The sequence below is a fragment of the Astatotilapia calliptera genome, chromosome 9 (assembly GCF_900246225.1).
Source record: "Astatotilapia calliptera chromosome 9, fAstCal1.2, whole genome shotgun sequence".
Lineage (NCBI taxonomy): Eukaryota > Metazoa > Chordata > Actinopteri > Cichliformes > Cichlidae > Astatotilapia > Astatotilapia calliptera.
Window position 1 is genome coordinate 29,357,173 of NC_039310.1, and position 65,093 is coordinate 29,422,265.

At 42.2% G+C, this 65,093-nt stretch overlaps 4 protein-coding genes across 6 annotated transcripts; 3 read left to right on the top strand and 1 right to left on the bottom strand.

Moving 5' to 3' along the window:
- Positions 1 to 700: 700 nt before the first annotated feature.
- On the top strand, positions 701 to 56,523 carry LOC113029447 (NLR family CARD domain-containing protein 3-like). Of its 2 annotated transcripts, XM_026180303.1 has the most exons (23): positions 701 to 1,028; positions 1,638 to 1,742; positions 1,959 to 2,078; positions 2,269 to 2,373; positions 3,704 to 3,808; positions 4,048 to 4,167; positions 5,057 to 5,161; positions 5,377 to 5,496; positions 45,665 to 45,769; positions 46,009 to 46,128; positions 47,024 to 47,128; positions 47,346 to 47,465; positions 48,795 to 48,899; positions 49,116 to 49,235; positions 50,131 to 50,235; positions 50,453 to 50,572; positions 51,428 to 51,540; positions 51,649 to 53,440; positions 54,414 to 54,587; positions 54,900 to 55,079; positions 55,221 to 55,397; positions 55,595 to 55,768; positions 56,185 to 56,523. In XM_026180303.1, the coding sequence occupies exons 1-23, from the start codon at positions 946 to 948 to the stop codon at positions 56,207 to 56,209; spliced, it is 4,398 nt and encodes a 1,465-aa protein (XP_026036088.1). In that variant the 5' UTR covers positions 701 to 945; the 3' UTR covers positions 56,210 to 56,523. The 2 variants fall into 2 exon arrangements, with proteins under 2 accessions (XP_026036088.1, XP_026036089.1); XM_026180304.1 differs by lacking the exons at positions 701 to 1,028; positions 1,638 to 1,742; positions 1,959 to 2,078; ... (3 more) ...; positions 5,057 to 5,161; positions 5,377 to 5,496 and adding exons at positions 43,295 to 43,622; positions 44,230 to 44,334.
- LOC113029500 (ribonuclease inhibitor-like) lies at positions 9,560 to 11,436 on the top strand. Its single transcript, XM_026180392.1, has 4 exons — positions 9,560 to 9,971; positions 10,113 to 10,289; positions 10,487 to 10,660; positions 11,098 to 11,436. The coding sequence occupies exons 1-4, from the start codon at positions 9,853 to 9,855 to the stop codon at positions 11,105 to 11,107; spliced, it is 480 nt and encodes a 159-aa protein (XP_026036177.1). The 5' UTR covers positions 9,560 to 9,852; the 3' UTR covers positions 11,108 to 11,436.
- LOC113029014 (ribosomal protein S6 kinase alpha-3) lies at positions 23,690 to 40,180 on the top strand. Its single transcript, XM_026179584.1, has 17 exons — positions 23,690 to 23,698; positions 25,702 to 25,808; positions 27,111 to 27,148; positions 27,291 to 27,433; positions 29,670 to 29,740; positions 30,228 to 30,316; positions 31,170 to 31,234; positions 31,346 to 31,448; positions 31,545 to 31,654; positions 32,191 to 32,316; positions 33,340 to 33,429; positions 34,400 to 34,558; positions 35,113 to 35,274; positions 36,581 to 36,657; positions 37,070 to 37,187; positions 37,307 to 37,447; positions 37,539 to 40,180. Exons 1-17 carry the CDS (start codon positions 23,690 to 23,692, stop codon positions 37,659 to 37,661), a joined length of 1,731 nt encoding a protein of 576 aa, XP_026035369.1. The 3' UTR covers positions 37,662 to 40,180.
- A 4,562-nt stretch (positions 56,524 to 61,085) lies between the features above and the next one.
- Positions 61,086 to 64,454, bottom strand: LOC113029488 (myoneurin). 2 transcript variants are annotated; one of them, XM_026180377.1, is made up of 3 exons: positions 64,356 to 64,454; positions 62,551 to 62,780; positions 61,086 to 62,451 (listed from the first exon to the last, which is right to left on the bottom strand). In XM_026180377.1, exons 2-3 carry the CDS (start codon positions 62,551 to 62,553, stop codon positions 61,342 to 61,344), a joined length of 1,113 nt encoding a protein of 370 aa, XP_026036162.1. In that variant the 5' UTR covers positions 62,554 to 62,780; positions 64,356 to 64,454; the 3' UTR covers positions 61,086 to 61,341. The 2 variants fall into 2 exon arrangements, with proteins under 2 accessions (XP_026036162.1, XP_026036163.1); XM_026180378.1 differs by lacking the exon at positions 62,551 to 62,780.
- Positions 64,455 to 65,093: the final 639 nt, after the last annotated feature.

Here is a 65,093-nt window from a genome sequence, read left to right on the forward strand (position 1 = left end):
TATAGTACTGTAGTTATAAAACAGGAAGTATTTGTTAACAAGGGTTTGTTATTATTTGTTTTAACTTATTTTAAACTGAAATTTCTTTAGTAGAAAGTGAAAAAATGGAACTTTTATGTCATTTTATTGTTTATCTGCTACTAAATTACTATGTGTAGTAAGCATGGCCATGGGGGAAGTGTTAAAATAAGCTTATATACTACATTTGAAACTCCAGAACTTTACACCATCCTTCACATTTTCCAAAGCTGTCCACTGGGCTCTACCGGGGTCTTTACCAGGCTGATTCTGGCCCCTGGGCCTTATGTTTGACACCCCTTATCTGGAGCCTGGAAGAGGAAAGGAGAAGCCAAGGTGCCTGGAGTCCAGTGTGAGGTTTCGATGGTGCTGATGGTGGCAGATCAACGGGTCCGTAGTTAAAGCAGCAGCCACCTGCAGATGTCAGAGCTGCTGCCCACAGAACAAAACGATACCAGATCAACATCTCCATCACCTCAGATTGCATTAATAACTACACCATGTTTAAATCAACCCCCCTCACTGCTCACACTGTGCTCTGAGTTTCCCTAAACCACTGCTAAGCTGAGAGTCCCTCCTCATGTTTCATGTTATTAGTCCGATTTTGGAGGATTGTTATTAAATATTCGTGTTTGAGGTATTAAATTGGCAGATGCAGTCATTTCCAGAAACTGGAGAGAGGAGGAGCAGCTCCACGGGGGGAGAAGTGAAAGTGAAAGTGCTGGACTCCATTTTGGAGCCGACAGAGGAGCAGAAGGAGCGAAGCAGGGTGATCTCAGCATAATGATCGTTATTCTGCTGTCAGGGTGTCTCCGTGGGTGAAGCAGGGAAGCAAAGACGGAGCTTTTCATCAGGCGGAGGATTCAAAAAGCTGTTTCACTCCCGAACCTGACACGTGTCCGTCTTTCACTCTCAGACTGAGGGAACATGAGTGATTTGGCGGAAGAAGAGGACCGAAGCTGCCGGCCTCTGAAGAGAAACCACCCCAGACCCGGAGCCTGGGATCTAAAGTAAGACCCGGTTTTCGCCCAATGCTCATGCTGCTGCACCCTGGAGGGGCATTGACGTCGACTTCAACAGCAGGAAATTAACTTTGCACAAAATTATTTTCTGCCTCTTTTTTGCCATATTTTTCAATTAACCTAAATTTGACAGCATATTAAAACTGGAAATTCTGTGTTAAGTGTGCCACCCCAATATTTTTAGTTGCCCCCATATGGCCACAAGTATGAAAAACATTCTGGTTGCATCCCTTTAACTCAGGTCCAAGTAGCGTGACGAGGAGACGTGGAAATCACTTTAGGTTGTAGACAGATTAAAATTAAATTCTTTGACTGACACTCGAGGCCCTCCATAGATCACCGACTGTTCACAACAAATTATATAAAACACATCAGATGTTTAAACTGAAGAAAGCTACAATCTGTAAAAAAAAAAAAAAAGAGCTAATTCTTCATTTGACAGCAGCAACGTGACTCTAAAGTTGCCACAGGGCCATGTTTATCCTTCTACTGTGTTCTACTATGAATTTAAAAAGAAAATGAGAGAGATTTGTAAGTCATTCCACTTTTTTAAATGTACATTTTACAATTTGTGATTTATTCTACATTCGTGCACAGACAGAGAGCGGCGTCTCCAGGATCCGACTGTTTGTCCATGATGAGTGACATTTCCATAGAAGCCCCTCCAGACTTAAGGAATCAACCTGGACCCTCACACACAGAGTAAGACTCAGTTTGTGCTGTAAACAGAGGTGAAGGTGACTCATGGTGAAGCAGGAAGAAAACTAAGAATGCATTCCTATGAACACAGCAAAGCTTCAGTGATGAACTTGTTTAACGAGCATCAACATAAACTCATGAATAAAGGAGTTCTTGCAGTTCTGTGTGCATCTAATATAAAAACAGGAAGGTTCCAGTTTATTATCTTTGTGTTTCCAGAGGTGGGCAGCACAGACACAGAGCAGAGTCTCCAGGATCCGACTGTTTGTCTATGAAGAGTGACTCCTCCAGGAAAGACCCTCTAAACTTCAGCAATCAACCCGGACCCTCACACACAGAGTAAGAGACCACTTCTTCTGAGAACAGACCTGATGGTTAACTTTCAGACCGAAGAACAACGCTTTCTTATTAGTTATGAATTATTAAATCAACATTCGAGTTGTACTAAAGAAATACTGAACTTTAGTCCACTTAATCTGATTCTGACACAATAAGAGCAATTTGTGATTTATTCTACATTTGTGCACAGACAGAGAGCGGCGTCTCCAGGATCCGATTATTTCTCCATGAAGAGTGACTCCTCCAGGAAAGACCCTCTAAACTTCAGCAATCAACCCGGACCCTCACACACAGAGTAAGAGACCACTTCTTCTGAGAACAGACCTGATGGTCAGCTTTCAGAGCGAAGAATGTTTTTTAAAGCAGAACTATTAGTTCACATATATCTCTCTATTCCAGGAAACTTTTTATTGATTATATTAGATATATATTTATATTATATTTGAGTTATATCTGTCTGATAGATTACATTTGTTCATGTAAATGAGGAGTTTTCCTCACACACACACTGGAGGTTTTCTGGGATCTGTATTAGACCTGATACTTTACACCTTATAAACCCTTAAAAAACTGCATATGCTGCAGAACTGAAGAGGCCTCTTGGATCAGAGGTGAAACATCTCCATAAAAAAACGTAAAGAAGTCCTGTTGCCTTCTCTTCAAGCTCCTAAACTACTATGACCTGGATGACTGAGAAACTACACATACGTTCAATCAGATACTCACTCGAAATAAAAACTTTCTTTCTCCTGTTTTTCTGTTCACGTGGCTGCAGACACATCTGGTCAGCGCCCAAACTGAGATAAAATTCAAAATGAGGAGTTATTTACTGGTTTGAGGATGTTGTCCTTGTACTGTAGTGTAAAGGGGATTGAGCTGATTTATATTTGACACAGTTTTAGAGCTGTTGGTGCGAGCTATAGACCCACCTCACACCTTTTTTTTGCCTAAGGTCTTTGAAAAAGTTGTTTTTAAGCAGCCTGCTGAGCATCTGTCAACAAACAATCTGTTTGAGCCATTTCAGTCTGTTTTTAGACCAAATCACTCCACAGAAACGGCCTTAATCAAAGTGGTAAACGATCTGTTGGTGAATGCAGACAATGATCACACTTTACTTTTATTACTTTAATGATCTAAGGCTGCCTTTGACACTATGGATCCCTGTATTTTATTGCATAGGCTAGAACATTTTATTGGAGTTACAGAAATATTTTTGTTATCGTGGCTGAGATCCTACCTGTCTTAAAAATGATCTCTCTGTGACCTGTGCAGTCAGGCATGTTTATGTCCGACAATATTTTCACGGACCGGCCTTTAAGGTGTCACGGATAAATACAACAAAATGAAACCAGTACTGGTACCAAAAAAAACGAAGATTTTTTCATAAGACACAGGAAAAGACCCAGGGAAACCAAGTAACCCATAAAAATGATAACAAATGGCGATAAAAACACTGAAAACCATAAATTTCACACCCGAGCCTCAACTCTCGCAGCCCGAGACCAAATGACTCACGGACTGGTACCGGTCCCTGGCCCGGGGGTTGGGGACCGCTGCTTTAGTCCTTTTAATCTGATTCTGACACAATAAGAGCAATTTGTGATTTATTCTACATTCGTGCACAGACAGAGCGCGGCGTCTCCAGGATCCGACTGGTTGTCCATGATGAGTGACATTTCCATAGAAGCCCCTCCAGACTTAAGGAATCAACCCAGACCCTCACACACAGAGTAAGACTCAGTTTGTGCTGTAAACAGAGGTGAAGGTGACTCATGCTGAAGCAGGAAGAAAACTTAGAATGCATTCCTATGAACACAGCAAAGCTTCAGTGATGACGTTTAATGGACTGAAAAGAGAAACTTGTTTAACGAGCATCAACATAAACTCATGAATAAAGGAGTTCTTGCAGTTCTGTGTGCATCTAATATAAAAACAGGAAGGTTCCAGTTTATTATCTTTGTGTTTCCAGAGGTGGGCAGCACAGACACAGAGTGGCATCTTCAGTATCCGACTGGCTGTCTATGAAGAGTGACATATCCAGAGATGCCCCTCCAGACTTAAGGAATCAACCCGGACCCTCACACACAAAGTAAGAGACCGCTTCTTCTGAGAACAGACCTGATGGTTAACTTTCAGACCGAAGAACAACGCTTTCTTAAGCAGAACTATTAGATCACATATATCGCTCTATTCTAGGAAACTACTTATTGATTTAAAAACTGGGTTTATAAGGTATAACACAGTCGTGTATTCCAGCCCTAACCATGACCTTAATCGTGTTAGGTAGTATTTTCCAAAGCGATTTAGGTAGAATAAACGTACATGTGTGGATTCATTCTAAATGGTTATATTGTTTCCACATTTTTCTGAACTTGTAACATAGGGACATGTTGGGTGGCCAAAGTGTAATATACAGACGATTTGTCAGCTAGCGTAAAATGTTATGCTTTGGGAGTGAGAACATGTTGCTAAACTACCATGACCTGGATGACTGAGAAACTACACATACGTTTAATCAGATACTCACTCGAAATAAAAACTTTCTTTCTCCTGTTTTTCTGTTCACGTGGCTGCAGACACATCTGGTCAGCGCCCAAACTGAGATAAAATTCAAAATGAGGAGTTATTTACCAGTTTGAGGATGTTGTCTTTGTACTGTGATGTAAAGAGGATTGAGCTGATCTCCATTTTACACAGTTTTACAGCAGTAAAAGTGTTTTGACTTCCACAGTTTAAAATGCTAATCTACAATTAACACTGGAAAAAAGAAAACAGAGGTGTGTATCCCAAGTTATCTGTTGATATATTTTAACTCCATTCTTTATAAAGCACAGCACTACATATGCAGCTGTGAGGTTTTAGTATCATGATGCATGGGAACATTCAGGTTTTACTAAAGAAATCCTGAACTTTAGTCCACTTAATCTGATTCTGACACAATAAGAGCAATTTGTGATTTATTCTACATTCGTGCACAGACAGAGAGCGGCGTCTCCAGGATCCGACTGGTTGTCCATGATGAGTGACATTTCCATAGAAGCCCCTCCAGACTTAAGGAATCAACCTGGACCCTCACACACAGAGTAAGACTCAGTTTGTGCTGTAAACAGAGGTGAACGTGACTCATGTTGAAGCAGGAAGAAAACTAAGAATGCATTCCTATGAACACAGCAAAGCTTCAGTGATGAACTTGTTTAACGAGCATCAACATAAACTCATGAATAAAGGAGTTCTTGCAGTTCTTTGTGCATCTAATATAAAACAGGAAGGTTCCAGTTTATTATCTTTGTGTTTCCAGAGGTGGGCAGCACAGACACAGAGTGGCATCTTCAGTATCCGACTGGCTGTCTATGAAGAGTGACATATCCAGAGATGCCCCTCCAGACTTAAGGAATCAACCCGGACCCTCACACACAAAGTAAGAGACCGCTTCTTCTCTAAATAGTTGTTAATGTTAGTTACAACACAGAGCTGTTGACATTTATTTGTCCATTGTCCAATCGTATTAGCAAACTGTCTAAGCTTTTACTTTTATAGAGATGTTCACATTTGATTATTCAATGAAGGGCATTTGTTTGGAAGCCCCTGGATGATACGTACCCTCCTAATCGCTATGGAAGCAGTAAGGGTGCACTTAGATTTTCAAAGGTCCTGTGAAAACATTATTTTCATTGTTATCGTATACACAAAGCAGGATGCAATTCACTTATGTCTCCAAGACATAAAGGCCTGAATGTAACTTTTCTCCTGATACATTCTGACTTTTTAGTTTGGTCTACTAGTCTTTTGCCAAAGCTTAGTCGTCCTGTCGGTATACAAACTGTAGTTTGGCCTTTTTAAAAACTTATTGTCTCAGCTGCAGCATATATTGTCCTAAAAGCTACTATCCAGCATTAATGGTGCTTTAACAGATGTGGAAGTTACCCATGCACAGATGCACTATTGCAGCTGTGCTCCGGTGCACTGATAAAAAGCCAGAGGGTTCCTCTGCTCTGTAGCAGGGACCATAGTGTCAGTGATTGGTCAGACTGTACAATAGTTTTTGATTTTCTTTCAATAATCCTGCCAAATCAAAACCAATAACATAAAGCTGTCGGTGAGGGTATTAGCATTAGGGCACATGGATGACTTTACTAATCATTACCTCATTTACATGTGTGATTCTGTTAAAGCAGAAATACAACAGAGGTGTTGTATTTAAATATGATTCAATAATGATATTTTTCTGTAAGCCAGCATGTTATTAAACTTTGATATTTATGACACTTCTGCAGACAGTGCTTCACTTCATGCAGGGACTGGTCTGCTTCATCAAAGCTGCCCTCCTGGCACCACTCAGGAACCACAGCTGGAGTCCAGACAGCCAGTCCGAGCAGCTTGATACCAAGTAAGACTGAACATCTATTTGCTGGTAGCTTCATTTCTGAAAACTGGAGTTTATCTTCTTGTTCAGACATTTAAGAGTTTTCTTATATTGTGTTTTCCTTCTTTTCAGTTGATGGTGGTTTGCAGGAGGTTTTAGATCATCATAAGCTCATACTGAAGAGGAAATGTGAACGTGTGACTGAAGGAACTCATGAAACCGAAGGAACCCTCCTCAACAGGATCTACACTGAGCTCTACATCACGGAGGGGCGGCCTGAAGATGTGAACACGCAGCATGAGGTGAGGCAGCTTGAGACACCTTCCAAGAACACCCACCAGGACACTCCAATCAAGTGCCATGAGATCTTTAAAGCCTTACCTGACCAACAAACAGATATCCGAGTCGTTCTGACAAATGGCATCGCTGGAGTTGGGAAGACCTTCTCGGTTCAGAAGTTCACTCTGGACTGGGCAGAGGGCTTGGAAAACCAAGACATTAATGTGGTGGTTCTGCTCTCATTCAGAGAGCTGAACCTGATACGAGATGAGCAGTACAGTCTTCTGGAGCTGCTCCACGTTTTCCATCCAACATTAAAGAAGGTCACAGCGGAGAACCTGGATCTCTGTAAACTTTTGCTCATCTTTGATGGCCTGGATGAAAGCAGACTTTCACTGGATTTCACCATAACAAAGATCATATCAGACGTCACACAGAAGTCATCAGTCTGTGAGCTGCTGACAAACCTCATCGAGGGGAGTCTGCTTCGCTCGGCTCTCATCTGGATAACTTCCAGACCTGCAGCAGCCAATCTGATCCCTTCTAGATATGTCGACAGGGTCACAGAAGTACGTGGATTCACGGATGAGCAGAAGGAGGAGTACTTCAGGAAGAGACTGAGTGATGAAGAACGGTCCAGTAGAGTCATCTCCCACATCAAGTCATCTAGGAGCCTCCACATCATGTGTAGAATCCCAGTCTTCTGCTGGATCACCGCTACAGTCCTTGAAGACATGTTGACTACAGAGCAGAGGGAAGAGCTGCCCAAGACCCTGACGGATATGTACTCACACTTCCTTCTTGTTCAGATGAAGAGAAAGAAGCACAAATATCATGAGGGACAAGAGATGGCAGAGGAGGTAGCAGAGGCTGATCGGGAGGTTCTTCTGAAGCTGGGAAGGCTGGCATACAAACATTTGGAGAACGGAAGCATCATGTTCTACCAAGAAGACCTGGAGAAGTGTGGTCTGGATCCCGATGAGGCCTTGGTGTATTCAGGGGTTTGTACAGAAATCTTCAAAAGAGAGTGTGTGATCTTCGAGAAACCAGTCTACTGCTTTGTTCATCTGAGCATTCAGGAGTTTCTGGCTGCCGTCTACATGTTTCACTGTTACACTAACAAGGACATAGAGGTGTTGAAGCAATTCCCAGGGACAAAGTGGGACAACACAAACAGTGACACATCTCTGGATGTCTTTCTGAGCAGAGTCATGGACAAGTCCCTCAAAAGTAAAAATGGCCACTTGGATCTGTTTGTTCGTTTCCTTCATGGCCTCACTCTGGAATCCAACCAGAAAATCTTAGGAAGTCTGCTGGGCAAGGCAGAGATCACTCCAGAAATCATCCAGAGAACTGTTAACAGCCTCAAGGAGAAGAAAACAAAAATCGCCCCCGACAGAAGCATCAACATCTTCCACTGCCTGATAGAGATGAATGACCTCTCGGTATCTCAGGAGATCCAAGAGTTCCTGAGGTCAGAAAACAGATCAGAGAAGGAGCTCTCTGAGATCCACTGCTCAGCTCTGGCCTACATGCTGCAGATGTCAGAGGAGGTTCTGGAGGAGCTTGACTTGAAGAGGTACAAGACATCACTGGAGGGACGACTGAGATTGATCCCAGCTGTGAGAAACTGCAGAAAGGCTCGGTAAGTCCAGGTGGAAATTTCTTTTGGAGTCAAACGTAGTATTTGACTCTACCAGTGTATCATTTGGTACTGATATGAAACTAACGGCAGTATGTTCAGTAAGTTCAACTCCATAAAAAGTAGACAAAAGCTGTGTCCAAATTCATGGGCTGCATCCTCCTGAGGACCCGGCCTTTGCAGTCTACGTGGGCCGGGTCCTTCGAAGGCCGGGTAGGCCAGAAGTGAGCGAACTTTAATCTCAGCCAAACCAATTAACTTACGAACTAATAAAACACTGAAAAAAGCCAAACAATAACATTTTTAAATTATCTAAGTGACTTATGTTTAACCTGAGTAGCGAAAGACCGCACTGGGTTTGAAAACGAGTTTGCTGTTCTCGCCAGCTCTAGTGAGCCTTGAACAGCTAGCTATCGAGCTGGTGGGTAACAGATGTCTCTGAAAACGTCGCACTTTTACAAATATGTGATATCTTAAAAAACTGAGCAGATATTTGAAGTTTACACAGCTACATTCTCATCTGAAAATATCTTAAAAGTTTATTTTGTGACCCAGAAAGACTAATAATAAAACTTAGTAACGGCCACCATTGTTGGAAATTGGGATTGGCTGGGCTGCACTATGAATTCTGGGATATGGTGGGCCACAAAGGATACACCCAACCCATCCTTCAAATCTGGGGAAAAGGAGGACGGATTTGTCGGCCTCATTTGTCGGAGTCTACGACTTTAGGCAGCCTTCGTCACATCGCTGTGACGCAATCAGCCAACAAATGCGGCCTCAGGAGGATGAAGCCCAAAGTCACATTAAATGCAGTGGACAATAACATTTTCCTGAAAAAGATGGCCTCTCGATATCTTTGGGGAATCTGATGTGTAGCAGACTGCGGACTGTATGGGGTCTATAAATGTATTGTAACACATTTTGTTGTATGTGTATTGATGTGTGTGACAGACTCCCTGGCTGTGAGCTCTCAGATACTCACTGTGAAGTCGTGGCCTCAGCCCTGAAGTCCAGACCCTCCCACCTGGTACATCTGGACCTGAGTGGAAACTACCTGAAGGACTCAGGAATGAAGCTGCTGACTGGTGGACTCAAAAGTCACAACTGTAAACTAGAGTTTCTGAAGTCAGTTCATACTTTAAATTAAAAAAAAAAAAAAAAATTCTTCCCTTAAGTGTTCAGTGATCAGATTTTCACAAACATATAATTTAATATCTAATATCGCAATATGTTTATGACTAACGCTAATGACTATAGATGCTTATTTGAATCTACAAAGAGTCTGAACTCGTCTTTTCCTGCTGAAGATCGAGCCAAATCCAAGCTCATCAATAACATAGTTAGACTCTCAGGCCTGTTTAATAAAAGGTTTGAGATTGTGAACACTAAATGTTCTCAACTAGGAGCTTAAACTGTTTTGTTCTGTGTCCAGTTTGAGTTCATGCAGGTTGTCAGAGACCAGCTGTGATTCTCTGGTCCGTGCGCTCATGTCCAACCCCTCCCATCTGAGAGAGCTTGACCTGAGTGACAATAAGCTGCAAGATTCAGGAGTGAAGCTGCTTTGTGTTTTTCTGGAGAGTCCAGATTGTCGACTGGAGGCTCTGAGGTTAGAGTGTTATTCTATTCTGGTTTCCTGCTTTTCAGTTGATGGTGGTTTGCAGGATTAGGAAATGTTAACACACTTAAAACCTAAAATACGATTTGATTGTAAAATATGTTATTTAGGTGATCTTTATTTTTCATTTAGGTTGAGGATCTGCAGATTGTCATCCTACAGTTGTAGTTTACTGGTCTCTGCTCTCAAGTCCAACCCCTCCCATCTGAGGGAGCTGAACCTATCTAGAAACAACAAGCTGAAGGATGAGGGTGTGCACTACCTGTGTGATTTTCTGGGCAGTCCAGACTGTAGGCTGGAGATTCTAAAGTCAGTCATCATTTTTCTTTTCCACTTCCTCAGTTTGAATCACTGCATCTATTTGCCTTTATTTTTTTGTTTTTGCGTTGCAGTTTTCTGAACTTCTCTATGTTAAATTTTCTTCTTCTCTGAACACATTATTATCAAACACCTAACTTTGTGAAGTGGGAGCTTGTTTTTCTAAACCTGTTTTATTTTTTATTCAGCCTGTGGGAATGCAGATTGACGAGGTACAGCTGCCATCCTCTGGTCTTAGCGTTGAAGTCGAACCCCTCCCATTTGAGAGAGCTGGACATGAGCAACAACAACTTGAAGAATTATGACGTGACAGAACTGATTATTCTTCAGAAGAATCCAGACTACAGACTGGAGACGTTCAGGTCAGTAGGAGGTTGTTATTAATCTGCTTCAGCCTCACCAATCAGCCTGTCATAGAAGTCCCCTCCTCATGATCTCCCCTTTATAGATTCTATGGCCTTCAGGGCACTTTTCTAAATATTCAACATTAAATTTATTGGACTTGAGTGAAATCTGCTGAGAAAAAAAAAGACTTGAATCCATTGAATTCAAATTTATTTATGTCGCATCAAATCATAACATCAGTCGCCTCAAGGCATTTTATGTTGTAAGGTAGCAACCCCTCTGTAATACAAGCATGCAAGTCTTTGAACTCAGCATGCTTAAGGAAACATGAGCGCTGAGGAAGCTGCTATGCTGCTATTTATATTGTGGTTCATGTGCTGCATCAGTGACTGACAGCTGACTGCGTGAGTCTCTGTAAACACTAACTTATCACCTCAATTGTTTCTCTTTTCAGGTGGGAGTGACCGATGCGTAAGTGAACGTATGTCCTCGTGTGCAGAGACGCTCTGATTGTGGCCATATTGTTGGGACGTAGACATTCATCCAGCAGCGACTGACAGAAGAGTGAGAGGAAGTGTAGATGATTGTCAGCGCTGCAGAGTGGACTGCACCGTTTTCAGAAACCAAACCTTCTACACAGGCTGCGATACACTGGGATCCTTTTTAAAGCTCCTCCGTTAACCCTCTTTGGAAATCCAGTCTGGGATCAAATCCACCGTTTGTACATTTCTTCAAAAGAATATTCAAATCAATTTTATTTATATAACACCAAATCGCAACAACAGTTGCCTCATGGTGTTCAACCACACCAACTTAAAGACAGTCCTCCCCAGATTCCACCAACATGTCTCCTGCCACACCAGAGGAGACAAGACTTTAGACCATGTGTATTCCAACCTGGCTGGAGCCTACAAAGCCACACCCCTCCCCCACATTGGACAATCGGACCATCTCTCCCTGTTCCTCACACCTCGGTATTCACCACTCATCCAACGTGTGAAACCTGCTGTGAGGACAATTAAAGTGTGGCCAGAGGGGACAGACGCAGTGCTCCAGGACAGATTTAAAAACACAGACTGGAATATGTTCACCCACACAGACCTGGACCAGTACGCCTCATCTGTACTGGATTACATCTCCAAAACCACAGACAGTGTCACCACCCAGAAACGGATCACCATGTACCCCAACCAGAAGCCTTGGATGAACCGGGATGTTCGTCTCCTCCTGAAGGCCCGCAACACTGCCTTTAGGTCTGGAGATGCACACGCCTACAGCACAGCCAGGGCTAATCTAAAGAAGGGCATCAAAAAAGCCAAACACCATTACAAAAAGAAGGTAGAAGAACACTTCTCCAACTCCAACCCCCGACGCATGTGGCAAGGACTCCAGACCATCACAGACTACAGGACCACCAAACCCTCCCCCGCATCCTCTGATGTCTCCTTCCTCAACGAGCTCAACAACTTTTATGCTCGTTTTGAGCGAGGGAACCCCACAACCACAACCAAAGCAGACATGACGCCAGACCACCAACCTATGACTCTCTCCCCCACCGATGTAGGAGCGGTGCTGAGCAGGATCAATGTCCACAAGGCTGCAGGCCCTGATGGCATCCCCGGGCGTGTTCTCAGAGCGTGTTCTGGGGAGCTTGCAGGAGTGCTCACAGACATATTCAATCTGTCCTTGGCCCACGCTGTGGTACCGGCCTGCTTCAAATCCACCTCCATCGTCCCGATACCCAAAAACTCCAACCCATCTTGCCTCAATGACTACCGCCCAGTAGCACTCACCCCCATCATCACTAAGTGCTTAGAGCGACTGGTCCTAGCACACTTCAAATCCTGTCTCCCCCCCACCCTGGACCCCCACCAATTCGCATACCGCCGGAACAGGAGCACAGAGGATGCAGTCTCCATCGCACTGCACTCTGTCCTCTTACACCTGGACAACAACAACACCTACGCCAGAATGCTGTTTATAGACTTCAGTTCAGCATTCAATACAATCCACCCCTCACAACTCATCAGGAAACTGACAGACCTGGGTATCAGTTCCCTCATCTGCAAATGGTTACTGGACTTCCTGACCAACCGCCCCCAACACGTCCGGCTGGATAACCGCTGCTCATCTACCATCACAATGAACACCGGTGTACCACAAGGCTGTGTGATGAGCCCTTTCCTCTACTCCCTCTTCACCCACGACTGCAGACCTGCTGATGGTTCCAACACCATCATTAAGTTTGCAGATGACACCACGGTGATTGGCCTCATCAGTGACAACGATGAGGCCGCCTACAGGGAGGAGGTGGATGGTCTGGCTGAGTGGTGCGACACAAACAACCTGCTGCTTAACACCGAGAAGACCAAGGAGCTCATCGTGGACTACAGGAGGAATGCTGACCCACATCCACCCATCCACATTAAGGGGACGGCTGTGGAGCGTGTGAGCAGCTTCAAGTTCCTGGGAGTCCACATCTCCGAGGATCTCACCTGGACGACCAACTGCTCCAAGCTGGTCAAGAAGGCTCACCAGCGCCTCTTCTTCTTGAGGACTCTGAGGAAGAACCACCTGTCCTCAGACATCCTGGTGAACTTCTATCGCTGCACCATCGAGAGCATCCTGACCAACTGTATAACAGTCTGGTACGGGAACTGCTCTGCCTCGGACCGGAAGGCGTTGCAGAGGGTCGTGAAAACTGCCCAGCGCATCGCCGGAGCACCACTTCCTGCCATAAAAGACATCTACAGGAAGCGGTGTCTGAAAAGGGCTGGGAAAATCATCAAAGACCCCAGTCACCCATCACATGGACTCTTCACCCTCCTGCCCTCTGGGAGGCGCCACAGGAGCCTCCGGACTAAGACCACCAGGTACCGGAACAGCTTCTTCCCCACAGCTGTCAGACTCCTGAACTCTGCCTCCTGACATCTGACCCACGTTAAACTCATGGACTGAACATACACACACCCACAATGGACAACTGTACCCTCAAACACAATAATAACATGGACTGAACCACCACTCACAACCACTAGCACTTTATATAGCCTCTGTAGAAACTATCTACACCCTCACTTATCTTAACTGCACTACTGTATAGCTCTGTGTAAATAATCATTCTGTACATTCGATAATCTTTAATCCTACAACTGTTTACAACTTGCATAGTTCCCATTTCTGTATAGCTGTATATCCCAGATTCTGTAAAGTTATTTATTTCATATTCTGTATAGTTTTTCATATTTATATCCTGTTCATATCCTGTACATAGCTTGTACTCACTACAGCCTGTACATACTTATAGTTATAGAATATTCATAACATACTTCATACCGTGTACATTATAACATACCATAATAGACCCATTTCTGTAATATACTCACATATCTATATTATTGCTAATATATATTGTAATATATCTATATCACTAAAGCACTTCTGGATGGATGCAAACTGCATTTCGTTGCCCTGTACCTGTGCATGTGCAATGACAATAAAGTTGAATTCTATTCTATTCTATTCTATTCTATTTATATTGTAAGGTAAAGACCCTACAATAATACAAAGAGAACAGAGAAAACCCCAACAATCATATGACCCCCTATGAGCAAGCGCTTTGGTGACAGTGGGAAGAAAAACCTTCTTTTAACAGGAAGAAACCCCCAGCAGAACCAGGCTCAGGGAGGGGCGGGGTCCCTGAACACTGTTTATTGTGGCCTATCTCCCACCAACATATATGACTATATTTGTCAATAAATAAACTATTAGCTGCACAAATCCCGACCAGTAACTCCGGTGCCTTAGTGACTCACTCTCTTCCTGATTGGTGGCATCATTCAAATCCCGCCCAGGAACAGCTGCAGATCTCAGGACGACTGGGTGACAGTAGACAGATGATGCGATGATTAGAGATGTGATTTTATAGAACGTGTTTGTTGCTGTTGTTTGCATTTAGCTCTGTGATAATGATGGCTGATAAATGTTTACTTATTTCATGGTCTGCGGCCTTTTAAAAACAAAAATCTGATCTGAAAGAACCTTTAACTTTAAACAAATTTCCCACGCGTGGGACTAATAAAGGTTATCTTATCTTATCTTATGTCAGGTGACTTTGCTGGGATAACAAACTAAAATAAACTTAAAATACCAAATCAGCCCGTCACACATCTTGTATGTAGCGTGGTTCAAAACTGACATAACCAGGTCACCTGTCTCAGCTCTGTTAAGGTGGACTGTCCTGTGGTGCTGTGAACTCTGCAGAGCACTACAATACACAATGTTTACAAACACCAGTATCAGTTTATCAGAAACACCAGTATCTGTACTTTTAAATTTTTTGCCTTTATTGAATAGTGAAGACAGACAGAAAGCAGAGAGACACACAACAAACGGCCACAGGTCAGACTTGAACCCAGGCCACTGCATCTGTACTTTCACTTTCACTGTTTTTTTACTGTTAAAGCAAAAAATTATCTGCACTCTCCCACCAGAGTAAATTTATTTTTGCAATAAGAGTTAAATGTAAACATAATAAGAAAGAAAACAGTAGTAGTAGCAGAAATGTGCTCACAGTGCTGCAGTATTTAACAGGGCCCACCTGTTATAAATGCCAAAAGCTGGGTGTGTGGAAGCTTGTTCCTGCCACTGAAAAAACTTGTTTTCCACATCAGTAAGTCATAATTTCAGTTTATGGTTAGAGTTCAAAGTGTTTTTGTTGTCAGTTTATAATTTTCTCAGTGTTTCGAGTCTGAGCCCAACCTGAACTGTAATTTAGATTTAGATAATAACCTGAAAATTTGACTTACAGATGGAAAAAAGGGAGGAAACATGCATCTTTTTTGTTGATATTGTTGTTGTTTTGTCTTTCACTGATGTTAAATAACCGTTACCACATAGTCACCTACTGACTGTTTTATTGTATTACCTCTGACAACCTGTTTTGTGTCTCTTTGTTTCTTGATGCTCGTTTGTGCCTTCAATACAAAAATGTTAAAATACACGAGACAGCCCAGACTCAATAACCCTCATCCACAAATACATTTTTCTAGACGATCAAATTCAGATTAATAGTGCTCCAATGGGACTACACATAGAAAACAGCAGAAAAATGTGCATGGACGTTTAAAAAACCCAACATCAGTAAAGAAAGAACATCTGGTTGCTGTAGTTGGGTTTGGCTGCAAGATAAATATGTTTTCATTAGATTTAAAGCCATTTTTGATAACATGCATTATTATTGCTGTAAAAATGTGCACAAACAGTCACGAGCAGCTGCTGGATGGAGGAAAATATTATGAACTCTACCTGATTAACATCTAACCGAAAGAAGAAATTTTTTTTCAAAAGCTGCCTACTTTGGCTTCACCTGCTGTGGGGATGCCAACAGCTCGTCTCCTGTCATCTTTCACCAACATGGTGCTACAGACTAAAGTTAGAAACACAGCTTGCATCAGAAGATGCTTGACCAGTAGCAGAGGCAGCTAGTCCTGTTTGCTGAGGTGATGGAGGAATGAGCCAGTCGAGCTCCAGGTGTCACACGAGGCCTCCGTAAACAGGCTGTTAAAAGCTGTTTTTAAAATGGGAAACAACCTTTTTTATGTGAATGCAGCCAAATGTCTACTTTATATTTATCTTTGTAGTTTTTATAGCATTTAAGTGCAAAGCATAAATGTATGTTTACACTACACCTGTCATTTGAATAAAAAATAATTTCACAGAACGTGAACCTCAGGAGCGTTTTATTGTGAAAGATGCAATATTTAGCTTATGTCAACTGAGATGAGATTTGTCGTTTGTTGGCTTTTTGTCTGCTTGTTGCTCTCAATTAATTTTTTTTTTTATTAAAGAAATGTTTTTAAAAACTTGCAAAATAAAAAAACTGTGACACATGAAGCACCTTGTAAACCCCCTTCAGTATAAAAACTCATCCACACTCACTTTACAGGGTAAAAATGTGAACAGAAAACAGCAGCGCTAAGAATCAGTGGCATTTCCCTTTAATGCAATGTTGCAGGCAAAAAATGAAATCACCACAGCAAAGAACAAAAATGCAAAAAAATTAACACAGCAAACCTGCGATTTCACTGCATTTCAATTAAAAAGAAGAAAAACTAAAACGCTTCATAACACAGCTCGTTGCATCTCTTTTCAGTGTTATGCAGCAAACTCAGTTCATATTCGAATGATTTTCACCTCCTGTAAGATAAAACGTACAGTTATGACAGGATGAGTTTAAAATAACATTTGAAAGGTTTCGGCTCCTGCAACGAGTGAGCTCTGTGGCAATGTAATTACACACGGCCGGCTCTTTAAAAGCCACATTTTAGCCTCGAAAAGAGTTTTATGCTTGATTTAGTGTTGATGCATATTTCAGTACAAACTTCACAAACGCAGTTAAGACTGTAACATTTCATTGGTTTCCAATGTGTGGCCAGAGTCCACTAAAAGAGTCCTACATTGAGTATTCAGGGACCATTAATGCTAATTATCTGTATTCCTGTTACACAAAGTTATGTGTATTTTAAAGTTTTTTGGGTCTTTTTAAATATTTGTAGCTTTTTCACCTTGGAAAGCTCCTTCAGAAAAGGTATAACACATACTCAACGAAAAAGGCAAATGAACAGCTTTGAATGTGTCTTCTGTCGTAACTTCTTGAGGTCAGCTGACCAGTAATATATAAAAATAACGCACACCAAGTGAAGTGAAAGGTTCAAACTTTTGGCATTTTCACTCCACAAACAGCTTAATTGTCTTAGTGTTTGGGGTGTTTCCTTTGTTTGCTGGTCCAGAGTGTTTGATCCTTTTATTTTAGCACCTGTAAAAAAAGATCATGTGATGTGACTGAAAGCTTGGGTCTGTTTGTGTCGGCTATATTTTTCTGTAACACTTCATGAAATGGGAGTTACACCTGGAAAGTTTCTGTAATAACGCCTCCAAACAACTGCATTTATGTTTGGAAAATTCAGTTTTAGTCCAAGAGTGCGATTTTTAGAAAACTGCACCAGATTGGCTGTAACCTGCTCTGATGTCTCAAACTTCAAAGTTGGACCGTTGGCCCTTTTTTCTAGCTGACTTTTACCCAGACTGAAACACGTCCCAGTTTAGATATATTCATTTTATTGATGTACAGTAGTAGTTACCTGCTGGTTGTAGGGGGCCATCATAAGTACAGTCCTGCTATTCGTGCAGGGAAAATGAGCGCGTAAACTTAACCCTGAAACACAGCGGCTGCTTCTCTTTGGTGAAGTTTTGATCCACCTTTCACAGCTGAAGTGTTTCAGAAACAAGCGTTTAATCTTCAAATGATCTTTTATTTTGAAAATATATCAAATTCTTTATGCTGTTGCGGTCTCTGACTTCCTGACCTAATCGCCTGCTCTGTGCTGCTTAACTTTCTTTTAAAAACAGACTTAAGGCGACCCTGGAAGTCACTTCTGATGGAATCACAGCTGTGATCATTACGGGTTAACCTGCAAGGTAAGAAGACTAATCTGACTGTGTGTGTGCGCCACAGATATCAGCAACATTTAAAAAAGATGGTTACTGAAGGCTGTGATTAAATGTGTAAAATGTCTTTTAAATAAACACACAGTAGTTATATGGACGCCTGTGCTGATTCTGATCGTTTCCTGGACGTTTTTCTTTGAGACAAGTTTTTTGTCCCGTTTCATCAACTACGATTATCCTTAATTGAAAATAAAGGAAGGGAATTCAAATAAATCTTAGACACTTCTACTTAAACAGTAACATGTTTGGTCATTAACTGCACACACACAAAAAAGGTTTTCTAACTGTTAGGGGAAAAGTTTTTCTGCCCAAAGTTCAGTTCAGATGCATAAAATGTGGGATTTGACCCTGACGTCTGTGAGCCGCTTCACTCGAACACGAAGCTAAACGGTGAGTCTGGAGCGTCAGAAGTCGGAGTCGTCTGTCGCCGAGTTATCAGCACCGGCGGAGACTTCAAAAGTCTGCAGGCGGCTTTCATTAGCCTTCTGCTCAGTCATCTTCTTCTTGTTGTGGTTTCTGATGTGCACGCTCAGACCGCGCTCAGTCATTTCGTAGATCTGACACTTGGCGCAGTAGTACGGCGACACCCCGACGTGCCGGAACTGGTCGGCGAGGTACGACACGAGCGTCTTGAAGCCTTTGTTGCAGATGTCACAGCGCGGGATAACACCTGGATGCTCCTTCTCCAGGTGCTTCTTCAGGCCCCACCTGGACCCTTTGAACCCCTTCTTCTCCTCCGTGCCGGCTTCCTCCTCGGCTGCGCAGAGGCGGCAGACGAACACGGCGTCCTGGTTGGCGTGGCGCCTCGTGTGCGCGTCGAGCTCGATCTGAGTGCGGAGTGACTGCTGGCAGGAGTTGCAGAAGAACGTCTTCTTCCCCTCCATGTGGTGCATCTGCTTTAAATGCACCGCCAGCCCAGACGCCCTCTTGAAAAGCTTACCGGGCGGCGGGCACATCGTGCACACCAGTTTCTTACCTGAGCCCGAGTTCATCTCCATCACATCGCTGTAATCCTCTCCCAGCGCCAGCACGCTCGTATTGCTCACCGTGAACTCTTCGCTTTTGATCTCCTCTTCCTCGGTTACCAACCTCCTCTTCTGGCTCACCTGAGGTCGCAACCTCGCCGGTCTGGACGGCAGCAGAGCTCCGGGGTTCTCGCTGACCACCGGAGTTTTAACAATCGGCTCTTTCGCTGGGAGCGACCGATCTACGGACATCGTGAACTGGTAACTCTCCCCCTCCTCTTCAGGGTTTGAATACTCGATGACGTAGACGCCGTCATCGTCATCCTCTCCCACGACCTCGTCCTCTGCAGGCAGCGAGCACTCCACCTCGTAGAACACCTTCCCGTCGACGTGCGACTCCTCTTCAGCGATGTGAGTGTCGTCTATTCTCACGACTGTTATCTGGTCCATCCCACCGGCGCCATCCCAGTTTTTTGTTTCCGGCCATGACCGAGGATGATGATGCTTTTCCTGCACCTCCGCTTTGAACGGTCGACTGCTTGGAAGCCGTCTGAAAGGAGAAAAATGTATTACATACGCAGCAAACAGATAAAATACTACAGAATGAAGGCATAAAAAGTCTTTCTGAGATATATCAATAAATCAATACCATATACACAGTATTTCCTGACAGTAAATATTGGTTTGTGACTGGCGTCCTCGTTCTGCTCGGCGTGGCAGCTCATGAAACAATCCTCCACCTGCATCACATCCTGGTTAGAGAGCAGCTCCATCTCAAAGAGCAGAACAAGGACTAACATCACCCAAGACGGTGAAGTCAAAGTCAGTCTGACCACAGGATCAGAGTCTGGCAGTCACAGCAAAAGCACTCTGATCAGCCTATTGTTGGAAAAACGGGAGACAGGAAGGGCCGATGCAAGTTTGTCAATAGTGAATCAACTTTCAAAATAAGAGCATATGGGAATATGTGATAGTGAACTGACTGAGATGCTGTCTGAAATTGATAAAACAATAAAAATAAATCTCAAAACACACCTGAGTGGTGTGCTAGCTTGGAACATGCTGGACTCATAACAGATCATTTTGTGTGGAAGAATACTCCTATAATGTGTGAAAGGCCCCTTTATATGAGAGCGCACTCAGAGCCTCAAGGACAAAGTCTGGTTTAGCAGAGAAAGTCGATAACTGCCCTTGTGACACCCCTCATCTCTGACTCGGGGTTTATAGGTAAACTTTCTTCATCCCTCTGGGCAGCCCACCAAAGTCTACGTGTGAAAAACACTTAACTTTATTCATAAATACTAAATATTATCCAAGTTTTATTTTTGTTTGGAGTGACCAGGATGGAAAGACTTAGAAATAAAAAGATCAGAAGGAGAAGTTAGACACACGAGCCTGAGGTGGTTTGGACATGTGCAAAGGAGGAGAAAGGATGTTGAAGATGGAGCTGCAAGGGAGGAGGAAGAGAGGAAGACCTCAGAGAAGAATCATGGATGTAGTGGAGGAGGACATGCAGGCAGTTGGTGACACAAAGGAAGATCCCAGGGATGGGGTGGGATGGAGCAGCTGAAAGATGTAGGTCTGCACGGTGATGGAGCTGAATTTGAGTAAAAGCAGTTCCACTCAGCAGGAAATATATTATTAATTAATGATTAATGAATATTAATATTACATGTCCAGGTATTTGTTCGTAGTTTTTATCTGTACATGCTTGTATGCTACTCATTCATTGATGCAGGTAAGCATTAACATATAAATAGACAATAAACAAGAGAATTATTGTTCATAATACAATTATTATATTATTATATACATGTACAATAACTACTTGTATTATTTACAAAATCTGTAATTGTGTTTATTATGTCAAATAATCATTTGTGATTACAGTAAGTATTTTACTGTTTATTTATGTAACTGCACAGCTCTTGCCCATAATTCATGCAATTGCCATTAAGACCATTTTTTCTATTATAATATTTTAATTTTCACATACATGTAGATTATATAAGCTACTATTATAATTTTTCATTATAATTTTGTATTCCTTTTTTTATAAGTGCACGTTTAAATGTTTATTTTGATCATTCCTGTTATAACAAGACTTCCATTCAAAATGTTCTGTTTTAAGTAGAAGTGAGACGTGAGCAGCGATACTTCACATTTTAACGAAACATTTTTTCTCTAATAAATAATCCGCCACGACCTATTTTTCTGCTCAAGTCTTTTCTGTTTATTCTTTTAAATAACAGCAAGAATAGAGTCAACATTCAGCACGACCCTGCAGCCGAAGTCAGCCATCACAACCATTAGCTTAGCAACGAACAGCTAATCAGTAGATAGAGGCAGCTCTGAGGTTCAGATTTCTCCACTACGAACTAGTTGGCTCTTTAACATTAAAGGAAAAGAGTTGAACTGCATGCACAAATGTTCAGGTACAGCTAATCGTTCACCTTTAATCGATGCAGATGGTCAGATTTCCTGCAGAAAGCTAGCTGAGCCACAAAAAGAAAACACACAAAAAGACGTGTGTTTTCTTTCAGGACAAACTAACGAGCTGAAAACACATGACAGAGCGCCCCCTGGAGCCCTGGATGTACTTTAAAAGTACCAGCAGTCAGCGAAAAACAGTTCAGTAAAAAACTGTACAACAGAACGATATTGTACGATAAGATACAAGTTACCCTAGAAGGGACTCAGTTACGTGTAAACTAATAAATAAAGTCACATAAAATGAGCTTAACAAGTTAAAATGTCATATAATAATAAATATAAAAAAATAAACATTTGTAATTTAGTAAGGAGCTCGGGGTAAATTTAAAAATAACAATTAAATTAAAATGGAATAAAAATGAGTAAAGGAAACAACAGAATAGCCCTCAACATTAAAAAAAATCAATAAAAAACTAAAAGAAGATTGGAAATAAAATACAATAAAATTTAATAAAATATAATTTTAAAAAATCATAATTTAAATGGTAAATGGTAAATGGCCTGTATTTATATAGCGCTTTTCTAGTCCCTAAGGACCCCAAAGCGCTTTACACATCCAGTCATCCACCCATTCACACACACATTCACACACTGGTGATGGCAAGCTACATTGTAGCCACAGCCACCCTGGGGCGCACTGACAGAGGCGAAGAAGCTCCACATGTTAAGGTACATGTAAGAAAAATATTGAAATAATGTTTTTATAAAATAAAATAAAACGTAAGAATGTGAATATAAATCAATACATTAATAGCTGAAGAAAATAAAACAGCCACAATAAAAATGTTTTTTAACTGTATGATAATAATGTAAAAATTGAACATAAGCAATAAGAATTACTACTACAACGGTACTTTTACATTTATTAGAGGTGAATTTCGTCACTGTTGCTTCTTTACTGAAAGAAGCGCTTTGTCTCTGTAACAATGCCCTGTTCCAATAAAGTACTGAGGTTTTGAATATCCTGGTCTGCGCATGCGCACTTCTGATGAGTGATTCGACGCTGAGTAGCTAGCATCTCGTCAGATCTGTGCTTTCTCTGCATTCGCTCACTTCTCGTGAACAGTTATTGTTTAACAGCTGGTCATTTCTACCGAGCGGAACTACCGTGACCGAGGCGTGAAAGAATATGCCCAAAAATAAAGGTAAGGCTAGCGGGAAGCCATCCGTTAGCGACGAGTTTCAGTTGATTGTGTCGGAGCCCGCCGCGGACACACGCAGCTAAAACGTGACACCGACCGGCTGCTGCTAGTTAGCCCCGCGGAGCCTCGTTTACACGACCGTTAGCGTGGTATACGTGATGTTTACCCTCTCTGTTTGGTTCTATGCGGGTAACTGTGAATTTAGGAGAAATCTAATAAAGTTCTCCTTTACGATTGAGCTAACTGATTACTGGTGTAGTCCGCTGCTAACTATTACAGCTAACCAGCTAGCTTCTACCTAGTTACCCCACCCGGGCCGGCCCGTAATATCCGCCTCCAATTTCCACCAATATTCAGCCCTTTAAAACACCAGAGTGTCTTTATACTGGTTTCCATACTATTCTCCAGATGGTATTGTAGCGTTTGGACGATGTTACGACCCCTTAACATAAAGGTTAGCTCCTCTTTCTGTCCGGTTCCCCTTTCAGAGAGAAGCTCACACAGGCGTTGAAATTAATGCCATCTCTGCTGTGTACCACGATAAAACGCCAGTTTGGATAACTGAAATTGAACCCATTCACACGTACTTAAAACAAGGTGTCAGTGTTGTCTTGTTTAGCAGAAGTTTCTGGTGTTTCTAGTCATTTTTGTTCCGTTGCTAAACAAAAAGCTGCCTTAAGCTTGATTAAATTTTAACTCCACTCAAGCCAACCTGATGAAATCTTAGTATTGGTGTTTTTCCATTTAATTGTTGGTTGATTGTTTATGGCGCCAAAATTATTTATATGTACGTTTAAAAAAACAAAACAGTGAAATTGACCACAAACCACTAATGTATTTCTGCTTGTTTCTGTTTACAGGTTAAAAGGAGGTAAAAATCGGCGACGTGGAAAGAACGAAAATGAGTCTGAGAAGAGGGAGCTGGTGTTCAAGGAGGATGGACAGGGTGAGTGTGGGTTCAGTTTATTCTGTTTGTGGGTTAGAAGAGTTGCCTTCACCTCCGAGCTAAGCAAGTATGCAAGTATTGCTTGCACAATATAATGCTGTTCACAGAAAGGAGCGCCTTACAGAAAATTGTCAGGTAAACAAAACACTGACAACATTATAGCACTGACGCATTTACGTGTTCAAAAAGGAGTAGGACGAAGTATAAACTTATTCATAAGGTCTAGGATTAAGTGTCACTGCATGTCCTTAACAAACAGTAATTTAGTGTGTTTGATGTGAGTGGGATGAAGAGTGAACTATTAAGGTTTTAAAGTATGTCTCAGTTAAAATACAGTGTTTCTTCTTATTATGGGAAAATAAAATTGAGTTACACAAAGGAGAGTGATGAGTAAAATACAAAATAAAATGTAATAAATGTAAAAAAAATAATTAACCTTTTAAATGAATGAAACAAGTGCTGTTTAAAAAGCTGCATATTATTGGATAAGTTGGGTCCTGCTGACTCGTTAAATTCATAAAACAAAAAAAAGTGTCTCCTAAACATACACCGTCAAATCTAGCTGTAAGTGGGTCAGTGTATGAACGAAGAAAGTTTGTTATTAAATGTATAATAAAAGTTTGTTTCTCATGTTAGTTTTACTGTATCAGCTGTCAACAGTTACACGAGCTATGTTTATATATATTATGTCTTCTCTCTTTTCCTTTTCTTTTTTTTTTTTTTAGCTCTGCAATATTAAAAATGATCTCAATAACTTGAAATAAAGAGACATGATATACAAATTTTAATGCATTGGCGAAGCTGAACTATCACTAAACGTTTAGAAAGTAACAGGGATGAATACAAAAAAGACAAAAATAATTTAAGGAGGAAAAAAAATCCATTGTAAGTTGGGCACGTTTTTAAAGAATTGTATACGAGTGTCATAGCTCAGTCGTTCATGTTAGAATATTAATCTCTAAGATTGAAAGTATTTTCAGTCTATCTAACAGTTTTATCCACACAAAAATGTTCTGAAGTTTTCAATGTCCTTGCTTGAATATGTGACAATTAATTTGACGGGTAAATCATATTTGCTTAAAAAATGTCTCGTTAAGCTTGTGAGGCTTTAACAATATCAGCTGTAGTTGATGAGCAGACAGTCAAAACACCCAGCTACCCAGCTGCAGGTTGTCATTTAACTCATATCACTTTAATTTTTGTTTGTATACGCACCAATTCAAACACCAGTTGCGTCAAGGCGTTTAAAGTAAGACCAAGCATTAGAAAGAACCCAATTTATCATGACTACTTAAACAACATTTGGTGACAAGTTGGGAGAAAAACTCCCTTTTATCTAGAAAGGCAAGGATTAAGAGCAGTGATTTGCAGCGCTGGTGCTGAGGGGTTTTACCGGTTTACTAGGATCTTCAGCTTAGAGTGTCAGGATCCAGCTGGAGCTTGCTCATAAATTCACTGCTCAAATCCGGATGTAAACACTTCTGAGGAGCAAGGTTTAAAAACAAATATAATTAAAGTTAACTTGCCAATATGGTGAATTATTCTTGTGTATTATGACATTCACAAATAGTTTATGGCATGGATCCACTCCCTAACAGCCCGGTGCATGTGGTCACTGATCCTGGCAGTACCTGGATAGAGAATCAGAGGACTCCTGGACAGTCTGGGCTATTTGGAAGCATGGGTACAGCACACTCAGAGGTTCTGTGCATGGTGGTCCTGCACCCGTCTGAGCTGTCAGCTGCTGAAAAATAAGCCCATCCATCCATTTTCTTAACCAACTATTCAAATCGGGTCGAATGTGTGCTGGAGCCGATAGATACATATATGATAGAATAAACTAAACCCTAAAAAGTCCGAATAAGAAATTAAAAAAAGCAAGCTGAAGAAGAAAAGACTCAGGCTTTTCATTTGTCCTGCACTTACAGCATGACTGCTGCTGTTTAAGGCTACATGGTCAAATCTGGACCTGCAGTGATTAAAAAAACACACCTGTGTTTCAGGTAATGTTCACAGAGGAAGACGTGAAGTTCTACCTGGCGGAGCTCGCGCGGGCCCTCGATCACCTCCACGGGCTCGGCATCATTTACAGAGACCTCAAACCTGAGAAGTATGCACACACACACACACACACACACACACACACACACACACACAGCCTCATGCATGTAAACAAAGCAGCGTGCAGCGTCCCGGCAGGACGATTAGGTCAGCTGCCAGGTTTCCCTCGTGGAGATCTCTAATGCAGTTAGCAAAATGGCTTTTCCAGGCCACTAATGTCTGTGTTTACGTTCAAGTCAACTCTGTTTTATTTAAACAGCACATTTAAAACGACTAGAGTTGGCCCCGTCTGTGGAGGCAGAGAAATGCAACAGAATCGATTTTAAGACTGTCAGCTGTTCTGTTATTTGGAGGCAATAACAGAAACGCCTGCTCACCTTTGGTCTTCAGGTTAGGGGCTGTGAGCTGATCGCAGAGAGCTGGAGATCCTGACGCAGGGCTTTAAACACAAGTAGTAAAACTTTTAAATGGCAGTGCAGTTGAGCTCAGACTGCAGCGACGTCTTGTGTTTACTTTGTCGGGCAGCTGAGCCTGTGAGTCAGAGAGAGTGCAGCTGGACCATCAGAGCTACAGAAGTCTAACGGAGAGGTGATGAAGGTGAACCATCACAGCAGAGGTCAGGGAAAGTGCAAAGTTAGCAGGAATAGTCCTTTAACCAGGGGTGTCAAACATAAGGCCCGGGGGCCAGAATCGGCCCAACAAAGACTCCAGTGCGGCCCAGCGGACGGCTTTGGAAAATGTGAACGTGGGGCATAAATGTTGGACTTTGAACTGTAGCTTCATACGTTTTACAGCTTTTCCTGCTGATACGACCTCCACCTCCCATGGCCAGTCATACCAGAGTCATTAACCCATTATGTACCATAGTTTGGCAGGCTTGCCTCTTTACATGACTGTAACTCTGCTACTGTTTGTTCAAAACAAAGAAGAAAAACTGTTAAATCCGAGTTACCTTCTCTGCAGGGTACACGTTCTTTCTTACAATGTCAGCCCAAAGTGTCGTGCTGGCAGGTTTCTTTCATTTCTTCATCATGTAGAAAAACTGAGGCATAATGTTGGAAGTTCTTTTTTACAAATCTCAGGGAATACTTGTGTAATTAAACTTCTTTACATGAACATGAAGGCTGTGCGTGTGCCCACGATGTGAAGTGAGTTTGACGTCCCTGCTTTCAAACAAGCCTCCATGCTATAATTTAATGACGTGCCATTATGGGGAGCTGCTGTCTGCCCCACAAATCTTAAGTCTGGTCTCCAGAATCTTGCCTGTGAAAGCTCAGTCATGACATGAAGGCTGTAAGTGCACAATCACACTGAGTAATGCAGCATTTGAAACAGTCTTCTGTTGTTTCAGCATCCTGCTCGATGAGGAGGGACACATCAAGCTGACTGGTGCGTAACCTTACACCTTTTTCTGTTTCCTCACGCGTACCCCTGCCGCTGTGCACAGATACTTACTGCTGCTTTCTCTGTGTTTTTATCATGCAAAGCTGGCACTCATCTTTGTACATGTGGTGTGCGTTTGTGTGCTCAGACTTCGGCCTCAGCAAGGAGTCGATAGACCACGAGAACAAGGCCTACTCTTTCTGCGGCACGGTGGAGTACATGGCTCCAGAGGTGGTGAACAGGCGAGGACACACGCACAGCGCCGACTGGTGGTCGTACGGCGTTCTCATGGTGAGAGTCCCCAAATAATCCGATTGCAATAAATCTTATCGCACTCATTGTGTCGTATCAGCAGTCCTGCGGTCTCAGGTGAGCTGTAATGAGGTTTTTCTCCTGGCAGCTCAAATTATTTGGAGCTGTTTGCAAGCTGATAACATTTTTAAATCCTCCGTGGTTCCCACGTAAACATTGTTGCACAAAAAGTCACAAATTACATTTAAATTTGTGTTAGTACAGCTCAAAAGCCCCGACATTTATGAGGAGGTAAACATCCATCCATCTGTTTTCTGCCACTTATCAGTTACAGCAGAGAAGCTCCTGCTCCCTGGCTTCTTTCCTGGCTCTTCTCAGAGGGACACTGAGGCTTTCTGAAGCCAGCTGAGAGATTTGTTCTCTCTGGCATGCCTGGGTCTGCTTTGGGGCCTCCTCTCAGTTAGGCAAGCTTGAAAAACCTCAAAAGGAAGGCGTCCAGAAGGCATCCTTATCAGATGCACAAACCACCTCAGCTGGGTCCTTTTGACATGAAGGATGTCGGAGCTCCTCAGCCAGTCTTAACCCAGACCCCCCACAGAGGAAGCTCGTTTCTGCGGCTTCTTTTCTTTGGGTTACCACACACAGCTTAAGTATAAAACACAGCAACTTTAGAACCGATAAGATATTTAAGATTTACTATAGTGATATATCGGACAATAGTTCACAGCTTTAACAAGCCAACGAGCAAGTTTGATCCCAGGAGGTCAGGTGGTTGTAGTTTGTGGCAGGGAAGCTGCAGAGTGCCCCTGGTGGACAAACTGTGCACCACAACACTCAAAAGATGGCTGAAGGATGTTTCTCTCTTCTTTACGTCTGTAGTTGTCATTTATTTATTATATGCCATTATAAATGTCGATACCAGATGATGTCAGCTCGGTCGGGTAGATACGTTGATGTTTCCACAGATATTTGTAAGAGACGATTTTTTCTAACTTTGGTTCTGTACTTAAACACAATGAATTTTAAATTAAACGAATCGGTTAAAGTTCAGACTTCCAGCTTTACTTCAGCGGGCTGAAGAAAAAGATTTCATTTATAATATATTAAAGAATTTATAATGCAAACTAAATGGACGAGTTAAAGAACTGAAAACGAAATGTTCATTTCTAATACTTGGTTGAAAACCCTTTGCTGGTAATGACAGCCTGACGTGTTGGACTCATGGACATCACCAGATGCTGGGTTTCCTGGATGTGAGCAGACAGTATGCCTCTTCTGTCCTGTGTCACATCATCAATGAACACCAGTGTCCCAGTGACGCTGGCAGCCATGCAAGTCAGAGCCTTCACAGTGCAGATGATGTGGTATGCTAGTAGAAGGTACAATCTGGCTTTTGTGTTCCTGAGGTTGTGAGTGGCTTGCACCTGTAGACGGAGGAGGAGTTTCTCTTCACCATGGAAACGATTCTGCGATCATCCACCACTGTCCTCCACCAGCTCTTTTTGCGCTGTCGAGTGCACCAGTGCTTTCTTTCTTTGTAGATTTTGATATTGTAGCAATTTCTCAGATGAGTTTTTTTCTGCCTTCGCAGCTTAAGGATGGCTTGACCACATGTTGTCTGTTCATAGCAAAATCTTCCAAATGCAAGCACCACACCTCAAATCAACTCCAGGCCTTTTATCTGCTTAATTGAAATGACATAACGAAGGAATTGCCCACACCTGCCCATGAAATAGCCTTTGAGTGAAGTGTCCAATTACTTTTGGCCCCTTTAAAAACAGGGTGGCACATGTTAAGGAGTTGAAACTCCTAAACCTTCATCCAGGTTGAATGTGGACACTCTGAAATGAAAGTTGAGTCTACACATTATACTCATGTCCACAATAAAACTAAGTTTCAATAAACAGGTAACAAAAACCTAACTGTATATGTACTGGATGCAGAAAGTGAGTTTTTGCTGATCCTGAGGCCAAAGAGGTGAGAAAACATGGGCTGTGTTCACAGGAACAGACCATGAGACAAAGAGGAGGGCGTGACTCTTAGATTAACGAATACACACAGGCGCACATAATCAAACTGATTTTCAGTGGTTATTCTTTATTTTGAGCCGTATGCTGGATGTTTTATCAGTAAAATGTCAACAGAACTTGAGGACTATTAAGTATAAAAGTATCTTAAGCTTCCTGTTTTCTGATCATATTGCACATTGTTATATCAGATCTGTCCTAAAAACTCATTAATTAATAAGCGTGATGGTGTCCCTGTTCTCTCACAGTTTGAGATGCTGACGGGAACGCTGCCGTTTCAAGGAAAAGACCGGAAAGAGACGATGACCATGATCCTCAAGTAAGACACCTTACACTCCTCTCCGATCCCCACCCTGCAGCTTTTATTTGAGCTCCCTGTACATCCGAGAAGAGACGGAGAGAGAGAGAGAAAGTACAAGGCGAGTCAGCCCAGGGGAGGATTTTTATTAGAGGAGACAGAGTGCAGCACTCAGGAGGAAGAGGAGGATGAGGACTGGATGGGCTGAGATCATCTCAGAATGTGCTGATAGCTCTTCATAAAAGAGAGAAAATAATCATGTTGCAGTCGGTGAGAATTAAAGGAAATATTAACCCCTCCTTCTTCCTCTCTCGCTCTCTTTTGACTCTCGGTATCCGCCCGGGGGAAAGCTGCTGAGCAGACTCTGCAGAGTGCTGAGTGTGCTTCCTGTGTCACATCGACATGTTTCTGTCTAGTCTTTCAGATGCTGGGTACACAATACAGAGCATTCGATATGTTTCTCTCTCCGTTTCATCCCCCCTGCTGCCTTTCTCTGTGTCCATCACAGGGCCAAGCTGGGAATGCCGCAGTTTCTCAGCTCCGAAGCTCAGAGTCTCCTCAGGAACCTTTTCAAGCGAAACCCCGGCAACAGATTAGGTAAAACCTGCACACACGAGGCACGTTGAGAGGGTGTTCAATGGGTTTGTGGTTATGGAAGCATTTTCTTAGAATATTCTTCTAAAGTTTATTTATTAAAGCACCCAGTGAGATTAAATAATGACAAAAATGGGAGTTCTCAGTTTTGAGCTCTCTGTAATCCTGGAGATACTTCCAGCAGATTTTCAGTTACAAGTCTACCTGTTTAATCACCCCATGTGACCCTGAGCTGGCGCCCTGTGTCACCCTCTTTGCCAGTGAATTCGCTGCCCCTCCTCGTCACACATCCAAACCACCTCAGCCTCATTTCTAATCCCGTCCGTCCTCGTCACTCATAAATAAAATCTGAGCACCTCCAGCTCTGCCAGCTGTCTTTTTGTCAGTTACATCACAGCCCCGTTCTGAGCCCAGTTTGAGCTTCGGCAGGTGTCTCGACCGTGTCTGCATGCATAAATGCACCGTTTAGTTGTTGCCATGTGATTGGCTGATTAAGATGCTTAGTACTGCTTAATAATTACAATCCAGCGATTGAGCCGTGGCTTTTGAGGCTCTCGACATGCCGTGCTACACGTGTCACATGCTCGGCAGGTGGGAATGTTTCGAGCTGCCTTCACCGCTGAGGGCACCAAACACAACCCGAGGGCCCCCGGAAGCCACAGGTTCATATTTACTGCATGCAACACCTGCATCTGTTACGCTGTGTAATTCACACAGCGTAACATTCAGCCCTTTATGGTGTTTGTGTTTTTCTGTGGAGATTAGCTCCAAACAAAGTCTCCGCGGGTCTCGTGCAGCCTGTGGAAATGTGATTACAGCAGCATCGGGCTCACTGTCGGTGCGGTGTTTGTTTTAGGAGCTGGGCCGGATGGAGTGGAGGAGATCAAGAGGCATCATTTCTTCAGCACCATCGACTGGAATGTCAGTTTCTCCTTTATTGAAAAATCTGCTTTAATGATGACAGAGTCGTCTTTGGTTATGATTCTGTCTTTCAGTGTGTTTCCTTGTCCCTCATATTTCCTCTCGCTGCAGAAGCTGTACCGCAGAGAACTCCACCCTCCTTTCAAGCCAGCAGCGGGGCGACCTGACGACACTTTCTATTTTGATCCAGAGTTCACAGCTAAAACACCCAGAGGTACAGGCTGTCACTCTACCTCCTCCTCCTGCCCTTCACACTGTGCAGAGCTGAACCGCATTGCCGTATTAACAGCTGTTTCTCTGTGTGAACCAGACTCGCCGGGGGTCCCGCCGAGCGCCAACGCCCATCAGCTGTTCAGAGGGTTCAGCTTTGTGGCCATAACGGAGGAGGAGACACAGCCACTACCCAATGCTATTGTACAGGTACAGGCAAACGCCTCAGAGGCAGAAATAATCCAATTAACTGGGCTAACCCTCAGTGGACGGAGGCGACGAGCACAGCACGCGGGGGCTGTCTTCACACTCCACCCTGGAAAATTTTATTCACACATTTGCTTTCCCGAGGTTTCACTCCTGCACCTCCTTCCTTTCTGGTACATCGTACCTTTATCACCAGCAGTAGATTAGGTCATGGATGAGTCATTTTTTAAGTGCTTTCAATGAAACAAGAACATTTTCCAAAATCTCCTGAGAAACGCATCCAGACGCCACATCTCTGCACTCTCACATCTCTTGTAATTAGTCTGTTTTTCACCTCAAAATAACAATAATCATCTAATATAAGGATTAATAATCATAGCATCAGTGTAAGGACTCACTGGGGGTGAAACTGTTTGTAATTAACGCGTAACGCACAGCATGAGCACGAGTGCCGCCGCCGCCGTGGGGCAGAGGTCTCAATCAGGCCCGAGTCGTTGGTTATGAGGACTCACATCTGTTTACATTTTTTTCATGTGCAGCAACTTCACAGAAGCACGTCCCAGTTCGCAGACGCCTACGAGATCAAAGAGGACATCGGCGTCGGCTCCTACTCCATCTGCAAGCGCTGCGTACACAAAGGAACCGGCATGGAGTACGCAGTGAAGGTGAACGCGCACAGCAGCTCAACATCTGCTTTTGTGTTTTTAATACACGCAGGGCGACGGCAGGTTTCTGGAAAGAAGCTGATGATGCACTGAAACGTTCTGAAAGATGATTTCTATCACAGATGTGCAGATATTTATCGATTCTTCATATTTCTATGACCATGTGAACGTGGTTGAGCTTTTAGCTGTTTTAGTTTCGTTCCGTTTGCCGTCTCTGACGCTCACAGTTTACTGTGTCGGTATTGTTGACATTTAAGGAGTAAATTCGTTTGAAACAGCTTAAAATGTCCGGTAATTATACAAACGCCGCTCGTTTGAAAAACGACAGTAAATTACGAGGACGTAACAGATCTCAGCTCCAAACTAAAAGTTGGCTTCAGATTTTGTTGTGCTGCTGGTTTGGAGACATTTCAGGATATTCAAATACTGTTGCTGTTGGTGATAATCTGCATATTTGTCAAAAATGTGAATAAATTAACATAATTGACACTGTTTTTCTGATTTAATGCCACGATAAGTGATGCATTATCTAAGTAGAAACCGTTGTCATCCAGTCCTGTAAAAACTAAGTACGCTCCATAATTCAGTGGCTTGTAAAAGCAGCAATAACTTGAAGCACATTTTTCTGTATGACAGAAATTATGGCTGTGGAGGAACGTAGCCCACTCTTCTCTGCAGCACTGCTTCAGTTCATTGAGCTTTGCAGACATCCGTGTATGCACAGCTGTCTGGATGCCTGGGATCATCGTACTGTTGCATGATCCAATTTGATGTTGATCAGACTAGAGTAGAAAAGCCAGCCTGACACCTGCCAAAGTTCCTGCTTTTATATTGCTGATGATCGAGCACCTGCCTGCTGCTTCCTCTCTTATTTCCTTTCCTCGGTGCGGGCGTCCTCAGTTTTTCACAGGACTCCACAATCCTGCTGAAACTTTGTGTCAGCGTGTGGGATTTAAAAGATCTTAAACTTTAAAAAACTTGCAATAAAAACACTTTATATTCAAAGCACTGTCTCTGTGGCAGATTATCAACAAGTCCAAGAGAGACCCGACGGAGGAGGTGGAGATCCTGCTGAGATACGGGCAGCACCCCAACATCATCACCCTCAAAGACGTGAGTCACTCCCAGCAGAGTTTTGAATTGCTCTAAATCTGCTGCTAAACTTAACCAGGCTCTTCAGTCTCATGGTTATTTTCTTATTTAACGTTATTTAACAAGTGCAGCTCCCCCATCAAGCCCAAAGGTATCCTGACATATTTATAAATATATTGTTTCATACTTAAAGAACCACGTCTACACCAACATTTGATATTAAGCATCACATCAGTTATAGGAACACAAAGCATCAGTGTTGTTGCTATCGTGACACCAACGATGATTTAAAGGTGCTCAGTGTGTCGTCCTGTGTTCAAGAATAGTTTGAAGCCGTGCAGGATTTCTTTACGCAATCAGCAGATGTGAAGAAACACCTGTAATGAATCTAGGCTGGGCTGTAAGTTCATGCAATGCCAGTTTGTACCAGAAGGTGGAGCAGTGAGTCACCTGTAAGCTGTTAGGACAAGCTGCCCCCTGCTGGTGAACATTTTGGTTAAAGTTGCACAGGTTAAGTACAAGAGTTTAACTTTAAACTCTTATTGTGAAAATCACCCTCAGCCTGTGTTAACATGGAGTGAAGCTGCCGCGTGACTCATCCAGGGTCACTTTCCCACCCCTGGGCTCGACCTGAATATCCGGCGAGCTTTTCCAAGTCGCTGTCGGACAAACAAAAATAATAATTTGCTTGCTGTGATGCTAATGATTTCATTTTTTCTGTGACTCACTGCTAATTAGAGTTAAAAATATCGTCCTGATGATGCTGCTGGGTGAAAATGCCCCCGCTTGCATTTGATCCAGTAACTAATGATGGTTTCATCTAAATTGATGGTTTTCCACTTGAAACAGCAGTGAGGCACTTATAAACGTCTAGTTCCGCATTTTTGTTTTTGCTTTTAATTTTAAGAGCTGAATAAATAAATTCACAGGCGATTTCTGTGACTAAATCGCTGCCGACTTACGTGTGGGTCGGTTTATTTTCGTGTCGTAGGTGTATGACGACGGCCGGTCGGTGTTCCTGGTGACGGAGCTGATGAAGGGAGGCGAGCTGCTGGACAAAATCCTCCGTCAGAAGTTTTTCTCTGAGCGGGAAGCCAGCGCTGTTCTCTACACCATCACCAAGACCGTGGAGTACCTGCATGTGCAAGGGGTGCGTTTCTCCAGAGGCCTTTAGGAGCAGCGGTAAAACAAAGAGATGGACACAAAATGTTCGAGCTCGTCTTTCTGTGGAGATGTGCTGCTGTTCGGCTGTGACAGATGAGATGAGAGCCGCTGTATCAAATTAAAAAGGTTCTTTATGAGTTGGGACTTGGTCACTTTAAGTCCCATTTGATACAAAATGATGTTAATCCAGTAAATTAAAGCCCCGTTAGAGCTAAAGAGGAGGATAAAGCAGGCTGTGACAAGCTGCTAACATACGAGCGTGCAGTGTCCACTGCACGACAGAAGAAACTGATTTAAATATGAAATAAGCCCATTTTTCCATCATGCAACAATCAAAAAGTACAAATAAAGAATGGCAGTAAAGTAATAAATGGTTACTAATCCTTTGATGTGGTAGCAAAGCTCTTTCTGTCCATGTCTTCAGTAGGTTTAGTCAATTTTGTATAATAGCTGCGATCCAGCAGACATGCGTTCGAGGTGAAGAGAGAGAAAGCTGATGTAGTCGACCTCCGTGACTCTGTCGCCCTGCTGGGTTTGCAGGTGGTGCACAGAGACCTGAAGCCCAGTAACATCCTGTATGTGGACGAGAGCGGGAACGCCGAGTCCATCAGGATCTGCGACTTTGGCTTCGCCAAGCAGCTGAGAGCGGAGAACGGCCTGCTCATGACGCCGTGTTACACCGCCAACTTCGTCGCCCCCGAGGTACGTCGGGGTTCCTCCTTCCTTTATTTTTTCACCATTTTGCTTTATTTCCTGTCATCATCGTGCGTGCTCTGTAGGACACCACAGATTTGCCATTTTAGCATCTTTTTACTTAAACTTTCACTTTCGTGAGGTTCAGAATTCCTTCCCATATTTTGTCTGATGCCGTTATTTAACACATTTAAAACAAACGTTGAACAAAAGAAAAGTCAAAAGTCTCCATCAAAGTGCAGCTCCGTCAGGTGCCCCTCAGCTCGAGGACAGCAAACTTTCCGAGGACAGACGGGACCGGAGCGCGCTGATTAATTCACAGCCTTCGGTTGTGTGAACAGACTAATGTTTTGACACTCCTGCGTCTTCCTCACAGTCAGCTGTTGTCCTCTAAAAACTGAACAAGTGTTCAAAAACGATCGACTGTTTCTGCTGACACTGTTCAACTGAAAGATCTCTAAATATTTATCAACTTATCTGCTGCTACATGCAAACTAACCTGTTTACCTGAGGAATAATCACCTGTGCACAACACCAGCCAGTCTATTGTTTCTCTTAGAGCTGTTACAGTATCAGAGTTTTGCAATTAAAGCTGAAATACTGACACTCAGTCATCAAAATACTGATGGACAATGCAAATGCTGCAAAATGCTGATTTCCTGTTGCCACCAGGTGGCGCTGTGTCTCTCAGTCAGTATTGGCACGAAGGCGCCTGGACTCTCGTCACAGGTTTGGTTAAACTTCTTCTGCTGTAGCGAAACATCGAAATTCACCGTGTCATCACGGAGGCGCCCTTTAACAAAAACTCAAATGCTTCACAATTTAGCATCAAGAAGGTCGTCAGATTAAACGAGCAGAAGAAGATGCGCTGAATCCAAAATACTCAGGTTGTTTTGTGGTTCAGGAAGTCTGGACGTCACATGACAACATGCAAGATCCACAGTGTATAAAATATTTGTTAGCTAGCTTCCTGCTCCATAAAATTAATGAGATCAAATAGATTCTTTTGACGGCTTCTTCCTTTTTTTTTACACGACTCTCCATATGAACACTTAACAGTGATTCTTTTGCTGTCTGCACCTGTTTGCACCTGTGCGTCATCGCTGTGTAACTAAGCCTGAACCAAACAGTCCTTCAGAGACAAAGCATGTTCAGGCAGCCCTGATTATACAGCTGCCAAGTGTAGGGAATATAAATATATGTGTGAGAGGTGTAATCTTGATCATTTGGAGGGTGCTGACGCTCTTTTTGTTGCAGAGAAAGGAGAAGGCAGGACGTTACTTTTGCTTGAAGCTGGTGTTTTCTGTCCTGGCAGGTGTTGAAGAAGCAGGGTTATGACGCAGCCTGTGACATCTGGAGTCTCGGAGTCCTGCTCTACACGATGCTAACAGGGTAACAGAGACTTTACTCTTCGCTTCTAAGAAACTTAATTTAACAAAAGAAACTTCTTACTTTTTCTTTACCTGACATCAGTTTGTCAAAGATGCTTCTTTGTTACAAAAAGTAAAAGAAACGCCAACAATGATGGTTCATGGTCATCAGGCGGTTTGCTAACCACAGCTGGTTGATGGTGAGCTGGTGGTATTTCCTGATGAGCCGCGGTCTGAAAGGACTCACTGAGAAGGCAAAATGAAATTCCTTATGAAACAAATGTCGTCAAGGCAACGAGTGATGATCTCACATTGAAATAATTGATGTGTTTACACTGTCTGTGTGAAGTTAATGCCTGTTCTTTCATAGTTTTGGTGCCTGTTTGCAGGTCTTACACTTCCTGCATATCAGCCCCTTTGCTCTGTCCTTCCAGTTTCACTCCATTTGCTAACGGTCCAGAGGACACCCCGGAGGAAATTTTGGCTCGGATCGGCAGCGGGAAGTTCTCTCTCAGCGGAGGATACTGGAACTCTGTCTCAACTGAAGCTAAGGTGAGGCCTGTTTCCTAACAAACACACAGCAAAGTAGCTCCGATTGAAGTGAGCCGCTCACCGTCTCTCTGTGATCGCCACGGTGACCCGGAGTTCAGTTGTAACCTCTGACCCTTTAGGACCTGGTGTCTAAGATGCTGCACGTCGACCCCCACCAGCGGCTGACAGCGGGGCAGGTCCTCAGACACCCGTGGGTGACGCACAGAGACCAGCTACCCAAATACACCCTCAACAGACAGGACGCACCACTCCTCGTCAAGGTAACCATCCATCCATCCATCCATCCATCCATCTCCATCATCCGTCAGTGGTTGATTGATTAATCAGTTTGTATTCTGGCTCCTCCTACAGGGTGCAATGGCGGCCACCTACTCTGCCCTTAACAGGAATGTCCCCCCGGTCCTAGAGCCTGTGGGCTGCTCCACTCTGGCCCAGCGGCGGGGGTTGAAGAAGATCACTTCCACCGCTCTGTGACCTCCTCTTTCTCCTCCGCCTCCTTCTTTTCTTCCTCCTCCCGTCAACTCTGACCTCGATCTGACCTCCGCCGGACCTTCCCTCTCCCTCACTTCGGTCCGGCGGGACAGACTACTGATGGACCTGGGAACCGCTAACGCCAAATAGGAGCACAGAGGCCGCCCCCCTCCCTCCTCGATCTCTCCTTCACCTCTGCGGGCTCTTCTGATTGGATCTCTTCTGCTGTCTTACCGTAGAGTCTCAGCTTTAGCATCACTGTTCAGCAGCCGGACTCAGCTGTCGAGAGAACCTTAAAGGGCGAGCCCTACGTTTCTCTTCTCTTTTTGCTTTGGACAATCAGCGCTAGCTCGCAGGCCCAGAGGGCGAGTGCGCGTCAGGAAGATAAAAGTACTGTATTTATTTACTCCAGACGGGGGAAATCATAGGAACAAAGTAATGTAAGGTATGCATTTAAAGAGCTAGAGTCTTTGTTATCATACTGTGGTCATGGTTCTGCGTAGCTGTAGATCCTGCATCTAAGCCTCAAGTAGCCTGAGAGACGACGGCGTCTGCAGAAAAGGACAGACGGTGGGACATTCAGCCCGACGGGCGGAGCAGCCTCAGCCTCAAAATGGTTTTAAAATCCAAAAAGCTAAAGCAGCGTGTTGGGGTCACTGAAGATCAAATTACAGAGCAAAAGTCTTTTTAGCTTAAAGTCCTAAATTTATGAGTAGAAAATGACAAAATTAAGAGAAATGAAACAGCAAATGTTGATGGGAAGAATTCCAGTTTATCTGAAAAGAGTTTTGCAAATTTATTAGAAAAATAAATAAATAATTTTATGAGGGAAGAAAATGTGAAGATTAGTAAGAAAAAATGGCAAATTTACCAGAAAAAAAGAAAACACCTCTCCAGTTAATCTGAAAAAATTCCACATTTTGAAAAACAAAAATTTCATTAAATCTTCACTTTTATTGGCTCCGTGTGGCCCCAGACGAAAACATAACGCATATCCATGCTCTGTAATCACGTCACACACAGTGGCACAAACGCTGTTCTCATAAATTTGCCTTTTCTTTAAGAAAAGTGAATGAAATCGATTTTATTTAACCTTCAGTAACCTGCTGCAGCCGTCTGCAGCCTGTGTTGTTGTTGTCGGACAAACCGAAACCCGCTTTCCAGTATTTTATCTTTAATGTGCAACAACAAAGCAAAGAACAAACATCTGAGCCGTGTTCTAGTCCAGAGTGTTTGACGGTGGGCTCGTTCGATCATCCGGTCAGCAAACGTAACGACACCTCCAGATGTTTTTTCTTACTGCCAATAAATCCCATGATAAGATACTAGAATCAGTTTGTTGGGATTTGTTGACAGCAAGAAAAACATGATCGGATTTATTCTTTGAACAAACAGAGATCCAGGAAATCACGGAAGAGTGATGCAAGTGTGGAAACAACACTTGCAGCAGAAAGAGCCACTCTGTCTTTGTAACAGTATTTTTTTGTCCAGCATCAATTTTAAGCTGCACATGTTGAGCTTTTGCTGCCCCCTGGTGGCCACGGGAGGGCTGTGCTTCTGAAACACTCCTCCCAGAGTAGTTTGTCATCAGTATAACGTCTCCTGGACACTCTGGTCTGATATTTAACACTATTGTCCTGTTATTTTACTCTTTAATCTGGTTTTTAAAGATCTTAATGTGATGAAGGGCGGTGCTCCCTCCTCCTCCTCAGGAGACTGGAGGCAAAGCTTGAGCCTATCAGCAGCTGGGATTTCAAATTTTAGCACTAAAGCTTAAATAGAAATGTAAAATATCCAAATAATTAACTTTATCTGAGCTTCTGAGCGTGATCAGAGAGCTGCTGATAAAACCCTGAAACATCAGTAAAGTCAGGTGTTTGTGCAGCAGGGCCGAGCACCTCTGCTTTAAAGCTCCTCTCTGGCTTCTCTTGTGCAGTTTTAGGATGTGCCAGTAAATTTAAAGCAGAAGAAGAGGCCACAGAAGCAGCTTTAACTCTGAGTTTTCTCCTTCTTCCTTCACAAACACAAACTAAAATGACGTGTTGCCTGCCTGTAAATGAGGCTGACAGGGGAAAAAGGCGTTTCTCGCCTCCACCGATGGTCACGCGACGTCTGTATGAGCCGGCTGATCTCCTCCTTACGTGCAGCAGAACTGTAAATACAGAACATGTCGAGCAACTCAGGTTTCTATGAATCAAGACAATTCATTTTTATACGTCCACAAGGAGGGGGTGTACATACAAATATTAAAAACAAAGCACAGAAGTGTGAGTGGAAGAAGGCGAGCGAGGCACAGAGAGGTGTTTATCAGACCTGATATGGAAACTCCAAAACCTGAATCCTTGTTTTCATCTTTGCTGATGTTTATTTTATGATTTAGAAGTCTTACATTTACTTTTCGACGTGTTTTTCTGGAGTCAAACTCTTCTGTCTCGACTGCTGTGGCGCTGTTTCTGCCAGGTGAGCTGGCGTCTGGTGCGTTTCCTGTTTTTGTGTCAGCGAATCCTTTAAAAATCTGACGACTACCGGCAAACCACGTTGGGCGTGCAGTCGGAGGTCCAGTGGTGGAGAAATCAGTGAAAGGGTCAGTTCACTGAAACTTGTGGACGATCTTTGTGAAAAGAATCAGTTCCAGCCACTAAAATACAAACATGTCCATCTTTTCTACATTTAATATCTCGTTAAACTGAAGGTCTTTGGGGTTAGGCCCTAATGAAACACTTCCAAGAACAAATATCTGATTGATTGTGTCAATGTTGGACTTCAAGTCCTTCATCATCATCACAGCTGATTTTACATCCTGGATCGGTACGAGCACCGACGTCGCTGCCAGACGTTGTTACGGCCTGTTAAACTCCTCCGAAGCTTCCTCGTGTCCGCAGTGGTCGGCATTCAGGGCCGTTACGCTCCGCCCTCTCTGCGTGCGCCTCTGCTGCAAACAAGCGAGCGTCACATAAAGCAAAAAGCGCCGGACTCAGACTGTGTGAGCTCGTTTTCCACCAGCAGAAGAAAAACAAAAATCATGTTTAAGTCGCTTAATGGTGTAAATCATTTATGTTCAGATTGAGGCTCCAATTAAAAAATTCTAAATTATGAGAAAAAGTCCAGTTTTAAAGTAGAAACTGGAAATGTAGAAGTAAACTGTCACTAATGAAGTTTTTAGATCAAAATGCTGGAAAGTGACATTAAAAAGCTTTTAAACAGCAGAGTCACGTGTTAAAGATGAAACTATGATATAAGGAGTCCAGATTTTATAAAACATAATAGTGAGACAAAGTTTCAACATAACAGTTTAGAGATGAAAATGTGAAATATTAAAAGGTAAAGTCAGATTTTGAAAAACAAAAGTGGAAAATGACACATTCCCAAAAAACAAATCAAATTATAAGAGAAGTTGTTTTTAAAATACACATCTGTATTCATCGTACATTAAAAAGTCATTTTTCATTAAAAAGCTTATTTTAAACTCGAACACAAATCTTTGAAATGAACTTTTCATCTCTGTTATGACATTTTAAGACTTTTATCTCTGAATTAATTTGATATTTTTAACTCAGTGAGACATTTTTTACTCCGTCGGGAACCTTTTTTGAAATCGTGGCCGGTCTTTGTTCATCGTTTCCTGGTGGAGATGATCTTCCACAGCCACTGAGCTTCTTGCTTCTGCGGGTCAATGATTAGAAACTGCTTCCTCTCTGTGGTCGTCTGGGTGTCTGTGAGAAAAAGGGATAAAATGCAGATTTTCTTTATGTTTTATATATAATTATTGAATATATATATATGTAAGTGTTGATCTCTTCCTCGTCTATCCATGTACAGCTCTGGGATGATGAAACATGAAACGCTGATTTTGTTTTCCCCCTTTATGACCAGAGGCATAGCTTTCTTTCTTCTCTCTTCATCCTCGCTCCTCTTCCTCTCCTTCTCTGATTTGATCCTGTCGGAGACGCAGTCAGCCCTGCTGCTACGCCAGCTCTCAGTTTTTGTACCTGCGGCGAGAGCTGGACTTTCTATTAAAAACAATAAAAACAATAATCAGTCAAAGAGTGTCGTGCTTTGATCTCCTTGAACCTCATTCCTTTCTAAAAAAAAAAGTTCTCACTTTCACGTTGTTACAACTGACACCAGAGACTCTGGACACTTGACTTTAAATGTGAAAGCATAATAACCTAAAAATGATACTGCAGAGCAGGAAGTGGCATCTCCTGCATCCACACACAGCTGACAGCTAATCCCTGGGAACACTTTTTAATGGCCATAAAATCAGTGGTTTTTACTTTGGCACAGCAAAAAGCGCCTGTTAGTTTGTTGCAGAGCTGGAATGTAAATGTGCCTTTGAAGCCGCTGGGTCAGCTCCTGTTGGTTCAATGTGCTGCAGGATAATAATAGTGCACGTTTGAGGAACGTTTTTACTTTATTTAACACAATTCAGGGGGCTACATGCTGGACTTAGAGGGCAGAAGCAAAGTATGGCTCTGATGCCGATTCCACTGTGTGTTCTGTCGATACCGTGGATGTCCGGATCGTTCTGCCCACCTCACAGCTCAAAGACTTTGGAGAGCTTCAGATGGAGTGGACTGAGGACGACATCGCCACCATGCACAGCTGTCGCAGTCCTGATGTCAAACCGCTCATGAGCCAAGACCTCAACTATTGCTCGGAGGTCCAAAGTCCTGTCTTCAGATGAAAGTGAATTTTGCGTATCATTAGTAAGACGAAGCTCCGAGTGCAGGGATGTCAAACTTCTAACACTGTGAGGCCAACCTGTGAAACTCTTCTTTCTGTGAGTCTTTATCTTAACATAAGATGTCCAGTCTCAGCAGCACGCATCAGTTTCTCTGCGCGGTGAACAAATCTGTCAGCACGACTCTTTGGGATTAAACTGTAAGAAATACATGTTTAAAATAGAATAAAAATCTGGTGCTCGGACTCTAAGTATAGTACTGTAGTTATAAAACAGGAAGTATTTGTTAACAAGGGTTTGTTATTATTTGTTTTAACTTATTTTAAACTGAAATTTCTTTAGTAGAAAGTGAAAAAATGGAACTTTTATGTCATTTTATTGTTTATCTGCTACTAAATTACTATGTGTAGTAAGCATGGCCATGGGGGAAGTGTTAAAATAAGCTTATATACTACATTTGAAACTCCAGAACTTTACACCATCCTTCACATTTTCCAAAGCTGTCCACTGGGCTCTACCGGGGTCTTTACCAGGCTGATTCTGGCCCCTGGGCCTTATGTTTGACACCCCTTATCTGGAGCCTGGAAGAGGAAAGGAGAAGCCAAGGTGCCTGGAGTCCAGTGTGAGGTTTCGATGGTGCTGATGGTGGCAGATCAACGGGTCCGTAGTTAAAGCAGCAGCCACCTGCAGATGTCAGAGCTGCTGCCCACAGAACAAAACGATACCAGATCAACATCTCCATCACCTCAGATTGCATTAATAACTACACCATGTTTAAATCAACCCCCCTCACTGCTCACACTGTGCTCTGAGTTTCCCTAAACCACTGCTAAGCTGAGAGTCCCTCCTCATGTTTCATGTTATTAGTCCGATTTTGGAGGATTGTTATTAAATATTCGTGTTTGAGGTATTAAATTGGCAGATGCAGTCATTTCCAGAAACTGGAGAGAGGAGGAGCAGCTCCACGGGGGGAGAAGTGAAAGTGAAAGTGCTGGACTCCATTTTGGAGCCGACAGAGGAGCAGAAGGAGCGAAGCAGGGTGATCTCAGCATAATGATCGTTATTCTGCTGTCAGGGTGTCTCCGTGGGTGAAGCAGGGAAGCAAAGACGGAGCTTTTCATCAGGCGGAGGATTCAAAAAGCTGTTTCACTCCCGAACCTGACACGTGTCCGTCTTTCACTCTCAGACTGAGGGAACATGAGTGATTTGGCGGAAGAAGAGGACCGAAGCTGCCGGCCTCTGAAGAGAAACCACCCCAGACCCGGAGCCTGGGATCTAAAGTAAGACCCGGTTTTCGCCCAATGCTCATGCTGCTGCACCCGGGAGGGGCATTGACGTCGACTTCAACAGCAGGAAATTAACTTTGCACAAAATTATTTTCTGCCTCTTTTTTGCCATATTTTTCAATTAACCTAAATTTGACAGCATATTAAAACTGGAAATTCTGTGTTAAGTGTGCCACCCCAATATTTTTAGTTGCCCCCATATGGCCACAAGTATGAAAAACATTCTGGTTGCATCCCTTTAACTCAGGTCCAAGTAGCGTGACGAGGAGACGTGGAAATCACTTTAGGTTGTAGACAGATTAAAATTAAATTCTTTGACTGACACTCGAGGCCCTCCATAGATCACCGACTGTTCACAACAAATTATATAAAACACATCAGATGTTTAAACTGAAGAAAGCTACAATCTGTAAAAAAAAAAAAAGAGCTAATTCTTCATTTGACAGCAGCAACGTGACTCTAAAGTTGCCACAGGGCCATGTTTATCCTTCTACTGTGTTCTACTATGAATTTAAAAAGAAAATGAGAGAGATTTGTAAGTCATTCCACTTTTTTAAATGTACATTTTACAATTTGTGATTTATTCTACATTTGTGCACAGACAGAGAGCGGCGTCTCCAGGATCCGATTATTTCTCCATGAAGAGTGACTCCTCCAGGAAAGACCCTCTAAACTTCAGTAATAAACCCGGACCCTCACACACAGAGTAAGAGACCACTTCTTCTGAGAACAGACCTGATGGTCAGCTTTCAGAGCGAAGAATGTTTTTTAAAGCAGAACTATTAGTTCACATATATCTCTCTATTCCAGGAAACTTTTTATTGATTATATTAGATATATATTTATATTATATTTGAGTTATATCTGTCTGATAGATTACATTTGTTCATGTAAATGAGGAGTTTTCCTCACACACACACTGGAGGTTTTCTGGGATCTGTATTAGACCTGATACTTTACACCTTATAAACCCTTAAAAAACTGCATATGCTGCAGAACTGAAGAAGCCTCTTGGATCAGAGGTGAAACATCTCCATAAAAAAACGTAAAGAAGTCCTGTTGCCTTCTCTTCAAGCTCCTAAACTACCATGACCTGGATGACTGAGAAACTACACATACGTTCAATCAGATACTCACTCGAAATAAAAACTTTCTTTCTCCTGTTTTTCTGTTCACGTGGCTGCAGACACATCTGGTCAGCGCCCAAACTGAGATAAAATTCAAAATGAGGAGTTATTTACTGGTTTGAGGATGTTGTCCTTGTACTGTAGTGTAAAGGGGATTGAGCTGATTTATATTTGACACAGTTTTAGAGCTGTTGGTGTGAGCTATAGACCCACCTCACACCTTTTTTTTGCCTAAGGTCTTTGAAAAAGTTGTTTTTAAGCAGCCTGCTGAGCATCTGTCAACAAACAATCTGTTTGAGCCATTTCAGTCTGTTTTTAGACCAAATCACTCCACAGAAACGGCCTTAATCAAAGTGGTAAACGATTTGTTGGTGAATGCAGACAATGATCACACTTTACTTTTATTACTTTAATGATCTAAGGCTGCCTTTGACACTATGGATCCCTGTATTTTATTGCATAGGCTAGAACATTTTATTGGAGTTACAGAAATATTTTTGTTATCGTGGCTGAGATCCTACCTGTCTTAAAAATGATCTCTCTGTGACCTGTGCAGTCAGGCATGTTTATGTCCGACAATATTTTCACGGACCGGCCTTTAAGGTGTCACGGATAAATACAACAAAATGAAACCAGTACTGGTACCAAAAAAAACGAAGATTTTTTCATAAGACACAGGAAAAGACCCAGGGAAACCAAGTAACCCATAAAAATGATAACAAATGGCGATAAAAACACTGAAAACCATAAATTTCACACCCGAGCCTCAACTCTCGCAGCCCGAGACCAAATGACTCACGGACTGGTACCGGTCCCTGGCCCGGGGGTTGGGGACCGCTGCTTTAGTCCTTTTAATCTGATTCTGACACAATAAGAGCAATTTGTGATTTATTCTACATTCGTGCACAGACAGAGAGCGGCGTCTCCAGGATCCGACTGGTTGTCCATGATGAGTGACATTTCCATAGAAGCCCCTCCAGACTTAAGGAATCAACCCAGACCCTCACACACAGAGTAAGACTCAGTTTGTGCTGTAAACAGAGGTGAAGGTGACTCATGCTGAAGCAGGAAGAAAACTTAGAATGCATTCCTATGAACACAGCAAAGCTTCAGTGATGACGTTTAATGGACTGAAAAGAGAAACTTGTTTAACGAGCATCAACATAAACTCATGAATAAAGGAGTTCTTGCAGTTCTGTGTGCATCTAATATAAAAACAGGAAGGTTCCAGTTTATTATCTTTGTGTTTCCAGAGGTGGGCAGCACAGACACAGAGTGGCATCTTCAGTATCCGACTGGCTGTCTATGAAGAGTGACATATCCAGAGATGCCCCTCCAGACTTAAGGAATCAACCCGGACCCTCACACACAAAGTAAGAGACCGCTTCTTCTGAGAACAGACCTGATGGTTAACTTTCAGACCGAAGAACAACGCTTTCTTAAGCAGAACTATTAGATCACATATATCGCTCTATTCTAGGAAACTACTTATTGATTTAAAAACTGGGTTTATAAGGTATAACACAGTCGTGTATTCCAGCCCTAACCATGACCTTAATCGTGTTAGGTAGTATTTTCCAAAGCGATTTAGGTAGAATAAACGTACATGTGTGGATTCATTCTAAATGGTTATATTGTTTCCACATTTTTCTGAACTTGTAACATAGGGACATGTTGGGTGGCCAAAGTGTAATATACAGACGATTTGTCAGCTAGCGTAAAATGTTATGCTTTGGGAGTGAGAACATGTTGCTAAACTACCATGACCTGGATGACTGAGAAACTACACATACGTTTAATCAGATACTCACTCGAAATAAAAACTTTCTTTCTCCTGTTTTTCTGTTCACGTGGCTGCAGACACATCTGGTCAGCGCCCAAACTGAGATAAAATTCAAAATGAGGAGTTATTTACCAGTTTGAGGATGTTGTCTTTGTACTGTGATGTAAAGAGGATTGAGCTGATCTCCATTTTACACAGTTTTACAGCAGTTTAGGTAAAAGTGTTTTGACTTCCACAGTTTAAAATGCTAATCTACAATTAACACTGGAAAAAAGAAAACAGAGGTGTGTATCCCAAGTTATCTGTTGATATATTTTAACTCCATTCTTTATAAAGCACAGCACTACATATGCAGCTGTGAGGTTTTAGTATCATGATGCATGGGAACATTCAGGTTTTACTAAAGAAATCCTGAACTTTAGTCCACTTAATCTGATTCTGACACAATAAGAGCAATTTGTGATTTATTCTACATTCGTGCACAGACAGAGAGTGGCGTCTCCAGGATCCGACTGTTTGTCCATGATGAGTGACATTTCCATAGAAGCCCCTCCAGACTTAAGGAATCAACCTGGACCCTCACACACAGAGTAAGACTCAGTTTGTGCTGTAAACAGAGGTGAAGGTGACTCATGTTGAAGCAGGAAGAAAACTAAGAATGCATTCCTATGAACACAGCAAAGCTTCAGTGATGAACTTGTTTAACGAGCATCAACATAAACTCATGAATAAAGGAGTTCTTGCAGTTCTTTGTGCATCTAATATAAAAAACAGGAAGGTTCCAGTTTATTATCTTTGTGTTTCCAGAGGTGGGCAGCACAGACACAGAGCAGAGTCTCCAGGATCCGACTGTTTGTCTATGAAGAGTGACTCCTCCAGGAAAGACCCTCTAAACTTCAGCAATCAACCCGGACCCTCACACACAGAGTAAGAGACCACTTCTTCTGAGAACAGACCTGATGGTCAGCTTTCAGAGCGAAGAATGTTTTTTAAAGCAGAACTATTAGTTCACATATATCTCTCTATTCCAGGAAACTTTTTATTGATTATATTAGATATATATTTATATTATATTTGAGTTATATCTGTCTGATAGATTACATTTGTTCATGTAAATGAGGAGTTTTCCTCACACACACACTGGAGGTTTTCTGGGATCTGTATTAGACCTGATACTTTACACCTTATAAACCCTTAAAAAACTGCATATGCTGCAGAACTGAAGAAGCCTCTTGGATCAGAGGTGAAACATCTCCATAAAAAAACGTAAAGAAGTCCTGTTGCCTTCTCTTCAAGCTCCTAAACTACTATGACCTGGATGACTGAGAAACTACACATACGTTCAATCAGATACTCACTCGAAATAAAAACTTTCTTTCTCCTGTTTTTCTGTTCACGTGGCTGCAGACACATCTGGTCAGCGCCCAAACTGAGATAAAATTCAAAATGAGGAGTTATTTACTGGTTTGAGGATGTTGTCCTTGTACTGTAGTGTAAAGGGGATTGAGCTGATTTATATTTGACACAGTTTTAGAGCTGTTGGTGCGAGCTATAGACCCACCTCACACCTTTTTTTTGCCTAAGGTCTTTGAAAAAGTTGTTTTTAAGCAGCCTGCTGAGCATCTGTCAACAAACAATCTGTTTGAGCCATTTCAGTCTGTTTTTAGACCAAATCACTCCACAGAAACGGCCTTAATCAAAGTGGTAAACGATCTGTTGGTGAATGCAGACAATGATCACACTTTACTTTTATTACTTTAATGATCTAAGGCTGCCTTTGACACTATGGATCCCTGTATTTTATTGCATAGGCTAGAACATTTTATTGGAGTTACAGAAATATTTTTGTTATCGTGGCTGAGATCCTACCTGTCTTAAAAATGATCTCTCTGTGACCTGTGCAGTCAGGCATGTTTATGTCCGACATATTTTCACGGACCGGCCTTTAAGGTGTCACGGATAAATACAACAAAATGAAACCAGTACTGGTACCAAAAAAAACGAAGATTTTTTCATAAGACACAGGAAAAGACCCAGGGAAACCAAGTAACCCATAAAAATGATAACAAATGGCGATAAAAACACTGAAAACCATAAATTTCACACCCGAGCCTCAACTCTCGCAGCCCGAGACCAAATGACTCACGGACTGGTACCGGTCCCTGGCCCGGGGGTTGGGGACCGCTGCTTTAGTCTTTTTAATCTGATTCTGACACAATAAGAGCAATTTGTGATTTATTCTACATTCGTGCACAGACAGAGAGTGGCGTCTCCAGGATCCGACTGTTTGTCCATGATGAGTGACATTTCCATAGAAGCCCCTCCAGACTTAAGGAATCAACCTGGACCCTCACACACAGAGTAAGACTCAGTTTGTGCTGTAAACAGAGGTGAAGGTGACTCATGCTGAAGCAGGAAGAAAACTTAGAATGCATTCCTATGAACACAGCAAAGCTTCAGTGATGAACTTGTTTAACGAGCATCAACATAAACTCATGAATAAAGGAGTTCTTGCAGTTCTGTGTGCATCTAATATAAAAACAGGAAGGTTCCAGTTTATTATCTTTGTGTTTCCAGAGGTGGGCAGCACAGACACAGAGTGGCATCTTCAGTATCCGACTGGCTGTCTATGAAGAGTGACATATCCAGAGATGCCCCTCCAGACTTAAGGAATCAACCCGGACCCTCACACACAAAGTAAGAGACCGCTTCTTCTGAGAACAGACCTGATGGTTAACTTTCAGACCGAAGAACAACGCTTTCTTAAGCAGAACTATTAGATCACATATATCGCTCTATTCTAGGAAACTACTTATTGATTTAAAAACTGGGTTTATAAGGTATAACACAGTCGTGTATTCCAGCCCTAACCATGACCTTAATCGTGTTAGGTAGTATTTTCCAAAGCGATTTAGGTAGAATAAACGTACATGTGTGGATTCATTCTAAATGGTTATATTGTTTCCACATTTTTCTGAACTTGTAACATAGGGACATGTTGGGTGGCCAAAGTGTAATATACAGACGATTTGTCAGCTAGCGTAAAATGTTATGCTTTGGGAGTGAGAACATGTTGCTAAACTACCATGACCTGGATGACTGAGAAACTACACATACGTTTAATCAGATACTCACTCGAAATAAAAACTTTCTTTCTCCTGTTTTTCTGTTCACGTGGCTGCAGACACATCTGGTCAGCGCCCAAACTGAGATAAAATTCAAAATGAGGAGTTATTTACCAGTTTGAGGATGTTGTCTTTGTACTGTGATGTAAAGAGGATTGAGCTGATCTCCATTTTACACAGTTTTACAGCAGTTTAGGTAAAAGTGTTTTGACTTCCACAGTTTAAAATGCTAATCTACAATTAACACTGGAAAAAAGAAAACAGAGGTGTGTATCCCAAGTTATCTGTTGATATATTTTAACTCCATTCTTTATAAAGCACAGCACTACATATGCAGCTGTGAGGTTTTAGTATCATGATGCATGGGAACATTCAGGTTTTACTAAAGAAATCCTGAACTTTAGTCCACTTAATCTGATTCTGACACAATAAGAGCAATTTGTGATTTATTCTACATTCGTGCACAGACAGAGAGCGGCGTCTCCAGGATCCGACTGGTTGTCCATGATGAGTGACATTTCCATAGAAGCCCCTCCAGACTTAAGGAATCAACCTGGACCCTCACACACAGAGTAAGACTCAGTTTGTGCTGTAAACAGAAGTGAAGGTGACTCATGTTGAAGCAGGAAGAAAACTAAGAATGCATTCCTATGAACACAGCAAAGCTTCAGTGATGAACTTGTTTAACGAGCATCAACATAAACTCATGAATAAAGGAGTTCTTGCAGTTCTTTGTGCATCTAATATAAAAAACAGGAAGGTTCCAGTTTATTATCTTTGTGTTTCCAGAGGTGGGCAGCACAGACACAGAGTGGCATCTTCAGTATCCGACTGGCTGTCTATGAAGAGTGACATATCCAGAGATGCCCCTCCAGACTTAAGGAATCAACCCGGACCCTCACACACAGAGTAAGAGACCGCTTCTTCTCTAAATAGTTGTTAATGTTAATTACAACACAGAGCTGTTGACATTTATTTGTCCATTGTCCAATCGTATTAGCAAACTGTCTAAGCTTTTACTTTTATAGAGATGTTCACATTTGATTATTCAATGAAGGGCATTTGTTTGGAAGCCCCTGGATGATACGTACCCTCCTAATCGCTATGGAAGCAGTAAGGGTGCACTTAGATTTTCAAAGGTCCTGTGAAAACATTATTTTCATTGTTATCGTATACACAAAGCAGGATGCAATTCACTTATGTCTCCAAGACATAAAGGCCTGAATGTAACTTTTCTCCTGATACATTCTGACTTTTTAGTTTGGTCTACTAGTCTTTTGCTAAAGCTTAGTCGTCCTGTCGGTATACAAACTGTAGTTTGGCCTTTTTAAAAACTTATTGTCTCAGCTGCAGCATATATTGTCCTAAAAGCTACTATCCAGCATTAATGGTGCTTTAACAGATGTGGAAGTTACCCATGCACAGATGCACTATTGCAGCTGTGCTCCGGTGCACTGATAAAAAGCCAGAGGGTTCCTCTGCTCTGTAGCAGGGACCATAGCGTCAGTGATTGGTCAGACTGTACAATAGTTTTGATTTTCTTTCAATAATCCTGCCAAATCAAAACCAATAACATAAAGCTGTCGGTGAGGGTATTAGCATTAGGGCACATGGATGACTTTACTAATCATTACCTCATTTACATGTGTGATTCTGTTAAAGCAGAAATAAAACAGAGGTGTTGTATTTAAATATGATTCAATAATGATATTTTTCTGTAAGCCAGCATGTTATTAAACTTTGATATTTATGACACTTCTGCAGACAGTGCTTCACTTCATGCAGGGACTGGTCTGCTTCATCAAAGCTGCCCTCCTGGCACCACTCAGGAACCACAGCTGGAGTCCAGACAGCCAGTCCGAGCAGCTTGATACCAAGTAAGACTGAACATCTATTTGCTGGTAGCTTCATTTCTGAAAACTGGAGTTTATCTTCTTGTTCAGACATTTAAGAGTTTTCTTATATTGTGTTTTCCTTCTTTTCAGTTGATGGTGGTTTGCAGGAGGTTTTAGATCATCATAAGCTCATACTGAAGAGGAAATGTGAACGTGTGACTGAAGGAACTCATGAAACCGAAGGAACCCTCCTCAACAGGATCTACACTGAGCTCTACATCACGGAGGGGCAGCCTGAAGATGTGAACACGCAGCATGAGGTGAGGCAGCTTGAGACACCTTCCAAGAACACCGACCAGGACACTCCAATCAAGTGCCATGAGATCTTTAAAGCCTTACCTGACCAACAAACAGATATCCGAGTCGTTCTGACAAATGGCATCGCTGGAGTTGGGAAGACCTTCTCGGTTCAGAAGTTCACTCTGGACTGGGCAGAGGGCTTGGAAAACCAAGACATTAATGTGGTGGTTCTGCTCTCATTCAGAGAGCTGAACCTGATACGAGATGAGCAGTACAGTCTTCTGGAGCTGCTCCACGTTTTCCATCCAACATTAGAGAAGGTCACAGCGGAGAACCTGGATCTCTGTAAACTTTTGCTCATCTTTGATGGCCTGGATGAAAGCAGACTTTCACTGGATTTCACCATAACAAAGATCATATCAGATGTCACACAGAAGTCATCAGTCTGTGAGCTGCTGACAAACCTCATCGAGGGGAGTCTGCTTCGCTCGGCTCTCATCTGGATAACTTCCAGACCTGCAGCAGCCAATCTGATCCCTTCTAGATATGTCGACAGGGTCACAGAAGTACGTGGATTCACGGATGAGCAGAAGGAGGAGTACTTCAGGAAGAGACTGAGTGATGAAGAACGGTCCAGTAGAGTCATCTCCCACATCAAGTCATCTAGGAGCCTCCACATCATGTGTAGAATCCCAGTCTTCTGCTGGATCACCGCTACAGTCCTTGAAGACATGTTGACTACAGAGCAGAGGGAAGAGCTGCCCAAGACCCTGACGGATATGTACTCACACTTCCTTCTTGTTCAGATGAAGAGAAAGAAGCACAAATATCATGAGGGACAAGAGATGGCACAGGAGGTAGCAGAGGCTGATCGGGAGGTTCTTCTGAAGCTGGGAAGGCTGGCATACGAACATTTGGAGAAAGGAAGCATCATGTTCTACCAAGAAGACCTGGAGGAGTGTGGTCTGGATCCCAATGAGGCCTTGGTGTATTCAGGGGTTTGTGCAGTAATCTTCAAAAAAGAGTGTGTGATCTTCAAGGAACCAGTCTACTGCTTTGTTCATCTGAGCATTCAGGAGTTTCTGGCTGCCGTCTACATGTTTCACTGTTACACTAACAAGGACATAGAGGTGTTGAAGCAATTCCCGGGGACAAAGTGGGACAACACAAACAGTGACACATCTCTGGATGTCTTTCTGAGCAGAGTCATGGACAAGTCCCTCAAAAGTAAAAATGGCCACTTTGATCTGTTTGTTCGTTTCCTTCATGGCCTCACTCTGGAATCCAACCAGAAAATCTTAGGAAGTCTGCTGGGCAAGGCAGAGATCACTCCAGAAATCATCCAGAGAACCGTTAACAGCCTCAAGGAGAAGAAAACAAAAATCGCCCCCGACAGAAGCATCAACATCTTCCACTGCCTGATAGAGATGAATGACCTCTCGGTATCTCAGGAGATCCAAGAGTTCCTGAGGTCAGAAAACAGATCAGAGAAGGAGCTCTCTGAGATCCACTGCTCAGCTCTGGCCTACATGCTGCAGATGTCAGAGGAGGTTCTGGAGGAGCTTGACTTGAAGAGGTACAAGACATCACTGGAGGGACGACTGAGATTGATCCCAGCTGTGAGAAACTGCAGAAAGGCTCGGTAAGTCCAGGTGGAAATTTCTTTTGGAGTCAAACGTAGTATTTGACTCTACCAGTGTATCATTTGGTACCGATATGAAACTAACGGGAGTATGTTCAGTAAGTTCAACTCCATAAAAAGTAGACAAAAGCCGTGTCCAAATTCATGGGCTGCATCCTCCTGAGGACCCGGCCTTTGCAGTCTACGTGGGCCAGGTCCTTCGAAGGCCGGGTAGGCCAGAAGTGAGCGAACTTTAATCTCAGCCAAACCAATTAACTTACGAACTAATAAAACACTGAAAAAAGCCAAACAATAACATTTTTAAATTATCTAAGTAACTTATGTTTAACCTGAGTAGCGAAAGACCACGCTGGGTTTGAAAACGAGTTTGCTGTTCTCGCCAGCTCTAGTGAGCCTTGAACCCCGGCTAGCTGGTGGGTAACAGATGTCTCAGAAAACGTCGGAGCACTTTTACAAATATGTGATATCTTAAAAAACTGAGCAGATATTAGAAGTTTACACAGCGACATTCTCACCTGAAAATATCTTAAAAGTTTATTTTGTGACCCAGAAAGACTAATAATAAAACTTAGTAACAGCTGCCATTGTTGGAAATTGGAATTGGCTGGGCCGCACTATGAATTCTGGGATATGGTGGGCCACAAAGGATACACCCAACCCATCCTTCAAATCTGGGGAAAAGGAGGACGGATTTGTCGGCCTCATTTGTCGGAGTCTACGACTTTAGACAGCCTTTGTCACATCGCTGTGACGCAATCGGCCAACAAATGCGGCCTCAGGAGGATGCAGCCCATGAATTTGAAGAAGCCCAAAGTCACATTAAATGCAGTGGACAATAACATTTTCCTGGAAAAGATGGCCTCTCGATATCTTTGGGGAATCTGATGTGGGAGTGTAGCAGACTGCGGACTGTATGGGGTCTATAAATGTATTGTAACACATTTTGTTGTATGTGTATTAATGTGTGTGACAGACTCCCTGGCTGTGAGCTCTCAGATACTCACTGTGAAGTCGTGGCCTCAGCCCTGAAGTCCAGACCCTCCCACCTGGTACATCTGGACCTGAGTGGAAACTACCTGAAAGACCCAGGAATGGAGCTGCTGACTGGTGGACTCAAAAGTCAAAACTGTAAACTAGAGTTTCTGAAGTCAGTTCATACTTTAAATTCAAAAAATAATAATAATTCTTCCCCCAAGTGTTCAGTGATCAGATTTTCACAAACATATAATTTAATATCTAATATCTCAATATGTTTATGACTAACGCTAATGACTATAGATGCGTATTTGAATCTACAAAGAGTCTGAACTCGTCTTTTCCTGCTGAAGATCGAGCCAAATCCAAATCCAAGCTCATCAATAACATAGTTTGACTCTCAGGCCTGTTTAATAAAAGGTTTGAGATTGTGAACACTAAATGTTCTCAACTAGGAGTTTAAACTGTTTTGTTCTGTGTCCAGTTTGAGTTCATGCAGGTTGTCAGAGACCAGCTGTGATTCTCTGGTCCGTGCGCTCATGTCCAACCAATGTCCCTCCCATCTGAGAGAGCTTGACCTGAGTGACAATAAGCTGCACGATTCAGGAGTGGAGCTGCTTTGTGTTTTTCTGGAGAGTCCAGATTGTCGACTGGAGGCTCTGAGGTCAGAGTTTTCTTTTATTCTGGTTTCCTGCTTTTCAGTTGATGGCGGTTTGCAGGATTAGGAAATGTTAACACACTTAAAACCTAAAATACGATTTGATTGTAAAATATGTTATTTAGGTGATCTTTATTTTTCATTTAGGTTGAGGATCTGCAGATTGTCATCCTACAGTTGTAGTTTTCTGGTCTCTGCTCTCAAGTCCAACCCCTCATATCTGAGGGAGCTGGACCTGTCTGGAAACAACAAGCTGAAGGATGATGGTGTGGACTACCTGTGTGATTTTCTGGGCAGTCCAGACTGTAGGCTGGAGATTCTAAAGTCAGTCAACATTTTTCTTTTCCACTTCCTCAGTTTGAATCACTGCATCTATTTGCCTTTATTATTTTGTTTTTGCGTTGCAGTTTTCTAAACTTCTCTATGTTAAATTTTCTTCTTCTCTGAACACATTATTATCAAACACCTAACTTTGTGAAGTGGGAGTTTGTTTTTCTAAACCTGTTTTATTTTTTATTCAGACTGTGGGAATGCAGATTGACGAGGTACAGCTGCCATCCTCTGGTCTTAGCGTTGAAGTCGAACCCCTCCCATTTGAGAGAGCTGGACATGAGCAACAACTACTTGAAGAATTATGACGTGACAGCACTGATTGATCTTCAGAAGAATCCAGACTACAGACTGGAGACGTTCAGGTCAGTAGGAGGTTGTTATTAATCTGCTTCAGCCTCACCAATCAGCCTGTCATAGAAGTCCCCTCCTCATGATCTCCCCTTTATAGATTCTATGGTCTTCAGGGCACTTTTCTAAATATTCAACATTAAATTTGTCTTGAGTGAAATCTGCTGAGAAAAAAAGACTTGAATCCATTGAATTCAAATTTATTTATGTCGCATCAAATCATAACATCAGTCGCCTCAAGGCATTTTATGTTGTAAGGTAGCAACCCCTCTGTAATACAAGCATGCAAGTCTTTGAACTCAGCATGCTTAAGGAAACATGAGCGCTGAGGAAGCTGCTATGCTGCTCATGTGCTGCATCAGTGACTGACAGCTGACTGCGTGAGTCTCTGTAAACACTAACTTATCACCTCAATTGTTTCTCTTTTCAGGTGGGAGTCACCGATGCGTAAGTGAACGTATGTCCTCGTGTGCAGAGACGCTCTGATTGTGGCCATATTGTTGGGACGTAGACATTCATCCAGCAGCGACTGACAGAAGAGTGAGAGGAAGTGTAGATGATTGTCAGCGCTGCAGAGTGGACTGCACCGTTTTCAGAAACCAAACCTTCTACACAGGCTGCGATACACTGGGATCCTTTCTAAAGCTCCTCCGTTAACCCTCTTTGGAAATCCAGTCTGGGATCAAATCCACCGTTTGTACATTTCTTCAAAAGAATATTCAAATCAATTTTATTTATATAACACCAAATCGCAACAACAGTTGCCTCATGGTGTTTTATATTGTAAGGTAAAGACCCTACAATAATACAAAGAGAACAGAGAAAAACCCCAACAATCATATGACCCCCTATGAGCAAGCGCTTTGGTGACAGTGGGAAGAAAAACCTTCTTTTAACAGGAAGAAACCCCCAGCAGAACCAGGCTCAGGGAGGGGCGGGGTCCCCGAACACTGTTTATCTTGGCCTATCTCCCACCAACATATATGACTATATTTGTCAATAAATAAAGTATTAGCTGCACAAATCCCGCCCAGTAACTCCGGTGCCTTAGTGACTCACTCTCTTCCTGATTGGTGGCATCATTCAAATCCCGCCCAGTAACAGCTGCAGGTCTCAGGACGACTGGGTGACAGTAGACAGATGATGCGATGATTAGAGATGTGATTTTATAGAACGTGTTTGTTGCTGTTGTTTGCATTTAGCTCTGTGATAATGATGGCTGATAAATGTTTACTTATTTCATGGTCTGCGGCCTTTTAAAAACAAAAATCTGATCTGAAAGAACCTTTAACTTTAAACAAATTTCCCACGCGTGGGACTAATAAAGGTTATCTTATCTTATCTTATGTCAGGTGACTTTGCTGGGATAACAAACTAAAATAAACTTAAAATACCAAATCAGCCCGTCACACATCTTGTATGTAGCGTGGTTCAAAACTGACATAACCAGGTCACCTGTCTCAGCTCTGTTAAGGTGGACTGTCCTGTGGTGCTGTGAACTCTGCAGAGCACTACAATACACAATGTTTACAAACACCAGTATCAGTTTATCAGAAACACCAGTATCTGTACTTTTAAATTTTTTGCCTTTATTGAATAGTGAAGACAGACAGAAAGCAGAGAGACACACAACAAACGGCCACAGGTCAGACTTGAACCCAGGCCACTGCATCTGTACTTTCACTTTCACTGTTTTTTTACTGTTAAAGCAAAAAATTATCTGCACTCTCCCACCAGAGTAAATTTATTTTTGCAATAAGAGTTAAATGTAAACATAATAAGAAAGAAAACAGTAGTAGTAGCAGAAATGTGCTCACAGTGCTGCAGTATTTAACAGGGCCCACCTGTTATAAATGCCAAAAGCTGGGTGTGTGGAAGCTTGTTCCTGCCACTGAAAAAACTTGTTTTCCACATCAGTAAGTCATAATTTCAGTTTATGGTTAGAGTTCAAAGTGTTTTTGTTGTCAGTTTATAATTTTCTCATTGTTTCGAGTCTGAGCCCAACCTGAACTGTAATTTCAAGTTTGATAATAACCTGAAAATTTGACTTACAGATGGAAAAAAGGGAGGAAACATGCATCGTTTTTGTTGATATTGTTGTTGTTTTGTCTTTCACTGATGTTAAATAACCGTTACCACAGTCACCTACTGACTGTTTTATTGTATTACCTCTGACAACCTGTTTTGTGTCTCTTTGTTTCTTGATGCTCGTTTGTGCCTTCAATATAAAAATGTTAAAATACACGACACAGCCCAGACTCAATAACCCTCATCCACATATACATTTTTCTAGACGATCAAATTCAGATTAATAGTGCTCCAATGGGACTACACATAGAAAACAGCAGAAAAATGTGCATGGACGTTTAAAGAACCCAACATCAGTAAAGAAAGAACATCTGGTTGCTGTAGTTGGGTTTGGCTGCAAGATAAATATGTTTTCATTAGATTTAAAGCCATTTTTGATAACATGCATTATTATTGCTGTAAAAATGTGCACAAACAGTCACGAGCAGCTGCTGGATGGAGGAAAATATTATGAACTCTACCTGATTAACATCTAACCGAAAGAAGAAAATTTTTTTCAAAAGCTGCCTACTTTGGCTTCACCTGCTGTGGGGATGCCAACAGCTCGTCTCCTGTCATCTTTCACCAACATGGTGCTACAGACTAAAGTTAGAAACACAGCTTGCATCAGAAGATGCTTGACCAGTAGCAGAGGCAGCTAGTCCTGTTTGCTGAGGTGATGGAGGAATGAGCCAGTCGAGCTCCAGGTGTCACACGAGGCCTCCGTAAACAGGCTGTTAAAAGCTGTTTTTAAAATGGGAAACAACCTTTTTTATGTGAATGCAGCCAAATGTCTACTTTATATTTATCTTTGTAGTTTTTACAGCATTTAAGTGCAAAGCATAAATGTATGTTTACACTACACCTGTCATTTGAATAAAAAATAATTTCACAGAACGTGAACCTCAGGAGCGTTTTATTGTGAAAGATGCAATATTTAGCTTATGTCAACTGAGATGAGATTTGTCGTTTGTTGGCTTTTTGTCTGCTTGTTGCTCTCAATTAATTTTTTTTATTAAAGAAATGTTTTTAAAAACTTGCAAAATAAAAAAACTGTGACACATGAAGCACCTTGTAAACCCCCTTCAGTATAAAAACTCATCCACACTCACTTTCCAGGGTAAAAATGTGAACAGAAAACAGCAGCGCTAAGAATCAGTGGCATTTCCCTTTAATGCAATGTTGCAGGCAAAAAATGAAATCACCACAGCAAAGAACAAAAATGCAAAAAAATTAACACAGCAAACCTGCGATTTCACTGCATTTCAATTAAAAAGAAGAAAAACTAAAACGCTTCATAACACAGCTCGTTGCATCTCTTTTCAGTGTTATGCAGCAAACTCAGTTCATATTCGAATGATTTTCACCTCCTGTAAGATAAAACGTACAGTTATGACAGGATGAGTTTAAAATAACATTTGAAAGGTTTCGGCTCCTGCAACGAGTGAGCTCTGTGGCAATGTAATTACACACGGCCGGCTCTTTAAAAGCCACATTTTAGCCTCGAAAAGAGTTTTATGCTTGATTTAGTGTTGATGCATATTTCAGTACAAACTTCACAAACGCAGTTAAGACTGTAACATTTCATTGGTTTCCAATGTGTGGCCAGAGTCCACTAAAAGAGTCCTACATTGAGTATTCAGGGACCATTAATGCTAATTATCTGTATTCCTGTTACACAAAGTTATGTGTATTTTAAAGTTTTTTGGGTCTTTTTAAATATTTGTAGCTTTTTCACCTTGGAAAGCTCCTTCAGAAAAGGTATAACACATACTCAACGAAAAAGGCAAATGAACAGCTTTGAATGTGTCTTCTGTCGTAACTTCTTGAGGTCAGCTGACCAGTAATATATAAAAATAACGCACACCAAGTGAAGTGAAAGGTTCAAACTTTTGGCATTTTCACTCCACAAACAGCTTAAATGTCTTAGTGTTTGGGGTGTTTCCTTTGTTTGCTGGTCCAGAGTGTTTGATCCTTTTATTTTAGCACCTGTAAAAAAAGATCATGTGATGTGACTGAAAGCTTGGGTCTGTTTGTGTCGGCTATATTTTTCTGTAACACTTCATGAAATGGGAGTTACACCTGGAAAGTTTCTGTAATAACGCCTCCAAACAACTGCATTTATGTTTGGAAAATTCAGTTTTAGTCCAAGAGTGCGATTTTTAGAAAACTGCACCAGATTGGCTGTAACCTGCTCTGATGTCTCAAACTTCAAAGTTGGACCGTTGGCCCTTTTTTCTAGCTGACTTTTACCCAGACTGAAACACGTCCCAGTTTAGATATATTCATTTTATTGATGTACAGTAGTAGTTACCTGCTGGTTGTAGGGGGCCATCATAAGTACAGTCCTGCTATTCGTGCAGGGAAAATGAGCGCGTAAACTTAACCCTGAAACACAGCGGCTGCTTCTCTTTGGTGAAGTTTTGATCCACCTTTCACAGCGGAAGTGTTTCAGAAACAAGCGTTTAGTCTTCAAATGATCTTTTATTTTGAAAATATATCAAATTCTTTATGCTGTTGCGGTCTCTGACTTCCTGACCTAATCGCCTGCTCTGTGCTGCTTAACTTTCTTTTAAAAACAGACTTAAGGCGACCCTGGAAGTCACTTCTGATGGAATCACAGCTGTGATCATTACGGGTTAACCTGCAAGGTAAGAAGACTAATCTGACTGTGTGTGTGCGCCACAGATATCAGCAACATTTAAAAAAGATGGTTACTGAAGGCTGTGATTAAATGTGTAAAATGTCTTTTAAATAAACACACAGTAGTTATATGGTAAGGGTGGGGGAAAAAATCGATACTGTGTAGTATCGTGATATTTTGTTTGCTAATAATGTATCGATACAGGGACAGCAGAAATCGATATTTTGTTACAAAAAAGGTTTTTGTGCTCTGACTTCAGAGCATGTTGATCCTTTTTCTGAGCAAGAATCCTGACACTGTCCAAATGTGTTTAATTGTTTTTGGCAGCAATAAACATGACAGTTTACTTATTTTAATTTAAGACATGTTTTATTTTAATTAAGTTTAAAACTTTTTTATTTAATGTAAAATTATATTTTGTTTTAATTTACTTTGAAATTCTTCAGTTGCTGAATGGGCTGCATAGTTTTCATAAATAGCTATAATTGTACCAGATGGTTGCATTCAGTTAAGTTGGACTAGACTGTAATACAAACCGTTCAGTTTGTCAACAATAAAACTGATATGGACGCCTGTGCTGATTCTGACCGTTTCCCTGGACGTTTTTCTTTGAGACAAGTTTTTGTCCCGTTTAATCAACTACGATTATCCTTAATTGAAAATAAAGGAAGGGAATTCAAATAAATCTTAGACACTTCTACTTAAACAGTAACATGTTTGGTCATTAACTGCACACACACAAAAAAGGTTTTCTAACTGTTAGGGGAAAAGTTTTTCTGCCCAAAGTTCAGTTCAGATGCATAAAATGTGGGATTTGACCCTGACGTCTGTGAGCCGCTTCACTCGAACACGAAGCTAAACGGTGAGTCTGGAGCGTCAGAAGTCGGAGTCGTCTGTCGCCGAGTTATCAGCACCGGCGGAGACTTCAAAAGTCTGCAGGCGGCTTTCATTAGCCTTCTGCTCAGTCATCTTCTTCTTGTTGTGGTTTCTGATGTGCACGCTCAGACCGCGCTCAGTCATTTCGTAGATCTGACACTTGGCGCAGTAGTACGGCGACACCCCGACGTGCCGGAACTGGTCGGCGAGGTACGACACGAGCGTCTTGAAGCCTTTGTTGCAGATGTCACAGCGCGGGATAACACCTGGATGCTCCTTCTCCAGGTGCTTCTTCAGGCCCCACCTGGACCCTTTGAACCCCTTCTTCTCCTCCGTGCCGGCTTCCTCCTCGGCTGCGCAGAGGCGGCAGACGAACACGGCGTCCTGGTTGGCGTGGCGCCTCGTGTGCGCGTCGAGCTCGATCTGAGTGCGGAGTGACTGCTGGCAGGAGTTGCAGAAGAACGTCTTCTTCCCCTCCATGTGGTGCATCTGCTTTAAATGCACCGCCAGCCCAGACGCCCTCTTGAAAAGCTTACCGGGCGGCGGGCACATCGTGCACACCAGTTTCTTACCTGAGCCCGAGTTCATCTCCATCACATCGCTGTAATCCTCTCCCAGCGCCAGCACGCTCGTATTGCTCACCGTGAACTCTTCGCTTTTGATCTCCTCTTCCTCGGTTACCAACCTCCTCTTCTGGCTCACCTGAGGTCGCAACCTCGCCGGTCTGGACGGCAGCAGAGCTCCGGGGTTCTCGCTGACCACCGGAGTTTTAACAATCGGCTCTTTCGCTGGGAGCGACCGATCTACGGACATCGTGAACTGGTAACTCTCCCCCTCCTCTTCAGGGTTTGAATACTCGATGACGTAGACGCCGTCATCGTCATCCTCTCCCACGACCTCGTCCTCTGCAGGCAGCGAGCACTCCACCTCGTAGAACACCTTCCCGTCGACGTGCGACTCCTCTTCAGCGATGTGAGTGTCGTCTATTCTCACGACTGTTATCTGGTCCATCCCACCGGCGCCATCCCAGTTTTTGTTTCCGGCCATGACCGAGGATGATGATGCTTTTCCTGCACCTCCGCTTTGAACGGTCGACTGCTTGGAAGCCGTCTGAAAGGAGAAAAATGTATTACATACGCAGCAAACAGATAAAATACTACAGAATGAAGGCATAAAAAGTCTTTCTGAGATATATCAATAAATCAATACCATATACACAGTATTTCCTGACAGTAAATATTGGTTTGTGACTGGCGTCCTCGTTCTGCTCGGCGTGGCAGCTCATGAAACAATCCTCCACCTGCATCACATCCTGGTTAGAGAGCAGCTCCATCTCAAAGAGCAGAACAAGGACTAACATCACCCAAGACGGTGAAGTCAAAGTCAGTCTGACCACAGGATCAGAGTCTGGCAGTCACAGCAAAAGCACTCTGATCAGCCTATTGTTGGAAAAACGGGAGACAGGAAGGGCCGATGCAAGTTTGTCAATAGTGAATCAACTTTCAAAATAAGAGCATATGGGAATATGTGATAGTGAACTGACTGAGATGCTGTCTGAAATTGATAAAACAATAAAAATAAATCTCAAAACACACCTGAGTGGTGTGCTAGCTTGGAACATGCTGGACTCATAACAGATCATTTTGTGTGGAAGAATACTCCTATAATGTGTGAAAGGCCCCTTTATATGAGAGCGCACTCAGAGCCTCAAGGACAAAGTCTGGTTTAGCAGAGAAAGTCGATAACTGCCCTTGTGACACCCCTCATCTCTGACTCGGGGTTTATAGGTAAACTTTCTTCATCCCTCTGGGCAGCCCACCAAAGTCTACGTGTGAAAAACACTTAACATTTATTCATAAATACTAAATATTATCCAAGTTTTATTTTTGTTTGGAGTGACCAGGATGGAAAGACTTAGAAATAAAAAGATCAGAAGGAGAAGTTAGACACACGAGCCTGAGGTGGTTTGGACATGTGCAAAGGAGGAGAAAGGATGTTGAAGATGGAGCTGCAAGGGAGGAGGAAGAGAGGAAGACCTCAGAGAAGAATCATGGATGTAGTGGAGGAGGACATGCAGGCAGTTGGTGACACAAAGGAAGATCCCAGGGATGGGGTGGGATGGAGCAGCTGAAAGATGTAGGTCTGCACGGTGATGGAGCTGAATTTGAGTAAAAGCAGTTCCACTCAGCAGGAAATATATTATTAATTAATGATTAATGAATATTAATATTACATGTCCAGGTATTTGTTCGTAGTTTTTATCTGTACATGCTTGTATGCTACTCATTCATTGATGCAGGTAAGCATTAACATATAAATAGACAATAAACAAGAGAATTATTGTTCATAATACAATTATTATATTATTATATACATGTACAATAACTACTTGTATTATTTACAAAATCTGTAATTGTGTTTATTATGTCAAATAATCATTTGTGATTACAGTAAGTATTTTACTGTTTATTTATGTAACTGCACAGCTCTTGCCCATAATTCATGCAATTGCCATTAAGACCATTTTTTCTATTATAATATTTTAATTTTCACATACATGTAGATTATATTAGCTACTATTATAATTTTTCATTATAATTTTGTATTCCTTTTTTTATAAGTGCACGTTTAAATGTTTATTTTGATCATTCCTGTTATAACAAGACTTCCATTCAAAATGTTCTGTTTTAAGTAGAAGTGAGACGTGAGCAGCGATACTTCACATTTTAACGAAACATTTTTTCTCTAATAAATAATCCGCCACGACCTATTTTTCTGCTCAAGTCTTTTCTGTTTATTCTTTTAAATAACAGCAAGAATAGAGTCAACATTCAGCACGACCCTGCAGCCGAAGTCAGCCATCACAACCATTAGCTTAGCAACGAACAGCTAATCAGTAGATAGAGGCAGCTCTGAGGTTCAGATTTCTCCACTATGAACTAGTTGGCTCTTTAACATTAAAGGAAAAGAGTTGAACTGCATGCACAAATGTTCAGGTACAGCTAATCGTTCACCTTTAATCGATGCAGATGGTCAGATTTCCTGCAGAAAGCTAGCTGAGCCACAAAAAGAAAACACACAAAAAGACGTGTGTTTTCTTTCAGGACAAACTAACGAGCTGAAAACACATGACAGAGCGCCCCCTGGAGCCCTGGATGTACTTTAAAAGTACCAGCAGTCAGCGAAAAACAGTTCAGTAAAAAACTGTACAACAGAACGATATTGTACGATAAGATACAAGTTACCCTAGAAGGGACTCAGTTACGTGTAAACTAATAAATAAAGTCACATAAAATGAGCTTAACAAGTTAAAATGTCATATAATAATAAATATAAAAAAATAAACATTTGTAATTTAGTAAGGAGCTCGGGGTAAATTTAAAAATAACAATTAAATTAAAATGGAATAAAAATGAGTAAAGGAAACAACAGAATAGCCCTCAACATTAAAAAAATCAATAAAAAACTAAAAGAAGATTGGAAATAAAATACAATAAAATTTAATAAAATATAATTTTAAAAAAATCATAATTTAAATGGTAAATGGTAAATGGCCTGTATTTATATAGCGCTTTTCTAGTCCCTAAGGACCCCAAAGCGCTTTACACATCCAGTCATCCACCCATTCACACACACATTCACACACTGGTGATGGCAAGCTACATTGTAGCCACAGCCACCCTGGGGCGCACTGACAGAGGCGAAGAAGCTCCACATGTTAAGGTACATGTAAGAAAAATATTGAAATAATG

Excerpts from the sequence above, each read along its gene's own strand:
- LOC113029014 (XM_026179584.1), top strand. Across the intron at positions 31,449-31,544 it reads CACAGCTAAAACACCCAGAG|ACTCGCCGGGGGTCCCGCCG; the intron begins GTACAGGCTGTC and ends TGTGTGAACCAG. Across the intron at positions 31,655-32,190 it reads TACCCAATGCTATTGTACAG|CAACTTCACAGAAGCACGTC; the intron begins GTACAGGCAAAC and ends TTTCATGTGCAG.
- LOC113029447 (XM_026180303.1), top strand. The coding sequence starts at position 946 with ATGAGTGATTTGGCGGAAGAAGAGGACCGAAGCTGCCGGCCTCTGAAG. Across the intron at positions 1,029-1,637 it reads CCCGGAGCCTGGGATCTAAA|ACAGAGAGCGGCGTCTCCAG; the intron begins GTAAGACCCGGT and ends ATTCGTGCACAG. Across the intron at positions 48,900-49,115 it reads CCTGGACCCTCACACACAGA|AGGTGGGCAGCACAGACACA; the intron begins GTAAGACTCAGT and ends TTGTGTTTCCAG.
- LOC113029500 (XM_026180392.1), top strand. The coding sequence starts at position 9,853 with ATGTCCAACCCCTCCCATCTGAGAGAGCTTGACCTGAGTGACAATAAG. Across the intron at positions 9,972-10,112 it reads TGTCGACTGGAGGCTCTGAG|GTTGAGGATCTGCAGATTGT; the intron begins GTTAGAGTGTTA and ends TTTTTCATTTAG. Across the intron at positions 10,290-10,486 it reads TGTAGGCTGGAGATTCTAAA|CCTGTGGGAATGCAGATTGA; the intron begins GTCAGTCATCAT and ends TTTTTTATTCAG.